General features: G+C 35.9%; 2 pseudogenes across 1 annotated transcript; both read right to left on the minus strand.

The window, feature by feature from the left end:
• Window positions 1-26,601: 26,601 nt before the first annotated feature.
• Window positions 26,602-33,696, minus strand: LOC143547142 (protein CHROMATIN REMODELING 35-like; annotated as a pseudogene). Its single transcript, XR_013137724.1, has 6 exons — window positions 33,630-33,696; window positions 30,287-30,762; window positions 29,707-29,709; window positions 29,049-29,399; window positions 28,484-28,639; window positions 26,602-28,385 (listed from the first exon to the last, which is right to left on the minus strand). The product of XR_013137724.1 is annotated as a protein CHROMATIN REMODELING 35-like (transcript).
• A 2,136-nt stretch (window positions 33,697-35,832) lies between these two features.
• Window positions 35,833-38,370, minus strand: LOC143547152 (putative receptor-like protein kinase At4g39110 pseudogene; annotated as a pseudogene).
• Between the last annotated feature and the right edge of the window lie 33,719 nt (window positions 38,371-72,089).

Consider the following 72,089-nt stretch of genomic DNA (forward strand, 5'->3'; position numbering starts at 1 on the left):
TGTGCATACTCAATATGTTGTTAATACGCTTATCCTAAGAGATAAATGTATGCTTACGTGGATAATGTGAAATGTATGAATGATTGCTTGATGATACGTGAACGATCTTCGGATATTGCACGTACTGTCAGGTTGTAACGCTATGTATAAGGTAAGTATGTTATGTATGTTTATGTGTATGAACGTGATAGAGATAATAAAAGAAAGAAATGATAATGTATGGTTGTATGGTAACGAAGAGGGAATCGAACCCTACTAATATTCGAGAACTAGGGAACCGAACCCTACTAATATTCGAGGAAAGAGGGAAACCGAGCCCTAATAATACTGGTGGAAAGAGGGAAACCGAGCCCTAATAATACTCGTGGAAAGAGGGTACCGAGCCCTAATAATACTCGAGGAAGGAGGGAACCGAGCCCCAATAATACTCGAGGAAGGAGGGTACCGAGCCCTAATAATACTCGAGGAAGGAGGGTACCGAGCCCTAATAATACTCGAGGAATGTAGGGCGTAATGCTCTTTATAACGTAAGATATGAAGGTAAGTTAATACAAAAGAAAGAATGAAAGTATGAAAGAATGAATGTATGAAAGTATGAAAGTATGAATGAAAGAATATAAGTTTATGTGTATTGTATAGTGTATGATTAACTAGAACTCACTCAGCATAGCTGACTTTTAGTATGCACGCAGGTGAGTAGGATGAGGCAGCTCGCTTGAGGAGACACATGGCACTGAACAAGAATCTGGCATCTGAAGACTTATGATGTGTTAATTTTAATGCTTTAATGTGAAAGACAATGAATGTTTTGAGACAAGTTATGAATTATGTAATGTTTTATGAAAGTTTTATATTCCGCATAAATGTTTTAATTAACTCTGATATTTAGAACTGTGTTTATGAGTAAATCCAACACAAAAGTAGGGTTACCGGTAACGGGGCCTTACAATGATGCATATGAGTGTTTATTATCTTGGTTGATTATTAACTATTGCTTCACATGGATCTTGTTTTCTGTTAATTGTGTTCTTTGGATATTAGGGTTCATGTTTAATCAATTACTTGGTGTTTTTATTATTATGATTGAAAAGGCCTATTAGATCATAGAAGCTTGTTGATCGTTGATTAGGATATTGAATGTTCTGCTAAGTCCAATAGCTGTGAGGTGAGGAGTGGTTTGTGTGTCTTGGTCAATCGCATTCTAGGTTAGATTAGTGACAGTATTTTTGCTTGGTTATTGTGTTGATCCTTGTTCATGATGTCGTGTTTTAACTTATCAAGTTCTCTAGGGTTTAGTGTTTTGTGAGATTTCTTGCCTGTGATATTATTAATTAACCCTAATTGATGACTATGAGGAAATCAATCCAACTGATTGCTTGATAATCTAATATTTATTCTTTAGGATTTTACTTAATGCGATCGAGGGTTCTTTAGGGTTTGTTAGATAAATATGTTTAGAAATCAGTTTCCATATAATGTTAGTTGTCCATTGCTTGATGATTGTTGATGCATGGGATTTTTACCCAGGTAGATTCCTTCTCTTATTGGTTTCGATCTTATGATTTATTGCTTGTTTCTAGTTTATTTGTTCATTTACTTTTTTAATTCAATATTAGTTTAAAAACCCCCTTAAAACATTAATAATAAATAGTCGTGTCGTAAGCCAAGTCTAATTAGTTAATTTACATAATTTATAGAGTCCTGTGGGTTCGATATTCCGGACTTACTTAGCTTTAGTACATTTGATCGGTTCACTTGCCGGTGTTTTGTGTAGTTGAGTCTTAGGTCTAGTTTTTATTACTTGTTTAATTTAGTTAATATTTAATTGACTGTTTTTAGTACATCAACTATTCCTAAGCCAAGATGGGTCGAGCATAACTATGTTTGAGGGGTAATCAAGTAAAAGAAAATATTATAGCGTCAGCATATTCACCAGCATGTGTTGCTGACGTATTTTCTAAACATTTTGAAGGTAATCAAGAATAGGGCTTGGGATGACGAAGTGCTCAAGATATCTGATGGCTCAGATCTTTTTGTCAAATATTAAAATATGAAATGGTGGTTTTGTAAATAAACAAGCAATCTTAAAACACTAAACGGGAACTTTTAATCCCGTCTTTTGTTAATGTAAATATTACATTTTAAATCCACATGTTTTAAAGACTTCTGTTTTTAATTTCTCATGTAAACCGACCCGTTTTGTAAACCGAAACCTTTGATATAATCAAAATGATGGATTTTATGTTACAATATTGTTTTATACTTGTCGAGTCTCGAAAACATCCTTTTCGGTCTTTAAAATGCCTTAAAAATGCTTAGAACCAACTCCAGGGACCAAAACTGTCATTTTACAAACTCTGAAAAGTTTGGCCGCCCACCCCATTGCGCCACGTGATGGGTGAGGACCCTATGGGGTCGCGTATCGTGATGCCCTGCAGGTCAGCAACATGTTTGTTGCTTGTTTGTGCTTTACATCCCTTTATCCAAATCAAATTTTTTATTCCTTAGACCTCATGCATAACCCTTTCAATCTTATCCTATATATACAAGACCCTCTCCTCCATAAATCCTTGCTCATACTTCATATTCTCTCTCAAATTCAAGATTCTTAAGGTTGTTTTTCATTGTTCTTGGAAGTTTGACTTTCAAAAGTCAAACTGACCATAATACTTGATTCTAACTATCACATTATTACTTATAACTTATGGCACAACATATATATATATATATATATATATATATATATAATATACACCCCTTGTTACGTTTGGTGGTCACTTCCCCGGTCTTGGTAAGTGGAGTGTTGGGCCTCGTAAGGCAAGGCTTCATGGAGGACTCACGTGGTCCTTGATATATATATAATTATATAACTTGTTTATACTTACTAACCATGCTTAAATTCAGCTCATTTTAGTTTGTATATCATATTTATGAAGTTCTATGGTTATGGGTTTGTAGAAACTACCCTCGGTTTAACCGTAAAAAACTCTAAACCGTAAACCAGACTTTGTTTACTAGTTTTGATAAATAATTGTATAAACATGCTTTATGTTAGATTTGAGTTTCTAAAATCATTTTATGAGGTCTATGGTTATGGGCTTGTAGAATCTAACCTCGGTCTTGACCCGAAACAAGATTCGAACCGAAAACCGAACTTTCGTTTAAAGACTTTATTGTTTACTTTTGGGTTGTAAAACTTAAGTATCATCATTTATTAATTATTATACAAGTTATTTGATGTTTGGGCATGTGGTAACCATTCTAGATCTTATTCCGAGTTGGAAACCGAACCAAACCGAACTAAACCGATTTCACTCGCTTAAGACACACAGGTGTGTTTCTAGTTATCAAGACTTGTATATTTATTTAAAAACATTTAATAAACTGATTTTAATTATTTTCTCAAAGTACTTGAAATGTTGAATCCAACTTGATCTTATAACAAAGTTTGGACCGACAAATCCAAACTCTCGCTTAACGGACGTTATTAATACTAAAACAATAGAACTACATACTTGGTTAAGTATTCTTAAATTTTATTAAGTAATCTCATAACGTTTATTATTTTGGAAAGTTGACTTTGGGTTTGACCAATTATCAAGACCCGAACCAACAACCCGAACACTCGTTAAAACCCGTTTTAGTATCTATATTATAAAGGGACTTGCATTCTTGCATTTTTACCCACCTTATTACTTAACATAGGTTGAGTAAAATTAAGGGCTAGATGCTTTAACCCGGTTTCGAGCAAACTTATATTTTTAAAGGACTATTATTATAATTTCTTACATATTTACATTTTAAACCTTAAATTTTAAATTGTTTGTTTTTCTTATCATTTATTTTATTTAAAGATTTCCTAGACAACCTTTCTAATACAAGACTTCCTTTCATCTAGGCTTTGCTCGATAAACCTCATCCTTCCGGTTACTCGTCATTTTAGCAATCAAGTTTATTACTTGAACGTGAGTACTTTTGATTCCCCGTTTTCCATCTTTCGTTTTGGGGGTGATATTGCATACCTATTCAAATTAAATGTTTTATACTTGAGTCTTAAACCACAAACTTTATTGTATACCTTACTTAAATAAATGTTCGATTTGGTGTTATATGCTTACATGCTTAATTGCTAACGTGTTTACCGCTTTTGGTTGATGGATTCATAAATCCGAGTATATTTGGCATCCCCTTATAGAAAGGTATCGATAATATATATTCTTATTAACGATTTCATATAAATCCGAGTCTATTTGGCATCCCCTTATAGCAAGGTGTCGTTAATGTATTCTTATTAACGATTTCATTATCTAAATTGTTGCTATTATTTATAGTTTTGTATACGAGTTGTAGAATTTCCTATTATATACTTATTGTTCAAACAATGAAATTGCTCACCAACCTTTGCGTTGACAAATTCTATTTTATGCAATGTTACAGGTTTGACTTTAGGTTGACTCGAGACTTGAAGAATAACGTTATCAAGACTATTAGGTTATTAGCGAATGAACAATATATTATTTGCTATGATTTGAATTCGGCTATTGTATGACCAATTATGTGACTTTTTTTTATGATTTTATGAATTTAAGTGAGTTGATTAAATATTGTCACTTTAATAGTGTGTTGTGTTCTTGAGAAATCCGTGGCACCCTGGCATGTTCCGCCGCCTTTGGTCGAGGTGTGACAGATTGGTATCGGAGCCATGACTATAGGATAGATGGTTAGACGTAGCGACCTAGTATAGTTTGCTCTAGGGTCCTTATACGTGTTACTTATACGTGTTACCCTACTTTATTGTTCATTACAGTTATATATTTAATTGCTTATTTATTTCATTTTATCTTCAAAAATATACACATGCACACACTGTCATAGCATTCCAAGGTATCCTTACCTTAAACGCAAAACATTAGTTTTTATATTGTGTTTTATGGATCACAAACTTAATTTGGATCCCTTTATTTAAGACCCCTTAGATGTTGCATTTATATCGGGTTTGTAGCCATCATAGAGAGAGAAACAATATGAAACGACCATTTGACAAAAAGATTCTAAGAATCGAAGGTGATTTACTTACCTAGGATGATTGAATTGTAGTGTTCGTTTTCTAGGCTAACGAACTGTGTAATACATGCCAATACTTTAAGTTGTCGAATGCGAGCGTTTCAGTCGCCATCCAAAATTTTGGTGTTGAAACATAAAAGCCACGGTGGCTCGTGGACTAGTGTTTTAACATCTCGTTGTATCTATGTTTTTATTATGTGTTATTATCGTTATTTGAGTCGAAAACATGAAAAAGATGCGGTGGTACGTGCACATGTTTAGACTCCAACATGGTATTTTGTAAAAAAAAAAAAATTAGTGTCGGAAATATCAAATCATGGTGGTTCATGTATGATGAATCTACAAATCTCAAAATCTCTAAAATTTTCAAGCTACAACCTCTCAAAATCATTTACGTTTAGTTTACGATTTGTTATTTATATACAAAGTTTTATATTTTTGACACTAACATCTCCTCCTCACTAACTCTAGGAAATTCAACCGAGTTCCTTGGTAAAAACTGTACGACTACCCTATTGCAATGATTTGAAAAGATGGAGAGTGTGTTTCGACACGGCGAGTGCCCCGATGCGAAAAAGACAAATTTCGCTTCGAGCATGTTTAAGGGAACTGCTCTTACATGGTGGGGTAGTGTTATGCACCGCTAAGAGATGGATGCGGCTATGGCGCTTCCATGGTCCAAACTCAAAGAACTCATGATGAAAAAGTTATGTCCCAAACACGAGCTCCAAAAGCTCGAAGAGGAATTTTGGAACTTGAAGCAAGAAAGTGGTGATAACGCCGCCTACTCATTTCGTTTCTATGAATTGAGCATCCTCGTTCCTCATTTGGTTACCCTGTCGAAAAGAGAACTTGACAAATACATCGGGTGTTTACCTATGCAAATCCGGGACTTTGTAATGAGTAGCAAACCCACGAACCTTGAGGACACTATTACTCTATGCGGTGCTCTATCCGAGAACCATGTCAAAGCGGGTACCCTAACCCTCTAGAAGAAAAGTGATACAAGCAAAACCGATCCCGCACCACAAGCCAAAGTTGACCCACCACCTCAGGCCATCAACTACTCAAACTCTTCCCGCCATAACAACAAAAAGAAACCCAAAACCAATCACCGAAACTATGTCGTTACCTAACCACAACCTTAACAACAGTCCCAAGATCCCCCACAAAATCGAAAACCCTATACCGGTACCTTCCCATTATGTAACAATAGTCAACTCCATCACCCGTCTCACTTGCCTTGTCGCCATTGCACTCTTTGCAACCGTTTTGGTCATCTAAACACCACATGTCGATACGCACAACGTACTCAACCCAATCAACCAAGAACCACTCCCCAAAATTCCCAAAATCGTTTTGCACCATACCCACAAAACCCTCCTCAACAACCCTGAGCTTGCTTTAACTGTGGCGATCCCAATCATTTCCGCAACAATTGCCCTCACCTTGCTTTTGCTAACCAAGCCCAAACCTTAGCCATACCCTACTATCAAACAAAAGCCTACCAAGTTCAAATCTACCAACCTCAACTTCCCCAAATAAATGCATCACTCATGCAAGCCATCCAAGCACCACCTCCTCCTCCCCCCTCAAGTACCTCAAGGAAACCCCGGTAATCAAGGATGAGCTTTTATGATGAATGCTAATCAAGCTCAAGTGGCAAACGATGTTGTGAACGGTATGTTTTTAGTGAACCAACATTTGGCTTCTATTTTATTTGATACGGGTGCCGATAGAAGTTTTATTTCTTTGAATTTTGAGTCTAAACTTTCCGTGTCTCGAACCAAGCTTTCTCGACCGTTTTCCGTTGAAGTCGCCAATGGAAATTCCATCACCATCAACTTTGTCGTCCGCGATTGTACTCTTATTCTCTCTAAGCATAAATTCTCCATCAATCTCATCCCGATGCAAATGGGAAGCTTCGATGTCATAGTAGGCATGGACTGGTTATCTTTGCACCGTGTCGAAGTCGTTTGCTTCGATAAATTCATTGAATTCCACTCGTCAACGGTAAAGTTCTCAAAGTATTCGGCAAAACAACTTCTAGAAGGCTAAATCTCATGCCGTGCTCTCAATCGCAAAAATACTTACGCCAAAATTTTGTTCCATTCCTAGTCCATGCGGTGGTGAAAGACAAAAAGGAAAGAAAAATCCAAGATATCTCCATTGTTTGTGATTTCCTCGACGTCTTTCCCGATGATGTCACCGACCTTCCACCCGTTCGTCCGATTGAATCGAATCGATCTTGTGCCCTGTGCAATGCCTGTGGCCAAGGCTCCTTATCGTTTAGCCCCGTTAGAAATGCAATAATTGTCAAACCAACTCGAAGAACTTTCCGATAAAGGTTTCATTCGTCCAAGCTCTTCCCCTTTGGGCGCTCCCGTCCTCTTCGTGAAAAAGAGAGATGGTTCGTTTCGCATGTGCATCGATTATCGAGAACTTAATAAACTCATTGTTAAAAATCGTTATCCTTTGCCACGAATCGACGATCTCTTCGATCAACTTCAAGGCGCAACTTGTTTCTCAAAAATTGATCTTTGATCGGGTTATCATCAATTGCGTGTTCACGAAGAAGACATTCCAAAAACCGCTTTCCGTACTCGATATGGGCATTTCGAATTTTTGGTCATGCCCTTCGGGTTAACCAATGCACCCGCGGTGTTTATGGATCTCATGAACCGCGTTTGCAAACCATTCCTTGATAAATTCGTTATTGTCTTTATTGATGACATCTTTATCTTTTCCAAGACCAAAGCCGAACATGAACATCACTTGCGTTTCATTCTCGAGCTTCTTAGAAACGAATGACTATACGCCAAGTTCTCCAAGTGTGAATTTTGGCTTGAGGAAGTTCAATTTTTGGGACATATCGTAAACGACAAAGGTATTCATGTTGATCCTGCTAAAATTAAGGCCGTTAGGGATTGGAAAACTCCAACGCTCCCATGGAAATTCGATCATTCCTCGGTTTGGCCGGATTTTATCGGCTATTCATTCGAAACTTTTCCAAAATCTCCTTACCCCTCACCTCCCTCACTTATAAAGGAAAACCATTCGGTTGGGGATCAAAACAAGAAGAAGCCTTTCTTACTCTCAAGGACATGCTTTGCAATGCTTCCGTTCTAACCCTTCCCGAGGTAAACGGCGATTTTGTTGTATTTTGGATGCATCTCATCAAGGTCTCGGTTGTGTTCTCATGAAATGAGGTCAATTCATCGCTTACGCATCAAGGCAACTTAAGGTCAACGAGAAGAATTATATGACTCATGATCTCGAACTTGGTGCCGTCGTTTTCGCTCTCAAAATCTAGAAACATTACCTTTACAGTACAAGATGTGTTGCGTTTACCCACCATAAAAGCCTTCAACATATTTTTGACCAAAAAGATCTCAAAATGAGACAACGACGATGGGCCGAATTACTTAGTGACTACGATTGCGAAATTCGCTACCATCCCGCGAATGTTGTCGCCGACGCCCTAAATCGAAAGGTTAATGTTAAATCCGTTCTACTTTTAAGCGTTGTTATCCAAACTGATCTTCAAATCCGTATCTTTGAAGCTCAGTGTACCTCCGTTGAAGAAGGTAACATGTACAACGAAATGTCATGTGGAGCCGAACTTCAACCCGAAACTAAACCCAATGGTCTTTTGTATTTTCTCAATCGTTTGTGGATTCCCGATCGCGATGACCTGTGTACTTGTATACTCGACGAAGCTCACAAGTTGCGGTATTCCGTTCAACCCGGTGCGGATAAAATGTATTTCGATCTTCGTGCTACCTTTTGGTGGCCGGTTATGAAAAAGGACGTAGCCTTGTATGTATCTAAATGTCTTACTTGCTCAAAAGTCAAAGCCGAACATCAAAGACCTTTTGGTTTACTCGAGCAACAACCGATTCCGGTTTGGAAATGGGAAGACATTGCTATTGACTTTATCAATAAATTACCAACACCCAAAAAGGGAACGATAGTATTTGGGTGATCATCGATCGTTTAACCAAGTCTGCTCATTTCATTTCGATCCGCGAGAAGTATTCTGTCGAGCAACTTGCTCAAATCTATGTTCGGGAAATTATGTGTCGACACGGTTTACCATTAACTATCATCTCCGATCGCGATGCTCGTTTTACTTTTCATTTTTTGCGATCACTTCAAGAAGCCTTGGGAACACGTCTCGATCTTAGAACCACTTATCATCCTCAAACGGACGGACAATCCGAACGTACAATTCAAACACTCAAGGATATGCTACGAGCGTGTGTTCTTGATTTCGGTGGGAATTGGGATATCCACATTCCTTTCATTGAGTTTTCTTATAATAACAGTTTCCATTCTAGCATTGGTATGGCTCCTTTTCAAGCTGTTTAAGGTCGTAAATGTCTTTCTCCGATTAGTTTGAACGAAATCGGTGAAACTCAAATCACGAGACCCGAAATGGTCCAAGAAGCCACCGACTTTATCGATCAAATCCGTAAGAATCTCCTAGCCGATAGAACTCGTCAAAAGAGTTACGCTGGCAAACGGCGAAAACCGATTGAATTTAATGTTGACGATCTTGTCCTTCTAAAAGTATCTCCTTGGAATGGGGTAGTCCATTTTGGAAAGAAGGGAAAACTAGCTCCTCTTTTTGTAGGACCTTTCAAGATCCTCGAAAGAGTTGGGAAAGTAGCTTGTCGACTCGAACTACCGGTGGATCTTACCGATCTTCATCCTACTTTTCATGTTTTAAATCTTAAAAGTGCTTAGCCGAGGGTAATCTCCATATACCTCTCAACGAAGTGCATGCCGATGAGTCGATGATCATGGTTGAACGACCCGCTGAGATCATGGATCGCAACGATAAGAAAACCAAGCGTAGTCGTATTCGGTTAGTCAAAGTTCGATGAGAATCACGGCGCGGTGCGGAGTTCACTTGGGAACAAGAAGATTCATTGAAGGAGAAGTATCCACACTTGTTTGCTTCATCATCTTCATCTTAATTTCGGGACGAATTTTCCTAAGGTATCTTGTGACATTCGTCAATTACGGGTCCTATTTGTATTCATTTTATATTCGTTTCTCATGTAAACCGACCCGTTTTTTAAACCAAAACCTTTAATATAATCAAAATGATGGATTTTATGTTACAATATTGATTTATACCTGTAGTGTCTCGAAAACATCCTTTTCGGTCCTTAAAATGCCTTAAAAACATCCTAACCTCGGTCTTGACCCGAAACAAGATCCGAACCGAAAACCGAACTTTCGTTTAAAGACTTTATTGTTTACTTTTTAGTTGTAAAACTTAAGTATCATCATTTATAAATTATTATACAAGTTCTTTGATGTTTGGGCATGTGGTAACCATTCTTGATCTTATTCCGAGTTGGAAACCGAACCAAACCGAACTAAACTGATTTCACTCGCTTAAGACACACAAGTGTGTTTGTAGTTATAAAGACTTGTATATTTTTTTAAAAACATTTTATAAACTGATTTTAATTATTTTTCTCAAAGTACTTGGAATGTTGAATCCAACTTGATCTTATAACAAAGTTTGGACCGACAAAACCAAACCCTCGCTTAACGGACGTTATTAGTTCTAAAACAATAGAACTACATACTTGGTTAAGTATTCTTAAATTTTATTGAGTTATCTCATAACATTATTTTGGAAAGTTGACTTTGGGTTTGACCAATTATCAAGACCCGAACCAATAACCTGAACACTCGTTAAAACCCGTTTTAGTATCTATAAAATAAAGGGACTTGCATTCTTGCATTTTTACCCACCTTATTACTTAACATAGGCTGAGTAAAATTAAGGGCTAGATGCTTTAACCCGGTTTCGAGCAAACTTATATTTTAAAAGGCTATTATTATAATTTCTTACATATTTACATTTTAAACCTTAAACATTAAATTGTTTGTTTTTCTTATCAATTATTTTATTTAAAGATTTCCTAGACAACCTTTCTAATACAAGACTTCCTTTCATCTAGGCTTTGCTCGTTAAACCTCATCTTTCCGGATACTCGTCATTTTACCAATGAAGATTTTTACTTTAACGTGAGTGCTTTTCATCCCCCGTTTTCCATCTTTCGTTTTGGGGTGATATTTCATGCCTATTCAAATTTATGTTTTATACTTGAGTCTTAAACCACAAACTTTATTATATACCTTACTTAAATAAATGCTCGATTTGGTGTTATATGCTTACATGCTTAATTGCTAATGTGTTTACCGCTTTTGGTTGATGGATTCATAAATCCGAGTATATTTGGTATCCCTTATAGAAAGATGTCGTTAATGTATTCTTATTAACGATTTCATATAAATCCGAGTCTATTTGGCATCCCCTTATAGCAAGGTTTCGTTAATGTATTCTTATTAATGATTTCATTATCTAAATTTTTACTATTATTTATTGTTTTGTATACGAGTTGTGGAATTTCCTATTACATACGTATTGTTCAAAACTATGAAATTACTCACCAACCTTTGCGTTGACAAATTCTATTTTATGCAATGTTACAGGTTTGACTTTAGGTTGACTCGAGACTTGAAGAATAACGTAATCAAGACTATCAGGTTATTAGCGAAATGAACAATATATTATTTGCTATGATTTGAATTCGGCTATTGTATGAACAAGTTATGTGACTTTTTATGATTTTATGAATTTAAGTGAGTTGATTAAATATTGTCACTTTAATAGTGTCTTGTGTTCTTGAGCAATCCATGGCACCCCGGCATGTTCCGCCGCCTTTGGTCGGGGTGTGACATGGAGTTTAGCGACGGCGACCCGGCTGAACCGGAACTTCCTATTGGGAGGGACAAGGCAAAGGGGAATAAATCGAATCATCTTCAATGGACGACCCGAAGTTGAATTTTATAAAGGATGAGCTTAAAAGTTTTAAAGAGTTGAAAATTGAGAAGATGAAAATGAGACAAAAAATAAGTGAAGAGACAGTCGGGATAGAACGGGAAAAACTTCGTTTAATGGAGGTTGAATGGAAAGACGAGGCCAAGAGGAAAGATTTCGACATCTTAACGCGTGATCTTAGCCATCTTCAAGGACAAGAGTTCGAGTTGGCATTAAAACGAAAATTTGGGCAAAAATATAACTTAACTTTCTAGTTTTTTAGTTATTTATGTTTACTTTTTATTAGTTTGTTTTTCTAGTTTTTTAGTTTATGGTTTGTATTTTTTAAATTAAAGTAATCGTTTTCACTTTTTTAATTTATGCATTTTAATTTATTTTATTAAATATTATAATTTCAAATATATTTTTTAAATATAAAATAATTTTTGAATAAAAATGTAAAATAGGAAATAGAGAATGATGAAGAATGGTGTATACTCCTAGGTTGAAAGGTGTTGAAGGATGATGTTAAATGATAGGAGGAAAGCTTTCGTGGCGTAGACGTGGCGAATGAGGAGAATGGTGTTAAGGGTGTATGTCCCTTAACCTTATGATTTAAACAAGCTGGCATGTTGGGCCAGTAAATAAAATAATGAGCTTTGTTGGAAAAAAATGTTCCTTTTTTCAAACAGTAAAATTTCATAAACAAAACCAAACACCCAAAGAGCAACATCCACAACCGAAGAGAAGCCACCAACAAAAACCACAAAAGAAATTACACCATTTCGTCCAATTTATATGTATATTTTTTGTCCTATACTTGTACCAAAGAAATACTTTCGACTTTATATCCCCGATTATATCTTCTATCTTAATTGGTTTTCCTTCAAAGATTTTCTCGTTTCTCGCCTTCCAAATTCTAACAAGCAATAATCACGATCCAGTGAAAAATCTCTTTCTCCACTTCGCCCAGCTCAGTTGTTTTATAAAGATCTAACAACTCTCTAATTATGAAGCCAAATATAGAAAGGACTTTGCACCAACGACTAACATAAATCCCACATCCCACACCACCGCTGCAACCAAACAACCGGTAGTAATGTGATCCGCCGACTCGTAAGATGAGTCACAAATGGGTCACTTAGTATCATCAATCGGGATATTCCTTCTTTCGAGCCCAAGCTTCGTAGGTATTCTATTTATTTCAGCTCTCTGCACATGAATATCACACTTTGTCGGGACCCATTTGCTCCATTTCATAGTATAATTTTTTTGGTTTATTTTTACTAGCAGCCTCTTAACCGACTTTACCGAGAACTAACCATCCTTATCTCCCAACCATTCCCAGTAATATGAACCCCTCTTCCAATTCATTGCACTTAACAATTTGAAGCATTTCTCCCATTCTTCTATTTCTTGCTTCGACATTGGATTTCTCGACCATTCTCATGTCCAGCTTACAGCAACCCTCGCCTCCAAAACCGATCAGTAACTTTACAAAACTTGCTTTTTTTCAAGTTTAAATAAGTTAGGACACGCCTCCTTTAAACTCGAGTTCCCGACACAATTATCAGTCCAGAAACTAAGTTTCTTACTAGGGCTGTGCAACGGTTCAGAACCGCGAGAACCGAACCGGAACCAAAAATGAGTTTTTGTACCACTCACATTTACGTGAGACAACTGTTTTTCCAACACTGTCATGATGATTTCAAAATCTATAAAACTCATGACATATGGTCTAAATGTTTTCAAATATTTTTTTAAAGTATTTTAAATACATTACAGTGATTAAGTCTCTGTAGACTTACTGGATGATTACTATTGGTATTATGGGGTTTTGTATACAAGGCTTGCCTACTGGGCTATTACACGTTACTTATTGGACAAGTGTTAGCCAATAAGTAATATGACCACAGTCATAGATACGGTCGAGTGACAAGTACCATTCGGTAATTTGTAAGCAGGTAGATGTAAAAACATCTTAATGCTGTAATTGTATATTTGCCATTATAAATGAATGTACTCACCAGTATTTTCCGCTGATCAAATATTTTAAAACATGTTTTCAGGTGAGATGATAAAGATAAAGGGATGGTGCCTGCGGGCCTTTCAGCTTAAATAAGTGGCTTATCACTAGAATAAAGAAACATGTTTTTGTTGTAAAATAGGGTTTATCCCTATAAAACATTTGTAAGGATATAAATGGGTTTTATCCAACCAGATGAAATAAAAATCATGGTGTTTTACACTCTGATAATTTTTCCTAACTACAGTCCTGTTGAATTTTTCGTTGCTAAATAATAAACACCGATACCACAACTTTCGTTCACGGCTCCCCTCCTGGGGTATGGGTTCGGGGGCTGTGATAGAAGTGGTATCAGAGCCACTAGTATAAGCAACATTGGTATTTTGATAATACATATTCATTAAACATAAGAGTTAGGAAATCAACATGTTTACTTCTGTGTTAATTATACGGATAAGATTCTAGCCATAAATATTATATGGTTTATTTTAGATTTCGTTACTAGTTTTAATTAAATGGCATAAGTAACTTATTAGAAGCATTCCAAAAATCTATCAATTACCAATATGAGTATGGAAATAGTAAACCCAACATATAGAAATTAAAGAAACACAAATGAACCCAGGGTATTTCAAACACCATCAAAACCAACCTTAGAAAAAAATAATAAATAAATAAAAATACTTGGAATAGCTAGGAAAAAGAAAAGGAAAAAGAGACAAGAAATTTGTATAACACACCTACAGCCATTGCCACAACTCACAACCACATGGAGCTGCATAGAAACCCATATCAAAGAAGATGTCTAGATGAGTGTGAAATATTCCAATAGACAATCAATAATAGCAACGTAGGGACGTCTATAAACCCTCCAGCCCACAATCAAAAAAATTAAAACCAAGAAGTTGATATTTTCCCAACGAACAATCAAACCCAGGCCGGTTAGAAGAATGATGAATAAATGATTGGCAGTTCCACATTATGATAAAATCCCTATGCACCTTGTCAACCCTTAAACTTCAAACGACCAATTTCTTAAGTTGGAATAAACACAACTAATATCTAGCAAGTATACTTAAGGAAGCAAGTGGGGCTAAGACGTAAGATATAGGATTACGAACAATACGGAGATAAAGATCTGAAGGCAATCGACTGATGGACATTAAGCAAAACTTTACTTAGAATTATTACGATCGGAAATCATACCTCTAAAAAGAACCACTAAAACATATTATTATATATGTTATAATTATCGTATTTTGCTTTTTGGTATAGATAAAGTATATAGAATATAAAATAGAAATGATACATATAAATAAAGTAAAGGTCGCAATGGTCAACAATTTCAAAGTTATATGCCAATTTGATATTCATAAGAGAAGATAGAGTTATTAGATTATAAGCAAAATTTACTTTCAATAAATTTAACCGAATTCAATGGATTGGTTAGTAGCCAATCATGATCAAATCCTATGTAATAAGAATTATGTTGAGATTTGTACACCAATAGGAGAGATTATTACAATTTCAATGAGACAATATTTCTAAACCTATAAAGTTCAAGAAAGCAATAAACTACCTAAGGAAGTAAGGCATAGTATCAGAATATGCTGATGTATCAGAATATGCTAATGTCTTTCCAAAAGATTTACCTGATCAATAACCAGATCGAGAAATTAAAATTTAGAATACCAGAAGTAGCGCCAGTTGCCAAAGCACCTTATCGTTAAGCACCAACATAAATGCTAGAATTAAAGAAGCAATTAGACGAATTGCTAGAAAAAGGATTTATGAGATCAAGTTCATCACCTTGAGAAGCACCAGTGTTGTTAAAGTTGAATCGATGAATATGTGTATCGATTATAGAAAACCGAATAAGGTCACAATTAAGAATCGGTATTCCTTACCAAGAACTGATGATCTATTTTGATTAAACATTAAGGAGCTCGATAATTTTCTAAAATCAATTTATGTTCAGAATACAATCAATTAAGGAAAAGAAAAGATTAATGACTTCTAGTAACGTTATTCCTTGACAAGTGAAAATCTATACAAACATAAACAAGTAAGCAAAATTAAACCAAGTTAATCGGTGTCGGCAATTAATGATTAAAACAACTAACCAAGTCAACCGCAATATAACAAAGAAAGATTGAGAAGGTATTTGAAATATTAGGGAACAAGATATTCTTAAGACTGTTTATAGATTGAGACATGGTCACCACAAGTTTATAATAATGTTGTTTGGTTTAACCAATGCCCAAGCTACATTTGTGGATATTTTGGATACATTTGTAATCGTTTATATATACGATGTACTTATTCATTCCAAAACTAGTTATGATCATGTCAAACATCTTCATACTTTTTGACACTATCGAGAAAAGAAAAGCTTTATGCTAAATTCTCAAAGTGTAAATTTTGAAGTACAATTTCTATGTCATTTGATTAACAACAATATTCATATGGACCCTACCAAAATAAAAGTTATGGGAAGTTCCTAAAACTCATACAAAAATCATAGTTCTTAGGATTAGCAATAATATTATAGACTTTTCATTCAAAATCTTCCTCGAATAGAATTTTTGTTAACAAAGTTAACATGCAAGAATTTTAAATAATGAACCACGTATTAAGAAGATTTTGTAACTTAGAATGCAAAAGTTAGCGGATACCTTGAAACCCCCCTTACCAAGAAGGAATTGAAAATTTTACCATTTGTTGTGATACTTCCAACTCAGGATCGGAATGTATGCTAATGCAATATTATGCATCCAAACAATTGGAGAAGCATGAAGAAAATTTTACAATACGTGATCTAGAATTATGAGCAATAAATTTTTCCCTAGAAATCTAGAGGCATTATAGTATGACAGTAAACTTTTGGTATTCACAGATAATAAAAGTTTAAAATATATAAATATATATATATATATATATATATTAGCAAAAGGAGCTCAACCTACGCATGTCAGTCCAATATTTATCCCATAAATATCTATGAACCTTGACAGCAAACCCTTGCTATATTCATACTTCATGAATATCTACCCATCCAAGTTCATAATAGTCTTTCCTTCACATTTGTTCTCACAAATATGATCGACTACAGACATTTAGAATAATTAACTTATTCACGGACTTAAATATGCAAAGTGGAACATACTCAAAAACATAATCATAACCAAAACCATATTATTGATTTAAAATAATATTTGTTCCGATATCCAAATACAAAATTTTTCAAATCCAATCACTAGAATATCGAAGTCCTAAGGCACAAATATGACCCTCATGCTTTGGCCTTTCTAGGAGCTTCGTGAGTGGATCCGCAATGTTTTGATCAGTGTGAACTTTGCGAATACATATTTTTCCCTTTTCAACTTCATCTCTTATGTAGTTGGATCTTCGTTCAATGTGCCTTGTCTTTTGATGTGCACGGGGTTCCTTGATTTGAGCAATCGCACCCTCTTTGTCACACAAGATTTTTAGAGGGTCCTAAATGGTACGAACTACTCCTAGATCGGCAATGAACTTTCTAATCCACGCAGCTTCTTAAGCTGCCAAGGAGGCGGGGATGTACGCTCTATGGAAAAATCTTAGCAAGTATAAATTTTAGTATCATTAGCCTAATATGATGACAAATGCTTAAAGCAGTAAGCATCATGAGAAAATTAAAACAAGTGTATGCTCTTAAACTAAATCTGCAGATTGATTTAATAGAGCAATTAATAAACACTCATGAGGCAGCTACTACTAATGATACTAAAGGATTAAACGAAATAAATATAGAAAAGGATAACAATGGAATTTGAAAATTCCAGGAAAAGAAGAATCTGGCTACTTACCCAAAGAAATCTACGAGAAAAGATTCTCAAGGAAACAAATATACGATACATCCTAAAGGAATAAATGTATCAAGATGGAAGAAAATCTATTGGCAGATTAAGTATCAACATATTCAACTTGTTCGCAAGTGTAAAGCTGAACATCACAAGCCATTAGGATTACTTCAACAATTAGATTTGTCAAAATGGAAATACGAAATTAATAACAATGGGATTTGTTACTAACTTTACCTATTGCAACAAGAGGTAATGACAACTCATTGTATACCAATGAAGGGAACTTTTTAATAGAAAAATTAGCTAAATTATATGGAGTTCTTAGTGTCTGATCGAGATAATCGATTTACTTCTAATTTTTGGAAGAATTTCCAGATAGCTATGGAAACAAGAATAAACTTAAGCATAATATACCATGCAAAGACTAATGGTCAAAATGAAAGGACCATACAAACATCAGATTACATGTTAAGAGCATGTGCAATAAATATAGTGGAAACTTGAATAACCATTTACCACTAGTAGAAATGGATATCACTTATGCATTAATGCTACCTCGTTTAAAACACTTTATGGACAAAAGTGTCAAATACGGAAAAACAACAAGGGATCATTATAAGAGTTATGTAGATCATCTACGCAAGCCAATAGAAATTCGATATTTGAGATAAAAGGGTCTCCATAGAAAGGAGTAATTCAATTCAGAAAGAAAGGAAAGTTGAGTCCAAGGTTTATTGGACCATTCCAAACTATTAAACGAATACGGTCAGTAGCTAATCAGCTAAAGCTGGTATACGAAATTACTGGGAAAGTTGCCATCATTACACAAGGGATATAAGAAATAAAGCATGATTAGCAGAAATGTTAATCAAGAAGAATAGTTCAAAAGAAGACTTAATCGAAAATATATTCTAGTTAACATCAGTAAATGTTTAAAATACAGAAGTAAGGTAAATAATTAAACACAACTGGCCATTGTGCTTAGAAATTTACAATTACTTATGATGTTCTAAATCATTTACTGACTGCATCAATTACATATGCAGAAAAGTTAGAATAACCTCTCTTAAGGATCTCGAGGACGAGATTTATTCCAAGGTGGGGAGAATGTAAAATTTTCAAAATTTCCAAAACATATGATGGGTTCATCCCACATATAAAATAAGAAAATGAAAATATCCCACTTTGAATAAATGAAAGGATGGGTTCATCCCACATTGAAAGATGGAAAAATATGGAATTTCCAAATGGGTATAGATATGGAATTTAATTTGATCCAACATGGAAACTTGAAATGAAATGGAAGTTCTTTATAAGGAAATGAGTTTCCATAATAATATTCTTATTGATAGGTCACTCTCAAGTGTTCCCAGCGGAGGGTGCGTAAGCACCCGCACGCGCACGGGTTCGGGCGAAGTGCGATGGGCGTAATGTGGCGCTTTGATGGCGCACTTTGCACTTCGCACGCGATGACGTGTAGCTTACCCAGAAGCTTACGTGTCCATCGCGATACACGATGAACTCCCAAAGTGACACGTCGCGATAGGCGACATGGAAGTTACGCAGACATGCCACGTCACCTGACACGCGTAAAAAATGGGGATGGCTCATCAACCCATCGCGATACGCGATGCCCGCTTATTGAGCCCATCGCGATACGCGATGGGTCAGAAAATCAGCTATAAAAGGGTGGGAAAATCAACCTTCATCCCTGCTCAGAATTTTTCTCTCTCTCTCAAAATTTCTTAAGAATGTTGATATAATACCCGAGTGGTCGTAACGATATTTTATCCGATCGAAAGAAGCTTTTTATACATGAATCCAAAAGCTCTACCTGAATAAGGTAAGACATTGTGCCATTGTGTAAAGTTTCTAATCTCGTGATTATCGTTATGATTATTGGTTTATATTAACTTAGCTATACTACATGGTATTTAACCTAGGTTCTTAATACCAGGAAGCTCATAAACCGTAAACTTGCAAGGTGAGACATTCGAGTTTTTGTACCACTCACATTTACGTGAGACAACTGTTTTTCCAACACTCTCATGATGATTTCAAAACCTATAAAACTCATGACAGATGGTCTAAATGTTTTCAAATATATTTTTAAAGTATTTTAAATACATTACAGTGATTAAGTCTCTGTAGACTTACGGGATGGTTACTACTGGTATTGTGGGGTTTTGTATACAAGGCTTGCCTACTGGGCTATTACACGTTACTTATTAGACAAGTGTTGGCCAATAAGTAATATGACCACAGTCATAGATACGGTCAAGTGACAAGTAACTTTCGGTAATTTGTAAGCAGGCAGATGTAAAAACATCTTAATGATGTAATTGTATATGTGCCATTATAAATGAATGTACTCTCCAGTATTTTTCGCTGATCAAATATTTTAAAACATGTTTTCAGGTGAGATGATAAAGATAATTTTAGTAGATATATTAATAATCATAAATGAACAAACGTAAATAAGTGTAAATGAATGAACACAAACAAAATTAAATAACTAACATTCACAAACATAATTGGACGAATGAGACGTGTTCTTGGTTCTTCACTTAACTAAATAAACAAATTTTGGTGCTGTTGTTTGACTTGTTTAGTGTTTTACCTTTGCTAGTCATTTGGGTGTTCGTTTGACTCTTTTGGTGTTTTACCTTTGCTAGTCATTTTCTAGTTCTCGATGCTTGGGTTTGAATGAAATTAGCAGTTAAAAGAAAACTAAATAAACAACAAAATTATTAATGTTCGTTCCTTTATCAAATAAAAGAACAAAAATAAACTTTCGCTAAACATGAGCGGTTCACTAAATGTTTGGTTTGTGAATAGGCCTACATCCCAATTTACGCGTTAAGTTGGTATGTATGTTTCTAGTGATTAGGCAGGGTATCACCTAATAATAAGGGTGGCAAACCCAACCCAAATAGATTGTTTTGGGTTAAGATGGGTAAACTTTAAAAGTAAAATGGGTTAGGATGGATTATAAAAATTCTTCAAGTGTGTTAGGATGGGTTGAAAATATACAAGTGAGTTTCATTTATAGGTTAAAATGGGTCAAAACAAAATATCCAAGTTATCCAAAATTTAACTAATTCAAAATACCCAAACTATCATGTGCGAAACAAAACTCATCCGAAACCCCAAAAAACGATCAAAACGAAACAAAAATCCCAAACAGATTAAAACGAAACTGAAACGAACAAAAAAATGACCAAAACGAAACAAAAAAACGGGAATGAAAACGAAAAACTGACCAAAACGAAACAAAAAAACGAAATGCAATCGAAAGGCTAACCAAAACTAAACAAAAACACTGAATCGATCAAACCGAAACAAAACTGAATAGAAATAGAAAAACAACCAAAACGAAACAAAAAAACCGATATGAAACCGAAAAGCTGACCAAAACGAAACAAAAAAAACGAAATGCAACTGAAAATCTGAAATCAATACAAAACAAAAAAACCAAATCGACCGAAACAAAACAAAAAAAACCAAAACGAAACTGAACCGAAATAGAAAAACGACCAAAACGAAATAAAAAAAGCGAAATGCAACTGAAAAGTTGACCAAAACAAAACAAAAACACTGAACCGACCAAAGCAAACCAAAAAAAAACCAAAACGAAACAGAACCGAAATAGAAAAACGATCGAAACGAAACAAAAAACCGAATTGAAACTGAAAAACTGACCAAAAGGAAACATATAAAAACTAAATGGAATTTAAAAACCGGACCAAAACTAATCAAAAACACCGAACCGACCAAACAAAACAAAAAAACTGACACGAAACTGAACCGAAATAGAAAAACGACCAAAACGATACAAAAAAATCGATAGGAAACCGAAAAACTGACCAAAACGAAAAAAAAAACGAAATGCAATCAAAGCTTACCAAAATGAAACAAAAAAACTGAAACATAGCCGACCAAAATAAAACAAATGAATCGAAACGAAACAAAAAAAACGAAATGAAACCGAAAAAACTGACTAAAACAAAACAACACTGAAACCGAAAAAACCGAGAAATCGAAACCGGAATCATTGAAACCGAGCAGATACCGAAACCGACCGAAATGAAAAAAAAAACAAAACCGAACCGGAAAAAACTCCCGAAAAACTCGAACCTGAACCGATATAAAACGGTTTTTTTTAATGAACGAGGATGATGTCGGAAACATTTTAGTTATTTTACATTTTGCGTTTTTTATTTATATTTTGAGTTATTATTTTTTTAATAGTTTTTTTGAATATTTTTTTAGAGGTTTTTAAAACCCTTTGTATGTCAACATTCACTTGGGTCAAGATGGGTTAGTTTTACCCATCTTGACCCATATCCATCCTAACTCTTACCCATCTTGATCCATATCCATCCTAACTCTCTATTTTAAAAATCCATCATGACCCATACCCATCCTGACCCATCACCCAAATCCAACTCAACCCACTCTCATTGTCACCTCTACCTAATACCATACCCATCGATACACGAGAAAATTTTCATAACTAATCACATACCTGATCGTATGTTATCTGTTCCGAATGTTTCAGGTTTACCCATTAAGTTCAGGCATATTTAAGTGTCATCTCCATCTCTTAACTATGTATATGAATCATATTATCAATTACATACAACATTTTGTACATCACGTGTTGACAAATGTGATTTAGAAATGATTTGAGTTGTGATACGAACGTGTTAGAACGAATTTGGTTGATGTCTTGACAATATACTCAATTAGTTTCCGAATATATATTATATTTTACGTCAATATATATCGCAATACGAATGTTTATTTTATACTCACATAAAATAAATATATTTCTCTAAACCAAAATCACATTGTATTGATACACCTACACTTTTTATAAATTTATATTGAATTGTGAATTAAAATAAAATAGTTGCAACGCTACATTCGAATTATAATAACAAATTTATGTTTCAATTCTAATAAAAGTAAAGGAAATCTATATTTTTAATAAATATACGATATTAGTTTTTATCCCCCCGTATTACGGGGGGCTGTTTTACATTACTCGTTTTTAATATTTATATATTTTTTTTGGTTTACTTTTATTTATTATAATGAAATTTATAATCTACTTAGAGTGTGATGATAAAAAGGTTTCACAAATAACTAAAGATATTATGACCTGGTTTAAAAGTTATCTGGGTTTGGTAAAACCCAAGATCCGCTTATTTTTTTTACTATAAAATTGTTTCTTAATTATAAATAATATTTAAAAAAAGTCATATAATAATTTTTAGTATATTCTATTTTATAGGATTTTCGTATTAATAATTTGATGAGAATAACTTTTAATTTAATGAAATGTTATATCCCGTTTAAGAAATATCTGGGTTTGGTAAGACCCATACCCGTGAATTCGGGTCAAATGCATGAGAAACATTCATTTAAAAATCAAGCAAATCTGATGACTCCAAAAAGGGGGAGCGACCACATCGCGACACGTATGATTTTTATGTTTTCGTTTAGATAGATATGAAATAATAAACAAATTTCACATATTAAGAGTCACGTCATGATTGAGAATATTATTTTAAGTATGAATTCAGTCATTCTTAATTTTAGAGTGTTTGTATATTTTGAGCGGAGCACACTGTAACCACATCTATGTTATCCGTCATATCAGTTATTCCAACTTCTAAATAGATATTTAGTTTTGATTATTCAAGTTAGACGGTATTATAGTCGTTTCAACAACTATTGGCTTCACCTTTTAAATGATTGTATAACATTAAATCAACAGTATTGTTTGATTAGTGTCGATGATATGTGTATCAAATGTCTTAATTTATTTGTAAATAGTTAGTTACACATATATCTTCTTCTCTTGTGGCAACCATCCTCCCTTGATCTCCAAGCACAAACAGGTATTTATCGGTTATTTACCCATCGGGTATCAAGCATACTTGCGGGTTTCAGGTATCTATCGGGTTTGACAAATGACCATTATGTTATCTTTTGCTTCTATTGTCTAAGAATTATCAAACTGTAACGAACGGTTTGGTTTACGGTTTATAACGAAAATCGGCCATATAAACCAGACCGGACCGTAAGATTTCATGATATATGTATTTAATTATCAGTATTTTATAACATGGGCTAAGTTTAGTAACTTGGGAGCATTGTTTGCAGAAATTGCAGCTTACAATCTTGGTGGGTTGTTTCTAATTAAAGTGTAAAGGTTTTTCTATTTAATCTCATCTAGCATTGTGTCTTCTTAAAGGTTTTAAATCAATTGCTTCTATTTCAACAACTTATACTAATATATTTCAAGAGCTTGGTAATCTTTATCTTGATTGGCATCTACAAGTTTAACTGATATTATATTGGTGATGAAGCATCAAGATTAATGGCTAACTAAAACTATCAATTTTGGTTTACAAATATTTTTTCGTTTGTGATGGCCGATTATTTTAATCAACATAATATATTATGTGTTTTTATAGATGCATAACTAGTCCAAACCATGAAACCAAACCGTTAGTAACGGTTTGGTTTGGTTCAGTTTTTAGTTTCAACGGTCCTGTTTCGGTTTTCGATTATCAAAAACCGTCAATAACGGTTTGCTTTATTTTATGCTTTTACTTTTATAGTTTATGTTTGTCGCATATGTTGTTATCTGTTATGATAGAGGTGGAATGGTTTTGTGTTTCCAGCACAGAACCATTGGTGGAAGTTTCCCATGTTTGTTTTGTTCAAAAATCTCGATTTTTTGCATTTGGTTAGTCAGATTTTTAATAAAAGCTTTCTGCAGTTTGTTAAATTGTTAATTCATTTTACATTGTTCTTTAGTTATGCATTTATTATATGGCAGTAACTAGTATGATGCAATAATCATCTTGAGAAGTAAACTAGCTTTGTTTGAGATATCGGCTCAAACAAAGATTTTAGCAGCATGCCTTGTTCTTGTTTAAAGAGTTTTTAAGGAAAAAATATTATTGCCTTGCAGTCTCAAACAAATTGTTAGCAAATTGTGCAACTAATCTTGCACATTAGATTCAGGTCAGGCTAGCCCGCCTGTGTTGGTCAGCTCGCGCACGCAGGTGCAATACAGCTCGCGCGTGTGCAGATCAGTTTATGCTTTATTTTTTGGTAAATTAGTTTATGTGAACTATTTTATACACGCTGACCAAGTATATACTAACTTTATGAGGTCAACTGAACTAATATAATGATTTTAATATTTCTGATGATTACTATTTGCGTAATAATATTTGTTTATATCCCAATTACAGGATAAGCTACACAAATGAGGAAGTAATGTAGCGGATACATTTGGACAACATGATGTGCTTACATGAAGGAGATCGTTCAAGAAGGACATGCCATACTCATCAATAACAATGTCATTAAAAACATTCTTTCTAGTAGTGTTTGGTATATTTGTTGACAATCTAATCATTTCTTTGTTATTTTAGATTTTTAAGCCTTGTTATGTTTGTTGAGATATAGCTCAAGCCTTGTTTAATGTTTAGGGGGTTTTGTCTACTTGTGTGTGTATTGTTAGTTATTTGTGTTAGCGTCTTGGTGAAATATTTTTAATATGTTTTTGGTTGATTATAATAAAAGTTTGTTTTAATATGTATTTTGATTGGTTATAATGACAGTTTGGTCATTTAGTTAAGTTATTAAGAGCACTAACTAAACGAATATATTTTATTCAGCACGAAATAGTTCAGAGGGGTAAAATAGTCATTTTGTACAGCCATTCAGATGTCTAACCAAACAACACTTATTGGTTCAGCACTTACTGGCTCAGATCCTCTTAATCATTCAGACCTCTTTATGGTTCAGCACTTGCCAAACAGCCCCTAAGACAAGATTTGATACCCATCATCTCAAGGAGTAGGCTGAAACTTCGATTGCATTCAAGAAAGCTACAAGTGCGTTAGGTCAACTTGAAGGAGAGTAGTCTTGGCGTAGTGAAACTGCTTCTGCTCATTTGATGAACAACTTTGTCACTACTAAAATAAAACATTTCCCCCTCGTGCGGTTACCCCCCCCCCCCCCGATGAAACCAAGGGCACGGGTTTGAAATTGGTAGGAAACTACACAACTAGAGAATTTATGAGGTTGTCATGTAGTTGACAAGCATTGCACCTCTTAATAATTGTCGCTAAATCTATCTCCATAGTCGGCCTATAGCACCCTACGCGATCATATATCTTTGTGCCACCAGTATGTCCTGGGCATAGACTTCCTCGAAACCTGCCACACATCCTATAGCACCCTAGCAACCCGACTAATTTACCGAATGCACACTCATCCTTTACTAAATTAGTCACACCGTCTCTATGCGTTACTCGCTAGTTGCATTACTAAAGGTGGCGAAAACATAATGTATCGTGAATAATCTTTATAAATTCAGAACAAAATAGTAAAACTATAAACTTTTCTTAACCTATACATAATTTACCAATAGCAAAATAAAATGATCAATATAGATGTAGCCCTACATAGATAATGATTTAATTTCAAAGATGTCAGCAAACTGCAAATAGTTATTGTAATTTCAGAAATTGCAGGCATGATACCAAACATGTGAACCCCCAAGAAAGATCAACTTCCAGTCAAGTATATGACATCTAGATTCACCATTACTAACCTACAAGCTTCTTACCCGACCACATCAACAGCTAACATTCCTAAAGTAAATAAATATCAACAGAGCTTGCCTCCTCACCATTTATGATCTACACAAAACACATGACAAAGTAAAATCAGATTATAAATATATTTAATAATCATTTATTTCCAAAGACTCAGAATAACTTTACTTACCTTCTAGATAATGCAGTTACATCTTCATTCAACCATGGAGTTTGCAGAACGCATCATCACAATCTTTAACATCAATAGTCTCCATTTCAAACTCATTATGACCACAATACTCATTCCACTCAAACCACATTTTAGCAATTGACTCCTTTCTAAAACATGTGGTATGATCTTTCTCCTCAGGAGAACCCGCAGCAATTAACCGATAAGTGTACACCTTCCTCACCTGCCCGGGCCGAAAAGCTCGACCGATCGCTTGACGAGTCACAGACGGGTTTAAATGCACATCCAATATTATTATTCTAGAAGCTCCAACTAATGATATACCCTCCCCACAAGCCTTAATCGAACCGAAAAACACTCTCGCATCAGGCGTGTTGTTGAACGCATCCATTGCTACTTCTCGTACATCATTGTCGTGATCTCCGGTTATTAAAAATATTTGCTTGTTCAAGCTCCAGCCTTTGACTTTCTCGGTCAACTTTAGCAGAAAATGTAAAGGGAGTAGATAATTACCAAACACAAGAAGCTTTTCACCATTCGATTCACAAAGGCGAAGTAGATTGAGATAGAATTTAGCTTTAACACCTTCTCGCTGATCTAAAGTCTCCAAAAGTGAGTCGATTTTTTTCAAAGTATCATCATTTTTGTCTCTGTCATTACTTGTGGATTTTACAAGAGATTTTAAATCCGGGTGGACATAAATCGCACTACCATCAGAGCTGACTTTAAACTTTCTCGCCATTTTTTTCAAATCTTTAACTTCCCGTTTTTGCCGCGGGCTAAGGTTTAAAAAAACCGAAAAATCAACATGGCCCGGAAGCTCATCTAAGAAATCCCCTTTGTTGTAGTGAAGAACGCTTCTTGTCATCTCGCGTAAATCTTCAATAACCCTAACCTTTCGTTTAAAATTCTCGTCCTTCAGTAATGTATGTTCAACCAGTTCACAAAACTCGTGATCGGTGCTCTTCTTAGAAAGATTTTTTCGCGTTTCCATTGACACTCGACTCAAAATACGTTTTTTAATAGATTTTGAACCGTCCATTTTCAAAAACCGTGGTCGGACAAGGTTTAAGATGTTGAAAACCTCACTGACATGATTTTGGTAGAGTGTTCCGGAAAGAACGACTTTTCTTGGAGTTTCAACCTTTTCAACTGATGTGAAAACATCGGTGTCTTTGTTTCTTGGAGTGTGACCTTCGTCTAGTATCACAAGTGACGGGAATTTTATTAAAATTTCCTGACAGGTGACAGAAACCGAGCTTCTGTCATTGTCACATACTATGGTGGAAAATTGTTTGTAACCAAGAAACAGTATGGAGCGCATGTTGGCCCATTTTTTTAACACTTCAAGTTGTTGGGCCCGATTATCAGCCTTTTGGGAATAACAGTCAAAGAGTGGTATGTCTTCAACTTGCCATCTTCTGAATTCTTTCTTCCACGTGGCTAGAATGCCTCTTGGTAGGACCACTAACGGTCTTGCATCAGGATATTTAGCCATGAAACTTTGGATAAAACTGATGAGCATGAACGTTTTCCCGGACCCTGGTGCATGGGCCAGGATGCAGCCACCAGGATTGTCAGAGACTAAGTTACTGATGAGGAAATTAAAGCCTTCAATCTGATGTGGCTTCATTTGCTTTTTATGTCTTGGATGAGCGGATACTTCTACCACAGAGAAATCTTTTCCTGGTGTTTTAACTCCATCCAGAACCGCACCAGACGTGTCTCCGAATTTATCAGATCGGCCTTCTGTATAATAAGTTCTCGTACTCTTTGCAGTCTGAATTCAAATGAAATACAATAATATAATCTCATAAGCGGGATGCTAATGAATATTACAATGTAATACTGTCACGTGTTATGAGAAAACAAATTTACCTTGGGGCGCTGAAACTCGATAATGGATTCAATACTCCGTTCGACTACCCCGCATACACGACAAACGTAACCGATATCATCTATTAGTATATATGAATGATCACATTCTTCGTCTACCTTTGCGTGTTCAGTGACCGAAGGGTCCATGTCAGCATCCTGACAGAGATAAAAAGAAATTCACTTCTTGAACTTATACCTGAAGTAACTTATAGAATGGGTCAAACGAGTTTGGGTAAAAGTGGTTGTGTTTATGGGTGGGTCAAAATGGGTCAGGCTGGACCGTCTGTCAGCACACGTGTCCACTGTTTCTTGAATTTTGTAAATAATACGCGTAATGAAATATTATCACAAAAGAATATTACTAAAACAAGAATGTAATTTCTTTCAAGTAAAATGATTTAGAACATTGAAATGTCTAAAGGCACGTTAGATGATGGTTAACGTGTTGACCCATTCAACCAATTTGACAATTTCATTTTCAGTTGACTTTATAAGCAGTTTTCATTCTTTTGTTTGAATTTAATAACTTGGTGCGTGAGAATGCAAATAACACATAAATGTGCACCTTTGAGGACTCTAGTCCAAAGTTCATTTCTTTCCATATGTCAGCTAAACCATCAGCATTGGCATCAGAATCACTTCCTTCCATGTCTGAATCAGAATCACCACCAACATATTCACCTTTATCATGGTTCTTTTCAGCATCAACATCATTATCAGCATTCTTGTCTTGTATATCTGTTGATCCAATAACAATATTTGTTTGTTTTTCTTCTGCACCTACTATTTCTTTTCCTATTTTCCCTTTCCCTTTCCCTCTTCCTCTTCCTCGTCCACCACCACCACTACCGCCGCCACCACCGCCGCCGCCGCCACCTCCTCTCCCACCTGAAGATTGACCTTGAGCATAATCTCCCTCATGCATGGTGAGGAAACCGACACATGACACATCTATAAATATAATATTATATTAATTCACATCAAGATTAATATTTTGCAAATAGTAAGTAGATGGATGGTCATTTCAGCCGGTTCACCAAAAAGATAGGTTATATTGTATCTCTATAAGGTTGGATGAGTATATTTGAAAACTAGTCAAAAGGTGAATCATCTTAAATAGGTTGTAATTTGTGCTTGCAACCTCCGATCGAATTCACTTAATTCAAAACAAATTAGTTGGTTGTTTTTAAGGTCAAATAACATTTAAAAGAAAAACAATATACTTCCTGGTGTTTTTCACACAAAAATCTCTCAAGTCCCTCTAGATGTTAAATTTGAACAAAATTGTGCTCTAAAACAACTTGGAACCGATATATCCGGTTGTTATACTCAAGTGTTTATCTTTTTCCTCACATGGCTTATATCTTTTTCATCCTAGTTGTTTTTTAAAATAATTTGGAAGTACCAGCTTTAAGTTGTTTTTTAAAATACTTCACAACTTTGTTCAAATTTAACATGTAGAAGGACTTTAATGTGCAAAAACTTGTTGAGGGACTTTTGAGAGAAATACATTAAGTGTGTTGGTTTGTTTTATGGAATTTGCCCCTTTTGAATGGCATATTTAGTAAATTAGACTTGATATAACAATTATTCATAAAAATAGAATAATAGACGAAATCGGTAGTGGGTCGACCCGTCCTGTTTTGACATCTTACCAGCCCATCCATTTGGCCACTTTTACAGGTAAGCATGTCATACATCTTGATCAAATGATCAGTAACAGTTTCCATCACAAACACATGAAAAGTTATAGCAGATCTTCACTAAAAGTCTAAAACTAACCAAAAAGTTGATAAAACATACCAAAAACTGTTTCATTGAGAACTCCCCCTCAGGCTTGCTTAAAACCACATCTTGATACGGTTGAAAAGGCCTTCCAACTGTGGGTTCATCATCATCTGATTCAATATTAACAACAGCACCTGGTGCATCTATACCATTAACATTCGCAGCATCATGCATAACAATATCCCTCACATGATTTGTGGCTGGAATTTCAGTTTTGACAGAACTCGTCTCCATTAAATCAGCCCTAAGTGAGGGAAACTTTCTAAAAGTAGGCCCCAACATATGTTTTCTATGCAAACGAAGATCTGCTATTTCTTTTGTAACAGAGCCGAATTCAGGTGAATCAAGCTCTTGCATCCAGTCTCTGATAGCAAATGGATTAGTGTAGTCGATAGTTCTCTTAGACTTTTTTGCATCATATGCGTACGAACTGTACTGTGGGCTAGGAGATGCACTTTCATTATTGTTGGGCAGTAGTTCCATTAATGTTCCTGAAACAAACATACAGAAACAAACCTTAGATAGTGAGAGCTTTCTAACCTTCAAACTTGAACCATAAATCTAACATGATTTTGGCCTGCGTTGTTTGTTGACTATACTTACAAGAATTTTGCTACTATTACAAAATAGATAATAAAAGAACACATGCTCAAAGATCCTTCATTCCAACTTAAGCCGATCATGCATGCTGTACTTACTGTTGTACACTTATCTTAAAAAAATTAAATTCTAAATGCTTAAATGTTACAGCATACAGAATAATGAAAACCTAATGTGCATCATTGATCAGCTACTTGAAGAGGTACAATGAGGATAGTTTCATAGTTACAAAGAATACTAGCAATGATAACGATAGAACAATAAAGCCTAACTAATATATTCTGTCCAATACATCATCACGTATCTCTTTAAAGCAAGATTCTACATGCAACAATATGAATCTTGATTGAGGCATAACAATTGCATTTTGAAACCCTAAAAAGTGGAGTAAAAAAATTAAAAAGATAAGAGCATTAATTTGCTAGGGTTTGAACATAAGGATTAGGTGATGAAGAAAGAAAGAGTACCGGAAGGTGTAAAGGAGGTAGTGGTGGTGTTGTTATTCCGGTGGTCTTCGATGTCCATTGAATTGACTGATCGAAATAAATCACATCTATTTAGGTATTAAACCAAAATCAACGATTGAGAAGAACTAGAAACCCTAAATATTGAATTGAGACTTACATTGTAATGTAACAACGGCCTTGATGATCCTGATTCAAGTGGGCTTGCCTGAACTTTGCCAAATGTCTTCTATACGAAGATGCTCTTTTCTTTTCTTTTTCTTTATTTTTATTTACTAGTCATCACAAGTTATGTTTGATATACATTAGCAAATAAAGAAAAGAGCATCTTCGTGTGATCCGAATGTGAGGTTGGAGAAGTGGAGTGCGGCTTGCGAGGATAAATGTTTAAGGATTAGTTACTCTAAGATTCAGTGCATTTACTAGGACTTCGATGATGCAGGGACTGATGAGGACCCTCAAATCACAATTGAGGGTCAAGTAGTTCCGCAGTCAACCAATTTCAAGTATTTATGATCATTTATACAACGAGATGTAGAGATATAAGATAGACAATGATGTGGACCACAACATGCAGGCAGATAGGTGTAAATGGAGAGCAGCAACTATGGTTTTGTGCAATAAGAGGTTCCCTGCTAAACTCACAGGGAAATTTAATAGGGTTGCCGTTAGACCTGTTATGTTATAGGGGATCGATTGTTGGGCCACAAGAGGACACGAACACATAAGTTTGAGGTAGCAGAGATGAGGATGATGAGATGGATGTGAGGTTACACTATGTTGGATCGAACTAGAAATGAGGTCTTTCGGGAAATATATGGGGTGACTAGTATATCAGAAAAAATAAAGAATGAGAGGTTGAGATGGTTTGGTCATATACGAGGCGTGCGACATCAATAGATAGAATAGTGAAAACCCTTAATGTAGAGGGGAGGGGGAGCATGGTCGGGCCCATACTGACTTGGGATGAGTGAATTAGGCATGATTTTATAGAGTTGTATCTCTCTAAGGACATGGTACAAATAGGAGTTCGTGAAGACGTATAATTAAGGTTAAGGACTTTTAGGGAAAAGATACATTTTTGTTTTTAGCTTTGTCCAGGGGCTTAGTTTTTCCATCAATTTAGTCTATCGTGTGTGTAACTGTTTACCTATTTTTTATGTGTATATGTTTTTACTTTACCCCTTTACCTTATATTCAGATTTTGGTAGTTTCATATTTTCTATATGTTCCATTTTGTTTGTTTGTTTAGCGTGGAGCCAATGGTATCTATAGAAACCAACCTCTCTATCCCATGAGATAGAGATAAAGTTTGTCTATATCAATCCTCCCCAAACTTACTGGGTAGGATTTTATCTTAATATACCGAGATAGACCCTAAAGGACATTACTTTTGTTCTATAACTTTATCTTAAATGGACGCTTACATATGTAACAAACAATATCGCTCTCCTTTAGAGGATAATAGGATCACTAAGATTATTTCTTTATGCTTCATTAAGTAGAAGCCTCATGTAGGTTTAAGTTTATACTCGTCCAGACATTACTCAAATTGCAACGCACTAGATATCTATAGATTAATGTGAAGTATCTGGTTTATTATTAATATATATTTAAAGGAAATGACTGTAACTTAAAAGAGGAAGTGAAAACTCAAATCAGTTGATTACTCTAAACTTTGTTGTATTGAAAGATAACTAAATGTAATTTTTGAGATATATTCTTATGTCAGCAGATAAATCTATCTAATGGAGGAGTCATAGTGAACTGATAACAACAAGCTAAGTTATAATGACACACTATGTTGATTAATCACAACGAAATTATCAATAAATGTTGTTGAAAATTTATTAGTGGACTCATAAGTATATTACCTCCATATAAATTATATACTGAAGACTTGATGTATTAAAGTCAGCTATCATGTTTTTTCAAACAATAATAGTTCGAGAGGTGCTTCATTAAATTTTGATATGAAACTAATTATTCGTCTATAAACAAATTGAGGAATCTATATTTTCGTATCGAATGCATTCATGATATGCTTAAGGATCCAATAACTAATGGTGTGTCACCCATAAGTCTTATTAGGTGGAGTAAGAGAGGATTAGATCGTCCGTAGTCGGGCGTTTCCGGCGGCGTTTTGAAGCCAAAATGCCGAGGCACACCGCCCCTGGCGTTTTGGGCATCCGCGTTATGTACATAACGTTGGAGATGGAGCATTTTTGTCTCTACCATGGCTGTTTCTTATAAAAAAAATCCAAACATCTATTTCAGATCTCCTCAGCTCCAACCATGATCCTTTTCAAGAATGAAAAATACTTCACCCAAAGGTTCTTCCGCTTGAAACCACTCCGCCATCGTGGTTCTCTAGTCCGACGAGGTATGCTGGTTTGTGTGTGTGATGGTGTGAAATGGAAATAAGGTATGTTGGTTTTGTGTGTGTGTGTGGGGGGGGGGGGGGGTGAAATGGAAACAAGTATAATGGGGGTATTGGTACGGGTATTTTGGGACATACCCGTTTTTGTACCACGTTGCTTTTTTAATTTCAAATCTTCGACGATCTCGAAATCGGCACCAGTACGAGTAACAAAGAAGCTGAGTTAGTCCGGGTATCGTTACATGCACATGTACGTGACAAGTACCAAGTCAATACAAGTATCAGATTGGTCGTCTATTTAATGATAAGATAACATTGAAGAGCCCTAATTCGATCGTTGACTTTAAGTGATTTGTTTGTTGGTTCGAGTCTTGGATGTTATATTATTTAATATTGAAGAAACGTTTCGTACTTGTTCAATAATAACATGGTTAGAAAATCTATTTTATATATTAAATATGAATAATCTCAATTAAACCCATATATATTCCATACATATACAAAATACCAAACGTACTCGTACCATACCCGTACATGTACCTGATTGTACCTGTACCAAAATTCAACAAAAATGAGTACCAATACTCGTACCGAATATGCCAAAGCGGTATGGGTACAGGTACGTGTACGAGTACGAGCATTTGGACAAAGTGCTCATCCCTATGTTGGGTCATATGGGCAAAATCTTATAAACAATGCCTTTTCATAAATGCTTTGGTAGTTAAACGTTGATTTTGGGATGTAACTCTGATTATTAACTATTTATCCGATTTGTGTGTTTGTGTTTGCAATAATCATATGCTTTGACAACTATGCTCATCGCCCTCGCTATTCCGTCGAGGCGGGGTATGACAGTTAATCAAGTAGCATGCATTGAAAGTTAGAGATTACATCAATAAATTTGTGGAATGTTAAATTTCATAGGTTGATAGAATTTGACGGAAATTTTTTCAATGCCAATCTCAAAAGATTCCACGAATCATATGGGGCTTAGCCTAAATAGGGATGAGATGGGGACCGTATCGGTATCGTTCCTGAAATCCCGGTCTCAAAAATCGCAAATTCTTGATATCAGGATGGTACCGGTGTTGAAGGAAAAAATCAGGAAATACTGGTACCGAAACTCAAATCTTTGGTACCGACGGTACCAAATCGGTGCCGATTTCAATACCGGTATTAACTTGATACCGATACCAATAATGAATTTACTCATCCCCTGAGCGTACTCTAAACCCACCAAGGTGGTTTTATCACCCATTGTAGTTAGTTGATACATGATTGCATTGCATAGTAAAATGTTGTCTAATAAATATTACAAAAGAAATATGAACATGTGAATATGTGATGTGATAACAATATTCAATATAAGCACACCTACTTCATATCTTACATTCTAACAAATGTACAAGTTAAGCAATTGAAAAAAAAAACAAACAAACAAGAATATAAGATGCATGCTTATGTTTATGTTGAGCTTTTAACTATTTAAAAAGACACTTGATAAATTTTTTTTCCAATTTTATAAATCCATTTTTTTCAAAAGAAACAAGATTTTAAAAAAGATTCATAAAATGTGGATTTCGTGTAACACCTTAAATGTAGAACATTTATTTTTTAAACATTGTAGAAGACTTATCAAACTTAAATGTGTGGGAACTTCTTTCATCCTAGGCTCTTTTAACACCAATTAAAAGTCACAAGGAAATGGAATTAAGACTTTCCAAAAGGCCAGCCAAAGGCCTTTATATATGGTTTATTCACAGAAAAACAAAGTCAATCACAAGGTGAACTCAAAATCCTCTATAATGACTGTTTAAAATCTTTGAGAAACACAAAATGTTTCTAGGTCAATGCAATCACCCGAACCAAAATCATCATCACAACATGACCTTGCATTGTGTTTACTTTCGAAGCTCTATAATATGTTTAAACCAAAGAACCGAGCCCGAAGGCCGTAACAATCAAATTACACGATCAACTAAAGAGTCCTATTTCATCCTTTTGACTAGAGATATATTTACATTTTACAGTCATACAAACTAAACTAACAAAGGAATGATCCAATAGCCTAATACACAACTTATCTTCTACCTGATCACATTAATTATTCAACTTCTTTACCGACTGTTAAGATTCGCAGGGTGTGCAAACATATGAGTACCCGAATGTTCTTCAATAACCTCTACTTCAGCAGGAGGATTCTGATTAACCTGAGCCGGTGTTGTAACGGGCCTACTATCAGCAACCGGAGCGAGCGGTGCACTGTTTGCTAAAGCCGAGCCCGGCCCATTTCCATTTCCCCCGTCATCGGTTTTCCCCTGGTCCTGTAGTTGTAACACGTACTCCAAGTTCCATAATACATCCCCCATGGTTGGCCGGTCAACCCCGTATTCAGATAGACATTTTTCAGCTGCCTCTGCAAACTTGTCCATTGATTCGGGGTTGATCCGGCCAACCAGATTCGGGTCTATTATTTTATCTAACAGACCCTTTCGTTTCCACTGCATGGCCCATTCGGCTAAGTTCACTTGCTCTCTTGGTAGGGCCGGGTCGATGGCGGGCCGGGCACACAACACTTCTAATAACACCACACCAAAAGAGTACACATCAGACTTATCGGTTAATTGTTGCTTACGAAAATATTCCGGGTCTAAATACCCAAAACTCCCTTTAACCGCGGTACTCACATGCGCCTCCCCCATCCCGACATCTTTCGAAAGCCCGAAATCCGCCATCTTTGCGATAAAATTCTCGTCTAGTAAAATATTTGTAGACTTCACGTCACGGTGGATGATGGCGGTGGCCGCCCCGGTGTGGAGGTAGTGGAGCCCACGAGCCGCCCCGATGCAAATCTCGAGCCTTTGCTTCCATGAGATCACGGGCAAGTTTTTCCCGTATAAGTGGTCCCGCATTGGCCCGTGTTCCATATACTCGTACACTAGGATCATCTCAGCATTCTCGTCACAATACCCAATTAATGACACTAAGTGACGGTGACGAAGTTTAGATAACATTTGTAACTCGGTTTGGAACTCGTTTATGCCTTGTTCGGATTGCGGGTTACCACGTTTAACCGCCACTTTCATCCCGTCTTCAAGTATTCCTAAATACACGTTCCCGAACCCACCGACACCAATAACCGAATTCGGGTCCCAATTTTTAGTAGCTTCTTGTAACTCGGCAAACGAAAGATATCGGCCCAAACCCATTGTAGACGAATAAAACGCGCTCTTTTTCGACCCTAGTGACGTCTTACTCGACCCCATAAAACTCGAATCCCCCGAGTGAAGCGGTAACAACCACGAAGAAAAACTATTCTTCTTTTGCCAATCTTGAGGCCTCTTTTGCCACTTGACAGCCATTGCACCCAACCCGGCAAACGCCCCGAACATCATTGCAAACCCGACAGCCGCAACTGTGCCTCGGCTCGGCCCAATCGCGGACTTCCCATCCGCACCAAACGCGCCATCTAAACTATTAACCGAATTATTAATCCTCAAAATCTCAAGCCCGTTGAGTATTGCATTCTTGGTTCCAATGGGCTCGTTCAGCGGGCCCACTTGAACCAAGAACGGACTCGACACCAAACTAGCCTCCACAAACACATCTTTATAATAAGCCACGGATAACCCGTTAGTGACCGTTGACAAGTCAAGGGCCGAAATTGCAATTTTCCCGCCAACATACACATTAAAATACAACTCGTTTAACGACTTACTCACAATATCACAAAAATGCAACCGAATCAAGTACGGGTACGAATGATCAAGATCAAATTCCCACGTAATATTAAAATTAGGGGCAATTGTGTCCGAATTCCCCATCTCCACCGCCGAGGCGTACACCGTCGGCGGTGCGATCAAAGGCGACCCACCTTCCAAATACGTAACCACATTGGGCGTAATCGACACGTTCTTGGCGGCCGATTGCGTCTTCAAGAACTTATGATCATTATCCCAATGCCGACCCAACGTGTCGTTTCCTGGGCCGATGACCACTCCACCGACGTTCAGCCGGTACATTTTCTGAAAGGAAAACCTCGTCATCCCGTCGATTTTCTTCCCAACGGAGAATAACGCGTCGGTGTTGTCCGCGATCACCATATCGGGCGCGGACACCACCTCGATCGCGTTAATGAAGGCGGGTAACTCCTTCTCTCCCGAGAACCTGATGTTTAGGTTCTCGGTGGTGACGTTCATTAAGTACTCTTGCATTTCGATTCCTTTGGGGGTGTACTCGTGCAACAAAACCACCGTGTCGCATGCAACGACGGTAAACTTGGTATCATGCAGTTTAAATTCCTTGTTTTGAACCGGGTAGAAATGCAGCCTGACCCAATGCCAGCCGGTCTTGGTGACGTGGAAGGAGTAGGTGGCTTTCGCGTTGAAGACCTTGGCGGATTTGTAAATGGGGAGGGGGACGTTGGCGGACTGGTCGTTGACGTTGAGTTCTCGGCCGTCGTATTGGAGGTATTGGGAGGAGGTGGAGTCGGAGGCGAATGTGCGGCGATCGGGGAGGGTGGTCTGGGAGGAGGAGCCGCAATCGATGAGGTAGTTGTCGGGGGGCTTGAAAGTGTCCGATTTGGTCGAGGTCAAGGGAACGGGGACGGAGAGGGAGACGGTGGCGATGGATAAGAGGAGAAGAAGGATCGCCATGCATATACAGATATGTGTTAGCTGATCTATCCCATTTGTCTCCGTAAGGTTTTGATGGAGAAGAAGACAAAGAGGAGGATCAACTTTTTCTTCATGTTTTTTGTGTTGTCTTTCCTCCCTTTGTTTTTAATCTATTCAGATTTTGTATATATATATCTTTTAATGACAAAATTAAGTTAATTAATGAATATATATATATGTGTAGGGTTTTAAAAGTGAGCCTAAAATATTATAAATAAATTGTCACAAGATTTATAAAGCACGGACATTGTTTCTGACCATTTTTAACCCATGTTCATTCCTATATGTTATATTTTTACACAAGTCTTATGTTGACCAAAGAAAACGTTTGATTAATTTGATGTTTAAGATCGTGTTATGTTGAAGCTCTCCTTGTGTAAAGGTGTGATTTAGTTATAAAAGCAAGCTCGCATTCTCAACTCATTTCCTAAATACATGTAAAAGATATTTGTAAATTATATAGTATGATTATGAATGACTATGAGTTGAGAAGAGAGAAAATGTCATATGTGATAGATTTAAGGTTTCAGTGTTCATGCTGTATATATTTTTTTAATATTTTCTAAAAATGATTGTTAGTGAAAGGGAGATAATATATAATGGTAAAGGTATAAAATATTATTTAATCAAACAAAAAAGAGAAAATACAGTGATTGTTAGTGTAATTATATGATATATATCTTAAATCTTAAATATATATAAAAGAAAGTTCCCTAAATTCTCTCAAGCCACCAGATTGCTTTATTTTAAATGAAGGTTTCTCATGCATTTGACCCGAATTCATGAGTATAGGTCTTACCAAACCCAGATAGCCCTTAAACGGGTTATAACATCTCATTATATAAAAAAATAATCTTATCAAATATTTAATATGATAATCATATAAAATAGAGATATACTAAAAATTAATATCCATCTTTTTATAAAAGATATTATTTATAATTAATAAACAATTTTATAGTAAAATAAATAAATAAGCGGGTCATGGGTCTCACTAAACTCATATAGCTTTTAAACCGGTATAACATCTTATTTATTTATGAAACTATTTTATCATCAAATCTTAAGTATATTAATAACTTCCTTACAATAACTAAAATTAAAATTTAAAAAAATATATAAATATTATAAACGAACAATGTAAAACAACATATGAGGATGTAAATAAATTATAATACATGTTGCGTGCAAAAAAAAATGAAAAGGAAAAGAAAAGAAAAACTATAAAACTAAGAATTTTAATCTTAAATATATATAAATGAAACATTTAAAAGCTCTCTGGTTGCTTCTTACATTCTCTCAAACCACCAGATTATTTTATTTGTAAAAAAGACTTCTCTTGTGTAACAATCGTCAATTTTCGGAACCGAAAACCCGGCTCGTTTAATTTTTTTATTATTTATTTGATCTTAGTTATAAGATTGTACAAAATCAACCCTTAGCCAACTTTGATTAACTTTTGCACCCACAACTAAAGATTAAGGACCATGTTGCGATTTAATCAAAAAATTTCTTTCTCTCCTCCCTTCTTCCTCACGTACCAGCCGTAAAACACCCCCCCTTCATCTTGATCCGTAATTAACGGCCTAAATCACGAAATTGATTATGCCAAATCCTTTCTTGACCCCTATACGCGTTAACCGACAACCTAATTATAGTAAACCATAGTGTTTTGACAGCTAATTCAAATGATAATGAATCGCGACTGACTCATCCTCGTTACTCTATATACACTCGATCATAATTCAATTACCACACCATCATCATAACAACGTCACTCTAAGCCCTAACTCAATTGCGATATACGACGCCACCACTATCAGATTTGAGTTCGAGTGTGAGCCGTGAGCCCTAGTTCGTCGTTCTCTCTTAATTCACCATCGATTTCGGTATTTATTATGTGCATTCTAGTCGTTTGTTTATGCTTAATCAAAACCCTAACCTAATTTCAATCAAGATCGAGTAATTAAAGGACATTAGGATCTAGGGTTTATATTTGAAATTGGGGATTTCGGGAGGTGTATTTAAATCAAAAACGTTTTCATATAATACGCACGTGAGCCACTGGCCTAGTTGGCCAGTGCACATTCTGTTAAGATCAAACCGGCCTGTGGCGCGGGTTCGAATCCCCCAGGCCCGGTTTTTGGTTTTATTTCTTTAAAAATCATTTTTACAAGTTTTGGTTACTATTATACATATACATCATTGGTTAAACTTTTTCTAATAAACTGGATCTCGATTTTTGCCCTTTTTTTCTTATTACAACTCATAACTTTTTATAAACCTCCTTTTATATATAAACCTATTACAATAATAAAAATCTTTTACTATTTCTCTCTTAACGAACCAAAATTATCATAGATGTCCAAATAAAATTTCTTTTAACCTTTCCCGTTGATATATATAGATATATGTATAACATTTCATTTATTTAACAATAATTAATATTTATTTTATTCATCAAAATTTATATGAGAATAAATAATAGTATTAATAATAATAACATTAATAGTAATAGTTTAAACCCTAAATGACTCCAAAATCCTTTTAAACCGATTTGCAACTGTTATGTCATGTCATTTTTATTTATATTGGTTATACCCTCTAATTTATATTATTTACAAATTATGATAACTAAACTAATAGCAACTTTTGTTTTTATCAAAAAATGTACTTAAACCATATCAATTCCCAAATCCGTCATAAGACTTGTTTTAATTGCTTTTATAACTATCTAATACTAACGTTAACAACTAGGAACTTTTGTCAACGTAACTCGGGAAGCTCATCCGTTTCTATCTTAATTTTTATCATCATCTCATCTTTGTTAATCCACTCGTTAAGGTGAGTTTACATATCCCACTTTTTCATCTTTTAAGTTTTCAGGGTGGCATGTATACCCTATTTACATTACACATTTTTATTTCCACATCTATTCAAAACACAATTCAATATATGTTTACGTGTGAGTATTGCATGCGCTATGATAATGCTCTATGTGCTTAATTGTTTATTTTATGTTTGGTGGTTGGTATCTTATCCTCATCTATCCTCATCTAGTATGATCATACATTTACCCAAGTACTTTGATTTCGTATCAATAAGAACGGGTCCACATCTATTCAGTTTGTTTACATTTTCATAAGAATTGTAATACTCATCATTTACATATGAATTGTGATTTATATATATATATATATAATTAAAACTTATGTATTGTTACCAACATTCATGTTGACAAACTTTATTTTTATACATGCTACAGGTATAAGTAATTTACCTTGTTCAAGATGGAAGATATTAGTTTTACCTTAGGATATACATTCAAACAATAAATATGATGTATTTGTTACGATTATTGAATTTGTGTACTTGTTTAATGTTAATGAAGTTAAATAATTATTAACGGTTTAATTAGTGTCTTCTGATCTACTGTCCAATCAATACGTTACGCCCCGGCATGTTCCGCCTTTGGTCGGGGTGTGACATCTTGTATTTGACCAGAATTCACGGGTATATGTCTCACCAAATCCAGATAACCTTAAACAGGTTATAACATCTCATTATATTAAAATTTAATCTCACCAGATATTTGATATAAAAATCATATAAAATAGAGATATACTGAAAATTAATATCCATTTTTTTTAAGAAAAATACATAATTTATATTAAGAGACTATTTTGTAGTAAAAAGTAAAAAATAAGCGGGTCATGAGTCTTACCCAACCCATAGCTTTTTAACGGGTTATATCATCTCATTTATTTGTGAACCCCTTTCATCATCAAATAAAAAGTAAATTATTAACTTTCTTACAATAAATAAAATTAAAATATAAAAAAATATAAATATTAGACACGAAAAAGAAAACACAACCCCCGTAATACGGGGGATAAAAACTAGTAATATATATAAACGAATCCTTTAAAAACTCTCTGGTTGCTTGTAAGGCCCGAACCAGGTAGCCCTACTTTAGCGTCAGATTTACTCATAAACACAATTCTTACAATCAGAGTTAATTAAAACTTTCGTTGAAACGTTAACTTAAATCATTCGTTACAAAACATTAGATCTTTTCTTTGATACCATAACACAAAACATCTTATTTAAAACATCATTTCTTTCGTCTTCAGATGCCAGCCGTTTAATCCATGCCATGTGCCATCCTCATGCTAGCTCTTTGGTCAGATCACCTGCGTGCATACTAAAAGTCAGCTACGCTGAGTGAGTTCTAGTTAATCAAGCAACTTATCATACAACCACTACATTTATTATATACGTATTCGAGGACACATAATCCACTATCTGACCTGCTCACCTTACCACTTAACCTCTTATTTACCCCTACAGCTTAGCCACCTTAATAACGAATAACGTTATGCCTCTTTGCCACTTTAATAACGAATAACGTTATGCCACTTCGCCACTTTAATAACGAATAACGTTATGCCACTTTGACACTTAAATAACGTAGTCACGCATAGGCTTACCCTACCACGTACTATCATCATGCCACTAACACCCTTACAAGACCCTTGCTACTTCTATCACGCCCTACCTCTACTTGTCTACAACACACTATACATCATTACATCATTTACATAATAATCAGGTTACACCACAACATTTACACACTAATAACCACTTGGGGATCATTCCCGAATGACGGTACGCGCAATATCCGAAGATCGTTTGCACACCGACTAACGATACCTTCCCTATCTACACGTGCAATATCCGAAGGTCGTTCATGCACCAAAAAACATCCATTCATACATATATAAATATATCACATCAAACATTATAGCATACACTTACCACTTAAGGTAAGTGTATTCACACTTCACATCGAGTATGCACACAGCCCCGAAAATATAACAAGGAAATAGGGCTAGAAACTCACCTGAACTCAGTCACGTTCATTGTTTATGGTTATTCCCTTCTTGAGCTGTGCACGGCTAACTGTATAATAATTACGTGTATCAATTAACTATCACTACTCACCGTATTACTAGTTGAATTATATCCCCCAACGGACGGGGGTCCGGGGGCAGCGCCCCTAGCAGCGGGGTCTAGGGGCGGAAACCCCTAGCAGGGTCCAAAGGGTAGAGCCCCTGGCTGGGGTCGAGCTGCCAGGTCAGTTTGGAAAAATTTTATTTCTATTAACTGTCTTAACACATTTTCCATTAAGATTTTAAATTATTATTTTATTCACCAACACATTTTCTATAACGAATTAAGCCTAATTCGTCACCAGATCATAGTCTAATTCGTTATCTAGCACCTGATCTGATTCGTTAGCTGATTCGTTATCTTTCCTTAGCTGATTCGTTATTCTAGTTCGTCATCTTTCATAACAATTTGGACCTTTATAACGAACTGATCGTTTAACGAACCGAACCCTTAACGAACAGAACCCTTAACGAACTGGGGGTTCATTCGTCAGTTCTTCCTTAACGAACTACTTAACGAATTGGAATTGGTTGGTCATCTTTCTCCTTAACGAATTGGATACGAACTAAGGCTAGTTCATTAAGCTTTCGTTAGCAAATCACATTGACGAATTACTTCTAATTCGTTAACTATCCGTTAACGAATTAACTCTAGTTCGTTAGCTTCCCGTTAACGAACTAGGGTTAGGTTAGAATGTCAGACTATTCTGACATCCTCGTACAAACATTCTCCGGCGCCGCCGTCGCCGGAATAACGGGATCTCGCCGAAAAAATGAGATCTCGCTTGCTTCACCACCGTTTTCACCGTTTTTCGTCTCGTTCGATCCAGATCTGAGCTAGGGTGATCCCTAAGCTCATCTTAGGTTCGGTTTATACCACATTCCACCCGGATCTCGTGACTTCAACGTTTAACGGTGTCGGCTCGTCGTTTTCGTGACTAAATCTAACGTGTTTGGGTTCATACAACATCATACTATTCTTACCTCGGTTTGAAAACCGATTCTCCTTCTCCTTCTTCTTGGTTTCGGCTAGAGAGAGAGAGAGTAGGATGAGAGAGAGCCAAGTGTGTGTTTTGGTGGTGTATGGAATACATGAAATGAAAGGATTAAAGGGGGATTAAAGGCTTAAATATTATGGATCATGGGCTTGAGCCCATGGTCCATCTTCCTTCCCTATTAACCCAAGTCCATAACCCATATCCATTACCCAACACTAGCCCGACTCGTATTAACCCCACTTAATCTTATTATTTTCCACTAACCCGAGTAAACCTTTCCCACCAATATTAAATAATATAATTAATATTACTTTTTAAATTTTTGGATGTTACATTGCTCCCTACATTCTCTCAAGCCACTAGATTGCATTATTTGTAAATGAAGACTTCTCATGCATTTGACTCGAATTCACTGGTATGTGTCACCAAACCCAGACATTGCTTAAACGGGTTATAAAATCTCATTAAACTAAAAATTAATCTCATCAAATAATTGATATGCAAATATTATAAAATAAGGATATATCCCTACATTATCTCAAGCCACCAGATTACGGGTCTCACCAAACGCATACATTCCTTAAGCGTTGTATAACATCTCATTAAATTAAAAAATAATCTCATCAGATATTTGATATGAAAATCCTATAAAATAGGGATATACTAAAATTTATACCTGGTTTCTTTTAAAAAAATATATATTATTTATAATTAAAAATCAACTTTATAGCAAAAAAATAAGCGCGTCATTGGTTTCATCAAATCCAAATAGCTTTTAAACCGGATTATAGAATCTCATTACTTGTGAAACTCTTTCATCATTAAATACTAAGTATATTATTAACTTATGTACAGTAAATAAAATTAAATTCTAAAAATATATAAATATTATAAACGAATAATGTAAAACCCTCGAAATACGAGGGATAAAAGCTAGTATGGATATATAGTAGGAAATGAGCAGGAAATACTCTAAAAGGAATCAAGGATTTATTTAAACGTTTATAATTACTTCTAGTCGTTAATGTAGCATATATACCACTTGAAGTTGTGGCTGATCTTATTGTGATATACACATGGTTGTTTTTTCGGGTGCTATATTTGAATGTGCAAAGTTTGTGTATGTGCTATTAGACAAGACTAGAGTTAACGACAAACTTAATTATCTAGAGGAGCCCATTGTCATTCTTGATGAGAAAGTCAAATGCTTTGTAGCAACACACAAAGTTAAAGTTCGGTTGAAAAATTGGAAGGGATGAGTATATGGCATTACTTGGATTCGGAAGAAGTGCTTGAAATAAACCGTTGTTTGTTTTCTATGAAATGTGATTTTGGAGACGGTGAAACATCCCGAAATTTCTAAAATAATATTAATTATATTATTTATTGTTAGTGAGGAAGATTACTAGGGTTAGTGGGAAAATAATAAAATAAAGTGGGAGTTATTATGAGTCGGGCTTGTGTTGGGTTAAGTAATATGGGTAATGAACTTGGGTTAGAAAGAAAGGAAGATGGACCATGTGCTCAAGCCCATGACCCGCATATATAAACCTTAAATCACCCATATCCTTTCACTTACACATATTTCATACACCACCCAAAACACACACTTAAGCTCTCTCTCTAGTTTCTCTCTTTTCTCTGGCCGAACCAAGATAGAAAACCGATCCCGACCCAAGGTAATGATAGTATATTGTTGTATGAACTCAAACCCATTAGATTTAGTCACGAAATGACGAGCCGACACCTTTAAACCATTAAAGTCATGAGATCGGGTGGAATCGGGAATAAACCGAACCCAAGATGAGCTTAGGGGTCACCCTAGCTCAGATATGGATCGAACGGGATGAAATACGGTGAAAACGGTGGTGAAACGGTTGAGATCTCGTTTTTCCGGCAAGATCCCGGTTCGGCGAAGGCGGCGTCGGAAAGTGGGTACGAGGAAAGGGAATGTCAGAGAACGCTTCTGACATTCTTTGACCTAACCCTAATTCGTTAACGGGGAGTTACGAATTAGAGGTAATTCGTTAACGGGGAGTTAACGAACTAGGGGCGATTCGTTAAGAGATTCGTTAATGAAGCTTAACGAACTAGCTTTAGTTCATGTCCAAGTTCGTTATGGAAAAGATAACGAATTAACCCCAGTTCGTTATAAAGGTCCAATTCGTTAAGACGACCAATTCGTTATAATCGTTAACGAACTAGATAACGAATTAGATAACGAATCACGCTACGCTCAGATAACGAATTAGGCTTAATTTGTTATGAAAAATGAGTTAGAGAATAAAATAATAAATTAAAATCCTAATGGAAAATGTGTTAAGACAGTTAATAGAAATAAAATTTTTTCAAGCTGACCTGGCAGCTCGACCTCAGCCAGGGGCTCTGCCCCTTGTACCCTTCTAGGCAGCCCCTAGACCCCGCTGACAGGGGCGCTGCCCACGGACCCCCGTTCGTTGAGGGTAATAATTAAACTAGAAACACGATATGGGTAATGATAGTTAAATTGATACGTGTAATTATTATACAGTTAGTCGCGCACAACTAAAGAAAGGATATAACCATTAACGGAGAACGTAACCGAGTTCAGGTGAGTTTCTAGCCCCACTTCCTTGTTATGTTTTTGGGGCTGTGTGCATACTCGATGTGAAGTGTGAATACACTTACCTTAAGTGGTAAGTGTATGCTATAATGTTTGATGTGATATATTAATATATGTTATGAATGGATGTCTATTGGTGCGTGAACGATCTTCGGATATTGCACGTGTAGACAGGGAAGGTAACGTTAGTCGGTGTGCGAACGATCTTCGGATATTGCGCGTACTGTCATTCCGGAATGATTCCCAAGTGGTTATTAGTGTGTGTAAATGTTGTGGTGTAACTTGGTTATTATGTAAATGGTGTAATGATATAAAGCGTGTGGTAGACAAGTAGAGGTAGGGTGTGATAGAAGTAGCAAGGGTCTAGTAAGGGTGTTAGTGGCATGACGATAGTACGTGGTAGGGTAAGCCTATACGTGCCTTCTTTATTAAGTGGCATAACGTGAGTGCGTGGTAGGGTAAGCCTATACGTGCCTTCGTTATTAAGTGGCATAACGTGAGCACGTGGGAGAGCAAGTCTCTTTGTGCTTCCGTAAACAAGTGGCTAAGTGGTTAGGGGCAGTTAAGTGGTTAAGCGGTAAGGTGAGTAGTTTAGACAGTGGACTATGTGTCTTCGTATACATATATAATGCATGTAATGGTTGTATGGTAAGTTTCTTGATTAACTAGAACTCACTCAGCGTCGCTGACTTTTAGTATGCACGCAAGTGATCGGGTGAAAGAGCTAGCATGAGGATGGCACATGGCAAGGATTGAACGGCTGGCATCTAAAGATGGAAGAAATGATGTTCTAATTATGATGTTTTACGTTATGGTTTTAAAGAAAAGATTAATGTTTTGTATTGAATAATTAAAGTTAATGTTTCCGCGAAAGTTTTAATTAACTCTGATTGAAAGAACTGTGTTTATGAGTAAATCCAACGTCCAAATGTGAGGCACCGGGAACAGTGCCTTACAATGTTCTATGAGATTGATCGTCAGAGGCGAGCTGTGGCTCGGGAACGGTTCTTGATGTATCCCAGATTTTTACAGATGATTCTTAATCACATAGCTCCGAATCTTCCACAGCGGCGTCCTATTTCCTGAATGACATATATTAGGAAGCAACTATATGTCAACTACACTTGAATGAGAATTAATATGTTATTGAATATTGATTAAGACTTCATTTTAAAGATCAATTAATTATAGTATTATAAAAGACTAAATTTAGGTTTTTGATTGTCATATTGTTACCTACAACAATTTTTAAAGTGAATATGCCATTTCTTTTATAACTTGTAAGATTCATACATTATGCATTTAAAGAATCAAAGATGTATATTATCTACTAGGTTATTGACATGTAGGCGTCACGGGTAGAAACATATAAATCATGTAACATCCACCGGTAATATGAAAGTGAAAAACATAATTTCATACATACAAGTGGAGTCGAGAAGATGATATACAATTGTTAATAATGTCGGTAAAAAATAAAAACTTTATTAAACATAACTTTCAAACGAAAATAACATACATTTTAAAATCATTAGATAGATTAAAAATGAGAATTTCATAAATTACAAAATAGTTCCTTATAAACGATATTTGTAGTTTTATTTGTAATTTTTCTTTCGTTGTCTAATATAAGCATTTTAACACTGTCTCTACTCTTCACTTGTGATAAAGCAACATACAGTTGACCATATGTTTAAGTTTTATAAAATTAAATTTCTATTTTCATCACCACCAAATTAGCATGTACAAAATATGGCGAAAAATTTAATCTCCCGAGTAGATGCAATTTGTCTAAATGGGTAAATCAATACAACTACAAAGCACAATCTATTAAAACAATATTAAATTATTATTATATGTATTCAATAACTATTTAACATAATTTATCCACAAAGGAGTTATAAAAAAATGGATGAGAAAGCTTTGCTTAATTTCCTAAATGATATATATTAGGAATCAACTATATGCCAACTATACTTGAATGAAAATTAATATGTTATTGAAAATTGATTAAGTCTTTATTATGAAGATCCATTAATTATAGTATTATGAAAGACTAAATTTAGATTTTAGATTGTTATAATAGTTTGTTTTGTAACATAAATTTAAAATATACTTATAAAAAGAAATGTCTTAGATATTGTTCATGTTTTAACATTGATGTGCAACAAATATTTAAATTGATGTGTAAATAAACACGGGTATTATCTTAGAGTAATAAACATTACGGTTATTGATGTGTAACAAATGTCTTAGATAAAGTTCATCTTTTGAATCAACATTGAGATAGAAATTTTGTTGAATCAAAATTGTAAAATTGTTTTGTTGATTTAGAGACTAATTTGTTTGTTTGCTTATTATTGTACTCATGATATAAGTTATAAAATATTTTACTTTTTCATTTATCTTTATTAGTCTTTGTATGTTTTTGTATTTGATTCAAATAAGTTATGATGTGTTATAATTCATATAAAATTATCGTTTATTTATAAATACAACGCATTTCATTATTTATAAATACAACAATGCTATTATAGATATACCATATGATCTTTTGATTGGTGATTCATCCGATCCTATTTCTGATCTGATTGATTTTGTATATCCAGCATTATTGGAATTTTTTTTAATGATATTTCATATTTTCAAGAAAGGGCCATACTTGCACCTTTTAATGAGGTTGTCCAAGATATTAATAACAAGTTTTTGTCTTTGTTTCCCAAAGAAGAAGTTAAATATCTCAGTTCTGATAGTATAGACAAGTCTGATAGTGTTGGTCCTAGTTTCGATCCAGTACTACACTCACCGGATTTTCTAAATGGTTTAAAGATGTCCGGTATGCCTAATCATAGATTGATTCTAAAAGTTGGTGTGCCAATAATGTTACTAAGGAATATTGATCAGAATAACGGTTTATGCAACGGAACCAGATTACAAGTAATTAACTTGGGGAGGCGTTTTATCGAAGTAAAGGTTATTTCAGGTACTAACATTGAGTTTCGCACTTATATAACTCGTAGTGGTCTAAGTACTTCAGATAAGAAACTGTCATTCATATTGAAACGAAGACAGTTTCCTGTTGCAGATTGTTTTGCAATGACCGTTAATAAAAGTCAAGGCGAATCATTAGCAAGAGTTGGCATATACCTGCGAGAACCGGTGTCTACACATGGTCAACTATATGTGGCTTTACCACCAGTGAAGAGTAGAGACGGTGTTAAAATGCTTATATTAGACAAGGAATGTAAAATTACAAATAAAACTACAAGTATGGTTTATAAGGAACTATTTACTAATTTTGTAAAATGGATGTTATTTTAGTTGAATGTTATGTTTTACATGATTTATATATCAGTTGATGCTGGAAACGTGTGTACGTTACATGATTTATACTTTTTCACCCGTGACGCCCACAGGTGAATAACAACCCCTCTCCATATTCCACCATTCATTTCTATTTATGCCAACGATTCCCTTGACGTCCATATGATCTCCTCCTTCGTCTAGGTATACAATTTCTTATCGATTATAATTGCCTAACAATTCCGGATTCCTAACCTTAATCCAATTGATTCTCTACTGATTTAGTCTCTTCGATGTATTGGTTCGAATATCTGCGACCGAAAGTGCTTACGTTCTGCTTATGCTGTGACTCAATTGTTGCATGTTTTGATTTGTCTTATGTTCTTCGATTAGTCTATTACGTCCTTGTGTGGGCAAAAACTCCAAATCCATTATTTATATATATATATATATTTATTTATTTACATATAAAGCGTATTAGGAGGACATAATGGCTAAAATTAGTCGGCGACCCTTCAGTTGATCACCATTGCAAATCAAGAGGCCACATTTGCTATTGCATCTCAGTAGTGTCAGGTTTGTACGTTGTTCTTCTTTTCTCTATTTGTACCTGATTTGTTCTTTTTTCCTGTTTGGTTGCCTTATGTCCTTGTAGGAGTGTTTGACTATTTGGTTACAACAAATCATATTGGACACAGTTTGTTCTTCACCAAAGTTGATATTGAATACGGTGTTGGTATCTTTACCAAGGTTTGCTTTTCCATTGTTATTGTAAACGCTTAATTTTAATGACATTGATATGTTTTGGTCTCGGGTGGTAGAGTTATAGACTAGGGTTTATAATTTATATATATTTAACGGCTGCATTATTCGAGATAATGCATCTGTTATTAAACATGCTGGAAACAGTGAAATTATGTAGATTAGAAAAATCAGTAGCTGCAGGAGTTAGTATGAAATGTAGAGCACCGGGGTTGCTTCCCCTAACATCGAATGTAAAAGAATTACATCTAAACTATAATGTTGATGCTCATTTTTCTTATATCCGTTAAATTTAGACATAAAATGCTATGTTATTTCAAGTTATGTCATAGAAGAGCTATGAAAATAAGTATAAAAGTAGCCCGTTTAAACGGCCAACCTGACAAACCCGACTCATTTAGTTAAACATGTCGGGTTTAACCGTTTGAAACGGATTATCTGCGCCTGCTTTGAGTTATAAGTTTTATGGGTTGGTGTATGTTATTTACTTAGTTATGTTGGCTTACTTTATTTTTGGAGTTTTATTTTTGGGAGTCTTGGTTTAGGATTAAGATTTTGGATAGATATTTGTTTTTTTGTTTAAAATAGTTTACAGTTTGTGGCTTTAAGTTAATTTTTTGGTTCAAAGTATCCGTCCTTTTGTTTTTTTAAACTATTCTTATTATTTGTTCTGGCCCGGTCTTGTATACAAAACGATCTTTTTTTTAGTCCTGAATTCCGTCTCAAGCTCGCTTAAACTGGGCTCGATCGAGCTTTGTTCAGCTGGAAAGCAGATTTTAGGGCCTAAGTTTGTTTTTACAACATTATATGTTAGCTAGGTTTGATTGAATATTGCATGTGCCATCATCGAAAATTTATACAAAAACTTAAAAGTGTTATATAAGCGAATTTTTTTTATGTCTGCAAACATATCAGGTCTGCAAATATATGCTTATTAGTATGTATGTATGGTTTGAACTTTTAAGAAGCATGCTTTGTGAATATGGCAAATATATGATCATGTTTTTGTAGTTGATTCATTTTACTTATTTGAATTAAACTTTTAATATTAGTTTGAATCTTGTGGTTAAACTAGGATTCTTGTTGTAGGCAATTTTTCTGAGACATAATTTAACATAGCATTCTTGTTTTCGCCCATGACTGTTAGGAACTTAGGATTAAAGCACACGAACAATATACATAGGCAATAATTTGACACACTTGTCGGGTATTTAACGTGGTTTGGCCTACGGGTGGCCAGAATTACGCCAAAGATGAATCTCATCACCCATGCACCCAATCTTAGTACACTTGTGTATATGATTCTGATTATCAAATAAAATAATCAAGACCACACGTGTCACTAACACAAAAAAAAAACACAAAATGGAACTTTCTGAATGACACTTGTTTAATAAGCAGCATTTGACGATTAAGAGAAGAGATTACTGTATAAATATGTTATAAGATAATTAATTGTGTAGTGGATATCTAATGCAGGTAAGAAGGGGTGCAGATAGAGCAGAAGTGGCTAGCAGTCTCAAGTGATAAAGGTACCATTCATGTTTTCAGCGGGTTTAGGATTAAGATTTTGGGTCGATATTTATTTTCTTGTTTAAAATAGTTTAAGGTTTGTGGCTTTAAGTTAATTTTTTGGTTCATAGTCTTTGTCTTTTGCTTTTTTTTTTTTTTTAAATTATGCTTATTATTTGTTCTGGCTCAGTCTTGTATACCAAACAATCTTATTTTTAGGCCCGAGATCTGTCTCAAGCTCGCTTAAACTGGGCCCGATCGAGCTTTGTGCAGCTGGAAAGCAGATTTTAGGGCCTAAGTTTGTTTTTACAACACTTTATGTTAGCTAGGTTTGATTGGATATTGCATGTGTTATCATTGAAAATTTATACAAAAAGTTAAGTGTGTTATATAAGGGAATATTTTTATGTCTGCAAACATATCAGGTGTGCAAACATATGCTTATTAGTATGTATGTATGGTTTGAACTTTTAAGAAGCTTGCTTTGTGAATACGCAAATATATGATCATGTTTTTGTAGTCGATTCATTTTACTTATTTGAGTTAATCTTTTAAGATACGCCCTGCTTGCGGTGCCCGCATATAATGTATATATGCGTGAACCCTCAGGTGGGCAAAAGTAAAATTGCACTAATTTTGACATTATTTTACTAATCTCATGAAAATAACGTTAAAAGTGGCGGAAGGTTAATCAGGCATCATGTGGTGGCGTTGATAGCCGAAAGACAAGGGCACATGCACCAATTAGCCGGTGTCCCGATGATTGAGTGCTATGTGCCTTATGTCCAAGGCTTGATGCAAAACTACTATCGAGCCGGGGGTCTCACCGGAAGCAGTCTCTATATCCCTATGGGATAGAGGTAAGGCTGTCTACATCTTACCCTCCTCAGACCCTACCATAGCATTGCTATTGGTGGGATATACTGAGTACGATGATGATGATGATGATGAGTTAATCTTTTAAGATAAGATTGAACCTTGTGTTTAAACCAGGATTCTTGTTGTAGGCAAATTTTAATAAAAATGAATTCAACAGACTCTTGCTAATGGAAATTGGAACAATAGACGTACGTTTATCGGCACAATCAATAAGTGACCGCATTGTTGAAGACCGTTGGCAAAAGCTTTCAAGATACAGGATAAAGAAGTCATAGAGGAATTTTGGAAGAAAAATTAAGGTATTCTTTTGTCACACAAGTATTCCTAATCTTTATTATTGGCTTGATTATAATCATTAGCCATGGTGCTTTTAAGAAGCATGCTATGTGAATATGCAAATATATGATCATGTTTTTGTAGTTGATTCATTTTACTTATTTGAATTAATCTTTTAAGATAAGTTTGAATCTTGTGTTTAAACTAGGATTCTTGTTGTAGGCAATTTTCATTGACATAATTCAACATAGCATTCTTGTTTCCGCCCATGACTGTCAGGAACTTGGGATTAAAGCACACGAAAAATATACAAAGGCAATAACTTGACACATGTGTCGGGGATTTAACGTGGTTTGGCCTACCGGTGGCAACTTAATATTATTTATTTTAGTGATAATTGATTACAAGCACACGGGATTACAATGTTAATTAATATTTTAAACTGGCCGACAAACGAGCTAGGGCCGGCTGCCCCAACCTGTCACCTCCTTTGGCTTCTTGCAATCATAGTTGAACCCAACAATGAGTACTACCTACATTTAATAATGTATCTAAGTTCTACCCGTCTTTCATTTGACCAAAACAGCCAACTTTTCAACATTCTCTTAAGTTTGAGAAGCTGTCTCTTTTAAGTAAATATATAAGATTATGTGGACTTACAATCCTTTATATGTTTTGTGCAATTGGGGTAAATAATCAAAATATGACCTGGGTTCTTGTTTATGCGTTTTAATACATGCCTTAATTTCTTTTGAGATAACATTTTCATAATTCAGACAAGCAATATTTACGGTGATTTCTGAGTCCGAATTTGGATTTAGTTTGAAGTCTTTAATTTACGAGTTTGAAGTTTAAGGTTGGATATTTGCTTGTTTTTCTTGAGTTAATCATGAATGAAACGAAAACCCGAGTTAGTGATTCCAAAGTTGGAAGTTAGCTTCTATAATTTAATGGTTTTTTTTTTTTTTTTTTAACTTGTAGTTCCAAAAGTTCAGAATTGACTGGCTCATCATATATATGTTTGTTATTATTGACAAACCAAAATTGTTTTCCTTTCAAAAGTTTTAAAATTTAATATATGTATGTATAATTAATGTATGTTTTACATCTTAGCAATGATTAGAGAGAAGTTAAAATATAAACATTCCCATTATATATATTAAGTTATCTGTATAAAAGATTTAACGCTAAAAAACACTTATAATCTTAAAATTCACATATATACCTCTTATGGGGTTGAATACTCGCCAACTTTGACTTGGATCATGTGGTTTTGTTTTTCACTTTTAAAACTATGTTTTTTCCCAAAATTCTATTTATGTTGTTACGCTGTATTTGTATGTTTCGACGTCACTTTTAATAGAAACGCTAACATACAAATTATTAAAACAACTTCATGGTTTCACTTTTTTTTTGTTCATAAATGCGTTTACAGTTTATGATTTCCTTTTGAAAGAATTCTATATATATAGTTAATACTGTTGTCACGTTCTTAGTTTATTTGCGTTCTGATATGATTATCCAAATCCGAGTTACCCGCCGCAACGCGCGGGCTCTCTTACTAGTTTATCTTATGTATATAATGGTTACAACATCCCAAATTTTCAGTTTAATGTATTAGAACTTTGTATTAAGAAAATAAGAGAAAATTATGATTTTTGCCCATGTGCTTTATAGGCTGGGTACTATACAGGTTTCATTTTCAAATTGAGTGATCTTTGTCATCGTAGTTTTCCGGTGGGTTTTGTTGTGTCATTCCGTTAGTTGACCAAGCGTTGACCGTTCAAGAAAGTGTCAAAATGACCCATTTACCCCTCTATTTTTATCTTCATCATCACATTCAACATTGACAAAGAACTCCAAAATCTAACCCAGATTTCAAGAACATTTTTAATTCAAGAATATTGTTAATTCAAGAATGGATTTTCAACTTAATTCAAGAGCATTCTTAAGACAATTATCTAAACCCATAAATTCAAATACACAAGTGCATAATCCATATCCAATAATTCAAAATAATTATAACAAATCTAAACAATAAAAGCAACTTGGACGGTGTTTTCGCCGGAAAGCAAGTCTGATCTACGAACCACCCTTGTTATGCAATATTATAGCATATTTGATACATACAAGTTTGTACAAGAATTTAGACAAAAAATCATAGTTTTGAGGTTCTCTCTCTCACACACAGTGTGTTTGCGTGTTCTTGGCATCTTCAAATGTTCATCTGGTGAAATTAAGCGTCTTTTCGACAAAATTATACATGATTTATTGGATAAGGTCTAGAAATCTCAATTTCAGTTTTCCGTCCCTAACCCCACACTATACCAGCCGTCTTCTACGTTTCCCCAACCACAATCCCCGTTTTTGTCCTTTTTCCGACCACAATTGCTTTTTCGACTAAAAGAAAAGTGACAACTCCTATAACAACATATACAACTAAGACCTTGGATTTATTGTTAAACTCAAAAACCTAATACTAGACCTAAAACACAATGAATTAACCATGGCACAAACTTCCGACCCTGATACCCTCCCCAAATGTAAGGCCCCGTTATCGGTGCCCTACTTTGGACGTTGGATTTACTCATAAACACAGTTCATAATATCAGAGTTAATAAAAACATTCGCGGAATATCAAAACATTCAAGCCATTACGTTACATAACCATCCTTTCTTGCCTCAACAGGCATTCAAATTATTTAAACATAACACATTGTCTTTAAAATAACATAACATTTCTTGAGATGCCAGCTTCTTCAAGTTCATGCCATGTGCTTCCTCTTATGCAAGCTGCCTCAATCTACTCACCTGCGTGCATACTAAAAGTCAGCTACGCTGAGTGATACAGCATACAATCTGTTCTCATACTTGCACACGTGCCCGAAGGGGTGTACAATAATCATACTTACTCTTCATATATAACTATCCATCCTATTTAAAGAGCATTCCGTCCTATAACCTCACAGATATGATAAGGGTCTGGTCCCTAACATCACATATATTATAAAGGGTCTGGTCCCTACCATCACAGATATTATTAGGGTCTAATCCCTACCATCACAGATATTATTAGGGTCTGGTCCCTTTGTTTCATGCAGCTGTACCATACCTGTTCTTACATACTTTCTTTGATAATACGAGCAATCTCCGAAGAGCGTTCACGTACCATCAACATATCATACATACATTATGCATACATCATATATATATATATATATATATTCATACATACATCATATCTTACATCATGCATATCAATCATTTTAACTACCACCTGACGGTACATGCAATATCTGAAGATCGTTTACGCACCGTCAAGCAATCATCATACATGAATTATACAAGGCATACACTTACCACTTAGGGTAAGTGCATTAACTATCACATCGAGTACGCACACAACCCCGAAAATATAACAAGGAAGTGGGGCTAGAAACTCACCTGAATGCGGTTACGTTCATCGTTAATCGTAATCCCTTTCTTGAGCTGTACACGGCTAACTGTAATATTTACATGTATCAAATAACTATTACTACTCATATCGCATTTCTATCTTTATATAACCCACAACGAACGGGGGTCCGGGGGCAGCGCCCCTGGCAGCGGGGTTCTAGGGGCGGCAGCCCCTAGTAGGGTCCAAGGGGCAGAGCCCCTGGCTGGGGTCGAGCTACCAGGTCAGCTTGGAAAAATCTTATTTCCATTAACTTTCTTAACACATTTTCCATTAGCATTTTGAATCATTAATTAATTTGCTACTTAAAAGTCCAGGGGCTTCTTTATAATTAAATCATTCTTTTATAGGCCAGGGACTGTTTTGTCATTCTTCCAAACATCCAGTTCGTTATTCAGTTCTTAACGAATGGGGATTCTTAATGAATTAGCCCCCATAACGAACTGACTATTGTAGCGAATTAACCCATTTAGCGAACCGATCTGCATAACGAGTTGACCTCTAAGACGAACTGATCTGGTCAACGAATGAACCCTATAACGAATGGGGTTCATTCGTCCCTCTCTTAACGAATGGCCTTAACGAACGAGCTAGTTCGTCCTTATTTCCTTAACGAATTACATGCTAGTTCGCTATTTTTCCGCTAACGAATTAGGGTTAGGTCAGAGAATGTCAGAAACATTCTCTGACACCCTAACCTCGTACATATCTTTTCCGGCACCGCCATTGCTGGAATACCGCAAAACTCACCGGAAAAACGTATTTTCACCGTTTTACACCGTTTTTCATCGTTTTTCATCCCGTTCGACCCAGATCTGAGCTAGGGTGATCCCTAAGCTCATCTTAGGTTCGGTTTATACCCGATTCCACCTGAATCTCGTGACTTTAACGATGTAACAGTTTCGGCTCGTCGTTTTGTGACTAAATATAAAGGGTTTAAGTTAATAAAACATCATACTATTATTACCTCGGGTCGGTGTTTGGTTTCCTTCTTGATTTCGGCTAAGATAAGGAGAGGATTAGAGAGAAGGCTTAAGTGTGTGTTTTGGATGGTGTATGGAATTTGTGTAAATGAGGAATTAATTGGTGTTTATGGTTTATATATTTAGGGATCATGGGCTTAAGCCCATGGTCTCTCCTTCTTTCTTTCATAACCCAAGTCCATAACCCATATCCATTTAACCCAATACTAGCCCAACTCATATTCTATTTACCTAAACCGATATCGACCCACTATAAAATAGATGAAATTTATTTTATTATTATAACCAAAAGTAGGATGTTACAGGTCTTCCCTCCTTAAAGAGGGTTCGTCCCAGAAACCTAACTATTACATAAACAACTTCGGGTAAAACTTGCGCATCTCATCCTCGGCTTCCCAAGTAGCATATGATCCTTTGCGATGTTTCCATATCACTTTCACTAATGGGATAACTTTACGACAAAGCTGCTTCTCCTTGTGGTCAACTATCTCGATTGGTTGCTCTATGTAGTTCAACTGTTCATCAACCTCAATGTCCATTAATGGCACGTGCGACGTGTCATCATCCAGACATTTTCTCAGATGAGAAACATGGAAGGTCGAATGAATTCCTTCTAACTCTTCGGGCAAATCTAGCTTGTAAGCCACTTCACCTACTTGATCCAAAATCTTGAACGGTCCAATGTACCTCGGACTCAACTTTCCCCTCTTCCTAAAACGAATAATTCATTTCCAAGGCGAGACCTTGAGCATCACGTTGTCACCAACGTCAAACTCAATCGGTCGTCGCCGCTTATCAGCATACGACTTCTGTCTGTCTTGAGCAGCTTTCATTCTTGCCTTAATCTGATCGAACTTTGAAGAAGTTTCTTGAACAACTTCCAAACTTCCCATCTCCTTTTGACCAATCTCTCCCCAGCATACCGGAGTTCTACATCGTCTTCCATATAACATCTCGAATGGTGGCATACCAATACTTGAATGGTAACTGTTTTTGTAGGAGAACTCTGCTAGATGCAGATGATCATCCCAACTTCCACCAAAGTCTAAAACACAAGCACGTAGCATATCCTCAAGGGTTTGGATCGTCCTCTCAGACTGTCCATCTGTTTGAGGATGATACGCCGTACTAATGTTCAATCTCGTTCCCATTGCTTCATGGAACTTCTTCAAAAACCTCGAAGTAAAGCGAGTATCTCTATCAGACACGATAGATAACGGTACTCCATGCTTGGACACAACCTCCTTAATGAACAAGCTTGCCAACGTTTCTGATGAGATAGCCTCTCGTATAGGCAGAAAGGGAGCACTCTTGGTCAAACGGTCCACAATCACCCAGATGGTATCATGATGTTTAGCTGTACGAGGTAGCTTAGTTATGAAATGATGTGTTCCCATTTCCATTCTGGTATCTCCAAAGGTTGCATCTTCCCATAAGGCTTCTGATGCTCTACCTTGACTTGTAAACAAGTTAAGCACCTACTGACATAATCTACCACGTCATTCTTCATTCCTGGCCACCAATAGTCTCTTTTCAAATCTTGGAACATCTTCGTAGTTCCTGGTTGAATCGAATATCTTGACTTATGAACTTCATCTAAGATTCGACCTCTGAGATCTCCACGGTGTGGAATCCACATACGGTCAAACCTAGTCTTAACACCATGCGTGTTCTCCATCAACTCGTCTTGTTGACCGAAAATCCTTTCTCTCTTCACTAGTCCTTCATTTACAAGCACTTCTGACTGCACCTTGATGATTTCTTTCAAATAGACTTGAGTTCATGATCAACTGGTATGACTTTAATGTTGCAATGACTTCCTCATTCTTACGGATTAGCGCATCAGCGACCACGTTAGCTTTACCAGGGTAGTACTTAATATCACAGTCGTAATCCTTTATCAACTCCAACCATCTTCTCTGTCTCATGTTCAATTCTTTCTGCTCGAAGTACTTTCAACTCTTATGATCTGTGTAAATGGTACACTTAGTATCATATAGATAATGTCTCCATATCTTGAGAGCATGCATTACTACTGCTAGCTCCAAATCATGCGTCGGATAAGTACTCTCATGGACTTTCAACTGTCTAGACGCGTAAGCTATCACCTTTCCTCGTTGCATTAACATGCAACCTAACCCACTATGCGAAGCATCAGTACAAACAACCAAATCCTTGTCACCATCGGGTAAAGCAAGGATTGGAGCTCGTGTGAGTCTCTTCTTTAACTCCTGAAAAGCCTCCTCTTGAAACTTACCCCAACTGAATACTATCCACTTTCGGGTCATACTGGTCAACGGTGCGGCTATCTTGGAGAAACCCTCGATGAATCTCCTGTAGTAGCCAGCTAACCCTAGGAAGCTTCGTATATCAGTCGGATTATGTGGAGTCTTCCAATTCGTTATTGCCTCAATCTTAGCTGGGTCCACGGTAATCCCTTCAGGATTGATCACGTGACCTATAAATTGCAATTCTTGCAACCAAAACGCGCATTTCAAAAATTTAGCATACAACTTCTCTTCCTTCAAAACTTCCATTACTTCCCTTAGATGCTCGGCATGATCAGACTCGCATTTTGAATAAATCAATATGTCATCGATGAAGACGATAACTGACTTATCCAACATTGGCCGACACACCCTATTCATCATATCAATAAACGCTGTAGGAGCATTTGTTAGACCGAATGACATCACGAGGAACTCATAGTGTCCATACCGCGTCTGAAACGCTGTTTTAGGGATGTCTGCCTCTTTCACTTTTAATTGATGATAGCCTGATCTGAGATCTATTCGTGAGAACCAACTTGATCCTTGCAGTTGGTCAAACAGATCATCAATCCTTGGCAAAGGATATCTATTCTTTACCGTAAGCTTGTTCAACTCGCGATAGTCTATACACATTCTCATACTTCCATCATTCTTCTTCACGAATAACACTCGTGCGCCCCACGGGGAAACACTTGGCCTTATGAAACCTTTGTAGAGGAGTTCTTGCAGTTGGGACATCAATTCCTTCATCTCAGACGATGCTAGACGGTAAGGCGCTTTCGCGACGGGCTGGGCTCCTGGTATTAAATCTATCTGGAATTATATCTCTCGATCCGGTGGCAACCCCGGAAAATCCTCTGGGAATACTCTGGGTAGTCGCACACGATAGGAACATCTTTCATTTCTTTCGTCTCGTCCGTAGCGTTGACAACATATGCCAGGTTGACACCACACCATCGTCTTAACAAACCTTCGGCTTTTATCATTGAAATGACGTTAAACCCTTAGCTTTCTTTATCACCATAAATTGTCACCGCACTACCGTCCAAGGACTTTAGCTTTATTATCCTACTCTTACATACTATCTGAGCTTCGTATTCAGACAATCAATCCATCCCCAACACTACATCGAACCCTCCTAAGGTCATAACATACAATGTAACAGGGAACTCATGTCCCTCTAATTCTATCTTACAATTCTTAACCATTTTCATTATTTTAACCGAGGTGTCACTAGCGGTTTCTACTATAAAGGTTTCAGACACTCGGCAACATTTCATTTTAGCTAGTTTACTAAATGTCGTAGCTACAAAACTCCTATTCGCACCCGAATCAAGTAATACTGAAGCAGAAATACCGTTTACTAAGAACGTACCAGTCACAACATCAGGAATCTGTCTAGCTTGTTCCTGGGTCAGCATGTAGGCTCTAGTCCTTGGCCTAGCTTGATCGGCATCCTTCTTCCCACTACCTCCAGCCTCACCATCAGTGCACTCCCTTGCCATATGGCCTGTCTTGCCACATTTGTAACATGCTGGCTTCGCATTGCACTCATTGGCATAATGCCCTACCTTCCCGCACTTATAACATGAATTCGACCCCATCCTGCATTCCCCACCATGAGCCTTTCCACACTTGTTACACACATCAGAACTCTTACCCCACTTACACTCACCGCCATGTATCTTTCCGCAGGTCTTACACGACCTCTTTTCCCAAACTCTTGGCTGCTTGTTCTTGGGGTTCCACAAATGAGTACCAGGTCGTTTAGCAGGAGCGACCCACTTATTCTCTTTCTTTTCTTCCATAACCATCTCATCTGTCAAGTCCTCATAAACCGTTTCTGCGAGCCCCACAACAGAATCAAAAGTACCTGGTCTACCAGCCTTGACCAAGACGCAAACATTCTGCGGCAGTCCCCTAAGGTAACATTTGATCCGATTGGCCTCGGTGTCCACCATATCTGGCACCAACCTTGACAGACGGTTGAATTCAGTGAAGTATTCGCGGTGTGTCATCCTACCCGCTTTCAGACTCAAGAACTTCATCTCAACCTTCTCTACCTCTGTATCAGCATAGAATCGGTTCATCACTAACTCCTTCAGAACATCCCACCTCAAGGCCTTGATCTATCCTCGACTCTTCCTCTGCTCAACTGACTCCCACCAGTACATTGCCTCCTTACCGAATGATTGGGTAGCATAACCCACATCTTGATCGGGACGACATTCGCTAATTCGGATAATTTTATCCATGGCGGTTATCCATTGAAGAGTAGCGATTGCGTCTCCTAAGCCAGTCAGCTTCGGCGGGTCACAACCCTTGAAGGACTTATAGTTGCACCCATCTCGTCCCCTTTTCTTGTCATCAACCTTCACTGACTTAACCACGATCGATTCTTCCCTCTCCCCTTCATACTTTTTCTTATCTTCTCCTTCTGCCCTTTCAGCGGTTCTTTCACAGCCTCCAGCAGACCCTTCAGGATTCATGTTTTTCACAGCAGCTGCTACCGCTTGAGCAATGGCAGTTTGAATTGCGGGATCCAGTTGAACTCCCTCGTTGTTACTCGGATTTCGACCAGCTGCACTTCCTTCGCCTTCATTGTTAGTGGCTGCCTCTACTGACGGTTCTCGGACAACACGTGGCCTACCACGACGTCATGTACGCCCTCCTTTTCCAGCAGCTTTCTTAGCTCCAACCATTCGTATTCTATAAAGAAACACAAACGTCATCACTTAAGGAACCATTTAGTACAAGGATAGTAAGGCTAACAGGTAATAACAGTGACCAGCTGTGATTAGCTACTTACGTTACTCTCCGTGTCCTATGCACTTCCTCTTGTGAGTCTATTTGTGCTAATCCTACTTCTAACAATTAGGCAAACAAACAGTTCATATCATCACATACTCCTATCCCTAGCAATTAAGCTAGCATTCATACATTCTTTATTTAGCAATTATGCAAACATTCATTCATCATTTTACTTTACATGTGAATTTAATCACATTAATCACATACTTTACCTTTACGTAGCTTGCTTGAGTGACACATGGCTATCTTGAACTGGCATCTTCTTTCTTTTTTCTACTTTAATCCGATTCTCTGTTCGAGTCTAAGCATGTAGGATCTTAAATCTCTCGAACTTTGCTCTGATACCAACTTGTAAGGCCCCGTTACCGGTGTCCTACTTTGGATGTTGGATTTACTTATAAACACAGTTCATAATATCAGAGTTAATAAAAATATTCGCGGAATATCAAAACATTCAAGCCATTACGTTACATAACCATCCTTTCTTGCCTCAACAGGCATTCAAATTATTTAAACATAACACATTGTCTTTAAAATAACATAACATTTCTTGAGTTGCCAGCTTCTTCAAGTTCATGCCATGTGCTTCATCTTATGCAAGCTGCCTCAATCTACTCACCTGCGTGCATACTAAAAGTCAGCTACGCTGAGTAATACGGCATACAATCTGTTCTCATATTTGCACACTTGCCCGAAGGGGTGTACATTAATCATACTTACTCTTCATATATAACTATCCATCCTATTTAAAGAGCCTTCCGCCCTATAACCTCACAGATATGATAAGGGTCTGGTCCCTAACATCACAGATATTATAAAGGGTCTGATCCCCAACATCACAAATATTATTAGGGTCTGGTCCCTAACATCACAGATATTATTAGGGTCTGGTCCTTTGTTTCATGCAGCTGTACCATACCTGTTCTTACATACTTTCTTTGATAATACGTGCAATCTCCGAAGAGCGTTCACGTACCATCAACATATCATACATACATTATGCATACATCATATATATATATATATATATATATTCATACACACATCATATCTTATATCATGCATATCAATCATATCTTTAACTACCACCTGACGGTACATGCAATATCTGAAGATCGTTCACGCACCGTCAAGAAATCATCATACATGAATCATACAAGGCATACACTTACCACTTAGGGTAAGTGTATTAACTATCACATCGAGTATGCACACAGCCCCGAAAACATAACAAGGAAGTGGGACTAGAAACTCACCTGAATGCGGTTACGTTCATCGTTAATCGTAATCCCTTTCTTGAGCTGTGCACGGCTAACTGTAATATTTACATGTATCAAATAACTATTACTACACATATCACATTTCTATCTTTATATAACCCACAACGAACGGGGGTCCGGGGGCAGCGCCCCTGGCAGTGGGGTTCTAGGGGCGGCAGCCCCTAGTAGGGTCCAAGGGGCAGAGCCCCTGGCTGGGGTCGAGCTACTAGGTCAGCTTGAAAAATTTTATTTCCATTAACTGTCATAACACATTTTCCATTAGCATTTTGAATCATTAATTAATTTGCTACTTAAAAGTCCAGGGGCTTCTTTGTAATTAAATCATTCTTTTGTAGGCCAGGGACTGTTTTGTCATTCTTCCAAACATCCAGTTCGTTATTCAGTTCTTAACGAATGGGGATTCTTAACGAATTAGCCCCCATAACGAACTGACTATTGTAGCGAATTAACCCATTTAGCGAACCGATTTGCATAACGAATTGACCTCTAAGACGAACTGATCTGGTCAACGAATGAACCCTATAACGAATGGGGTTCATTCGTCCCTCTCTTAACGAATGGCCTTAACGAATGAGCTAGTTCGTCCTTATTTCCTTTACGAATTACATGCTAGTTCGCTATTTTTCCGCTAACGAATTAGGGTTAGGTCAGAGAATGTCAGAAACATTCTCTGACACCCTAACCTCGTACATATCTTTTCCGGCGCTGCCATTGCCGGAATACCGCAAAACTCACTGGAAAAACGTATTTTCACCGTTTTACACCGTTTTTCATCGTTTTTCGTCCCGTTCGACCCAGATCTGAGCTAGGGTGACCCCTAAGCTCATCTTAGGTTCGGTTTATACCTGATTCCACCTGAATCTCGTGACTTTAACGATGTAACGGTGTCGGCTCGTCGTTTTGTGACTAAATCTAACGGGTTTAAGTTAATAAAACATCATAGTATTATTACCCCGGGTTGGTGTTTGGTTTCCTTCTTGATTTCCGCTAAGATAAGGAGAGGATTAGAGAGAAGGCTTAAGTATGTGTTTTGGATGGTGTATGGAATATGTGTAAATGAGGAATTAAGTGGTGTTTATGGTTTATATATTTAGGGATCATGGGCTTAAGCCCACGGTCTCTCCTTCTTTCTTTCAAAACCCAAGTCCATAACCCATATCCATTTAACCCAACACTAACCCAACTCATATTCTATTTACCTAAACCGATATTGACCCACTATAAAATAGATGAAATTTATTTTATTATTTTAACCAAAAGTAGGATGTTACACCAAACCCGACACACCCGTTATACCTTCGTCTTCATGGGACAAACGGACCGGTTTTCGCCCTAGGTTTTTCGGCAAGATGATGAAAGAGTATAAATCATGTGTCTATATATATGTGTGTGTGTGTGTGTGTTTCATGTATTTTAATTTTATATATATATATATATATATATATATAGTGAACATATTTACTTTGAGTTCTTTTGTGATTAAAGGTGTTCGGAGCTTAAACGAGCTAATTCAGAGTCATTCAGATGAAGATTAAGAAAGTCTTGAGAAGACGGAAGCATAGGAAACATATATGGATGGATAAGAAGGATTTGAGAAAGTTTTGGATGAGAAGCCCAAAGCCGAAACGAAAATTGAACAAGACGGGTTAACATGAAAGTGACTTTTAGTAAAATGAGCATATCTCGGGCCAGAAAATGAGTTACGGATCCACAATATATGAATTTTGGATTTCTCAATAACACAAATATGAATCTGATGTTATCTTTCCTTGCGCTAGGCGAGATTAGGGGTGCAAATCCTTTGCACTACGCGAAGGATCTAAAAAAGCGGGGAAAAACCTTGATCGATATATAATCAGTTTTTCAGCCCCCATTGGAGATGTCTTTCATTGTAGCAGTCAAGAACGAACCCTAGGATGAATTTTGCATCATCTAGGAGGTTCCGAATCATCCAATCAGTCCATGATTTCATCATTTCATCAGATAATCGAGTTAATCGTGATGCCAATGTCAGGCTAAATACCTTTGTGATCAATTTAGGCTAGGTTTGTTAAGCAAATTATGATCGGATTCTATGCGCTTTATTGATTAAGAACTTGATTGAATATGTTATTTGATCTTGTATTGCTTTAGTGATTGATTATTAAAAAATTGTGTTTTTGTTTATTAAATCTTGCATCAACTATTCGGTTGTGTTTATCAACATTTAGGACTAGGTTGTTGTGTCATTGATACGATAACCTTTAGTCATTGCATAATACTTGGTTTTAATAATATAAAACTGGTAATTTGGTAGACCGTGTTCAGTTGTATCAACAATTCGGATAGGGTTTCGTTTGTCATCACAACCAAACTAGTAGGTCTAGTAATTAGTGCGCATTTAACTTAACAGAATCCGTGACTAGTGTGTTATCACATTACTTGAACCTGAAGTGAATCAATTGTTTCTCATAATTGTTTACAAACTCTAAAAGTAATCTTGTTTCTTCCAAAACATCTTTTTAAACTGCTTGACATCGTCTGTCCGCCAAGTTAGTTAATTTTTAAGCCATTAGTCAAACTTGCACTTTCCACTAATTCCTATGGAGACGACCTATCTTACCCGTACTAGCTTTAGATATTTATTAAGTGATTATAAATACTTGTTTTTTTTATTAAAGCACGACATCTACATCAAAATTGCGTCGTTGTTGGGAATCAACGCGCAAAGTGCTAGTTTAGTGTTTTATTTTGATTTTGTTTTTAGTTTTATTTGTTTGATTTTATGCTTGGTATCTACGTGTTTCATGTGTACAGGTAACTCACAATGACAAAGAGCTGGGCTTATGACCCACATGAAGGATATGAGTTCTTGGAAAATGCTGATATGTACCATTCATTTCCATATCATGAACCACCTTCATACAACCCTCAAAGTTATTACGAGCCAAATAATTATCAACAAAGGAACTTAACCCAGCGGGGTCGAAACATGCTGTTGCAGAATTATTCACCACCTCCATTTAATTATTAGGGATATTATGAGTCAACTGTTGGTAATCAAGAGAATTTTTATCAAAGCAACTTTTAGTCTGAGAATAGAATTAAGGGTCACCAGTTTGAGGATTATCAGGAGTATGATAGCGATGGACCTGAGACTCCAACTTTTGTAAATTCCTGAAATGAGGAAGAATACTATTACTATGAGTACTCCTAACCGATATATGAAGTAGTCACTTAATATAATAATCAAGGTGGTACATATCAAAGGAATTATTAGCAAGATCAAGAAGATCCCTCAGGTAATACGAAGAGTCTATGGAAGATGTTATGGACTTTTTGAAGGAAATGAAGAGAGATCAAGAAGCTCATATTAAGGCTTTAAATCAAAGGTTAGAGCTTCAGGATATGTCAAATGCTTATCAAGATAAACTGATGAGTCAACTATTAGAAGATGTGGCCCAAATTAAATGAGAAAGAGAGAAGTTGGCTAGTGGTGTCGTGGTTGATGAGGGAGCGATAGAAGAAGCTATTGATCTTTCAGAGAATGAATTTTAGGAGGTTGTGGAGAAGAATGCCATACCAATTCCTCTAGTTTCCGAAGAGCTAATGAATGCATCAGTGGTTTTCGATGAGGATGTTGAGGGAGAAGGTCTAGATCATTTGGAGTATATAGTTGAGTGTGTGGATCTAGCTAAAGACAATATATCTTTCTAAGAAATTAAATACTGAAATAGTCCCATGTTAGTTTGATCATCCTTAGTTACATATTCTCCAAAGGTATAAAGTTGAGGATGTGGAGATTAAGAGGAAAATAGCGGGAAATGGGCCCATATTGGTTCTATAGATGTTTCAACCACAAAGAAGAAGGTGTGGACACAAAACCTTAACTACCGAGCTTACATGGGGAACTCAGTTGGAAAATGCACAGTGCGCCCCCGATTAACATTCGATACTTTAAACACAAGCAAGAATATGTGGGCTCGACGTGTTCGCTACCGGGCATATGTTGGAAATTCTGAAGGTAAATGTGCATTCACACTGACTCGTAATTGTTAATCATACATACTAAAAATGAAGGAGGAAGTGATCCAAGGCATGTTAACTACCGAGCTTTTATAGGAAACTCAGCAGGTAAATGTTCCATGCGACCACCATAACCGCCAAATCAAGTAACGGTCAGACTGAAGACCTTAACAAAAATTTAGCGCTAACCAAGAGGCAACCCGGATTTTATTTTAAGTTTGTATTCTATCTTATTTTTGTAATTGTTTAACTATTTTATTTCAAGCTTACCACTGTAGAAAAAGTCAAGTGTGGGGATGCCACACGGAAAAGACGAAGTCTTATAGTGTTTCGATGAAAGAATTATAAGTTACGAGGTTCCGGTTGTCTGACGTGCTTTCATTTTCCTTTTGCTATGGTTGATTCAAGTACGTGCATATTTTTGTTGTATTTGAACTTTGTGGGTGTAGTTCGCTACAAACCCTCATGAGACCTTACTCGTCGACCTGGGCTGCCAAGGGGTTTAAAGGGCTTGTTGTGACATTTGTCAAGTTTTATTCATATTCATTAAACCGACCCATTGTGTCGTTTCAATGTATTCTTATTTTTCGTTTATCGTTTAATATTTACTACGACAATTTATAGTTATTATTTGTTCATTTTATACTTTGTTTTGCTCAATTAACGAATCTCCAAGCTTTAAAAGTTAATAAAATAATCAATTTCCAAACTAAGAGAGTCTAATACGCAAATAAACCAAAGATACTAAATTATATCAAGTTTTGATAACATTTGAAAGTTCAAGGTTCATTGTGTAAATAAAGTTTAAAATCAATTTACATATATTTATAAAGTCCAGGGGTTTAAGGGTAAATATAATTTAAAATATAATATAATAATAATAACAATTTACCCCGCCCTCATTCCCGTCCTCGTTTTTCCGGCCACTGCCGCCGGCGGTGGCATAAGCTATTCCGGCGACCATTAAAAACCCCGTTAATCTCTTTCTTGACCCACATAATTAGTATAATGCGTTTCTACATTAATTAGGATTGTTACTCAATTTTATTAACATATAATAATAACCTAACAGACGGATTATAATCTGGGTAACCGCCGGATATTATTCAAAATGCAATAATGATCAATTAAACATTATACGCTCCTACTTATAGTATAAATAAATCATAATCCTTCGTCTAAAATTGCTACAAACATCAATTTACACAAACAAACACCCTATAACCCTGTAATCTTTCGTTCAAGTTTAACTTTGGCTAACTCCGTTCACCCTCTTTCCAGCACCATTCCAGGTAATAATTATATGGTTTTGATCACGCAAAGCCGTCTAATAACACTCCTAACTCAGTTTTAACAAACAATCAACGGTTTAATGAACTAGAAATTCTAGGGTTTATGTGAAGAAGATGAATATTGAAGTTATTTATATATTTATTTTTCTAAACTTTCATCAAACAAATGAAATGGTCCAGTGGCTAGGTCACGTTGGTTAGGTCCAAGGGACCGGTTTAGAACCCGGGTTACCTCATTTTTATGTTTTAATTTTTAATATCATTTTTATTTTTATTATTTAAATCCAAATAAATTATTATAAATCAAATAAAAACCTTTTTAAGTCAAATAGAAATTGTTATAAATTATATTTTTAGCTTCTTTTATCCAAAAACCAATTTTCCAAAACCTGACAACGCTCGTGAAAACCCGTAAATTAAATATATATTCTCGTCATAAATTATATAATTCGTTAACTTATTCCAAAATAAAATACACTGTTAACACCAAAATTCCGTAAACATTATAATATTCAAACTTATTATTAATCTTGTAATTAAAATAATCTTATATATAATAATGAACCATTATAATTTCGGTAAAACTTAAATATTAAAATGTCTTAAAAGTATATATCGTTATAATAGAATATATTAAACCAAAGTAAACTTCATAATCACAATAAGTTAGCTAATAATTCCTGTATTTCTTATTATAGCTTGCGAGATTCGATCGTTCGGTTTCATTTATTGTGCTATCAGTTTTTATTCCAAGTTTATCATCCAATTCAAATGTGAGTTTCTCACACCCCTTTTACGCTTTTATTTTTCGGGGTAGCATACATATTCTACTAAATTACATAGTTTTACTTTGGTTTGTATATTCAAACTACAATTTGTTATCACGGAGTTGTGTGTTTATTTTCTTACCTGCTCAAAGATTACGTGCTCATGGTTTACTCATTAAGTATGATCATATGCCCCTATTTTCACTCAGGACCTCGATGTTATGAGTGGAAAAGGGACCCCCGGTCCGAGTACATTGGTTGTTACCAATTGGAAAAGACATTGTTTGAGCTATTACTACACTAAGTTTTATGGAATTGTATGATTTTTATGTACTTATAACAAACTTGTGTGAACTCACCAACTATTGAATTAGTTGACATTATTTTATATGTATGCTACAAGTACGCTCATTAGAGGATCGAATGACGAATACACTAGAATTTGGATTGTTTAAATAATAAATAAAGTTGATGTTTGTTTTATTTCTTTCATTTGTAATTGTTTATTTGAGCAACTTGTGTACTTGAAATTTGAATTAATTAATGGTAATATTGTCACTTAATAGTGTCACATGTGTTTTGAGCAATCTGTACGTCACACTCGGGCGTTTCTGCTTAAGCCGGGGTATTACACTTGTTGCATATGCTAAATGCAACCGTGATTCCTACGAAAGTGAGTTAGGTGTTTTAATATTTTTTTACTCGTTTAACAAATTTAATTATGAAATCTATTTAACTTGGTTTATTATTAAAAATAACAGTTTTGCCAACCGTTTAAAAGACCTTATCTAAAAACTGTGAGAAGCATTCTACACTTTTTGAGAGTTTGTAGACACAGTTGGGTCTTTGGAGAAGACGTATTTTTCCAAGCTATCACGAGTGCACACGAGTTACCTATATTAACTGATTTCACTTTCATAATTTACTTTGTTTTTCTAGTTACCTTGAATCCCTGAAAAAAATGACCTGCTGGAATCCTGTCATTTAAAAACTGAACACGTTGAGTCCCTCCGATAGATTGGTGTTAGTTTTTACATCCAAAAACCTATTAAATTACAACTATACCCCTGCTTCCTTAATTATAATGTGAATAAACATATTATAACCCTAATTCAGATTGAAGCGTACCCGTTTCTTCTTCTTCTTCTTCTTCTTCTTCTTCTTCTTCTACTTGTCTGTTGCTTATATAGGAGCCCTAAGTAGCTTCAATTTGGAGCCCTAAGTACCCGTTTCTTCTTCTTCTTCTTCTTAAATTCGATAAGAGTCCAAAGTAATTATCATATTCGATTGGTGTCAAAATGTCACAGTTCACATCCTCTTCGTCATCGAAATCAAGGTCACATGCTACTCGTTCATCATATTTGTTTTGCTCTTGTGGTGCAGATACGTGATATCGTATATCTCGGACGGATTCTAACCCCGGTCGTCAATTCCTTTGCTGTGTAAGTATTTCAATACTTAAATCTCTGAAATTAGTTGTTTTTATCTTTAACTGAATGAAATTATTTTATATTGATGTTAATATTTAATTAAATCAGTTGAGTTGTAGCTT

Source organism: Bidens hawaiensis, unplaced genomic scaffold (genome assembly GCF_021521415.1).
Source record: "Bidens hawaiensis isolate Kalapana, Puna unplaced genomic scaffold, B.hawaiensis_p1.1 tig00014645_1, whole genome shotgun sequence".
Taxonomy (NCBI): Eukaryota; Viridiplantae; Streptophyta; class Magnoliopsida; order Asterales; family Asteraceae; genus Bidens; species Bidens hawaiensis.